The 72,089-nt window shown below is 33.4% G+C and overlaps 4 protein-coding genes and 1 non-coding gene across 5 annotated transcripts; 3 read left to right on the top strand and 2 right to left on the bottom strand.

The window, feature by feature from the left end:
* Window positions 1-8,974: 8,974 nt before the first annotated feature.
* LOC121208787 (small nucleolar RNA R71) lies at window positions 8,975-9,080 on the top strand. Its single transcript, XR_005903911.1, has one exon. It is a non-coding gene; the product is annotated as a small nucleolar RNA R71 (small nucleolar RNA).
* Window positions 9,081-22,885: 13,805 nt separating this feature from the next.
* LOC107895704 (mitochondrial import receptor subunit TOM20) lies at window positions 22,886-28,858 on the top strand. The gene is made up of 6 exons (XM_016820938.2): window positions 22,886-23,064; window positions 23,157-23,235; window positions 23,370-23,538; window positions 23,644-23,692; window positions 27,718-27,813; window positions 28,396-28,858. The coding sequence occupies exons 1-6, from the start codon at window positions 22,969-22,971 to the stop codon at window positions 28,528-28,530; spliced, it is 624 nt and encodes a 207-aa protein (XP_016676427.1). The 5' UTR covers window positions 22,886-22,968; the 3' UTR covers window positions 28,531-28,858.
* An 11,127-nt stretch (window positions 28,859-39,985) lies between these two features.
* LOC107897287 (ribonucleoside-diphosphate reductase small chain) lies at window positions 39,986-41,368 on the top strand. Its single transcript, XM_041078720.1, has one exon. It carries the CDS (start codon window positions 40,265-40,267, stop codon window positions 41,252-41,254), a length of 990 nt encoding a protein of 329 aa, XP_040934654.1. The 5' UTR covers window positions 39,986-40,264; the 3' UTR covers window positions 41,255-41,368.
* Window positions 41,369-45,161: 3,793 nt separating this feature from the next.
* LOC107897288 (protein transport protein Sec61 subunit gamma) lies at window positions 45,162-46,685 on the bottom strand. The gene is made up of 3 exons (XM_016822681.2): window positions 46,492-46,685; window positions 46,278-46,393; window positions 45,162-45,389 (listed from the first exon to the last, which is right to left on the bottom strand). The coding sequence occupies exons 1-2, from the start codon at window positions 46,583-46,585 to the stop codon at window positions 46,278-46,280; spliced, it is 210 nt and encodes a 69-aa protein (XP_016678170.1). The 5' UTR covers window positions 46,586-46,685; the 3' UTR covers window positions 45,162-45,389.
* Window positions 46,686-47,887: 1,202 nt separating this feature from the next.
* Window positions 47,888-49,002, bottom strand: LOC107895705 (uncharacterized). Its single transcript, XM_041078484.1, has 3 exons — window positions 48,978-49,002; window positions 48,657-48,897; window positions 47,888-48,286 (listed from the first exon to the last, which is right to left on the bottom strand). The coding sequence occupies exons 1-3, from the start codon at window positions 49,000-49,002 to the stop codon at window positions 48,196-48,198; spliced, it is 357 nt and encodes a 118-aa protein (XP_040934418.1). The 3' UTR covers window positions 47,888-48,195.
* Between the last annotated feature and the right edge of the window lie 23,087 nt (window positions 49,003-72,089).

The raw sequence follows: 72,089 nt of genomic DNA, 5'->3' as shown, positions 1-72,089 counted from the left end.
GACTTTTCTCTAATTAACACCCTAGGGTTGTATTAACTCGATCTATGGATCCCCTTATTAGGTTTCACCCTAATCCAGAAAAATCTTGCCACCCTATCTCTAGGCACGTAATCAACTCCGCTTAATTATGAAAAATGTACTCTTAGATAGGGTCTATTCATCCTCTGAATAAGAGCTTATCTTGAATCAGTATCCTGGGATATCAAAACAAGAATTAAGAACACATTATTAAGAACAAGTTAAATATTTATCATACAATTCAGAAAATAATAACAAGATTTGTCTTAGGTTTCATTCCCCTTAGGTATTTAAGGAATTTAGTTCATAACTAAAAAGGAAAACATCTCAGAAGAATAATGAATACGAAACATAGAAACCTAAAACTCCTGGAGGGAAATTGAGGGGAGATCTTCAATCTTGATGGTGAATCTAGCTTCTGAGATGGATCAATCGACTTCCATTGAGTAGTTCCCTGCCTCCTTCTTTGTGTGTGTGTCTTTCCTCTTCCTTTAGGGTGTATTTATAGGCTTTAGAATGCCTAAAAACCCTCAAAATTTGCCTTTTTCCGAATTGGACTCAACATGTGCTCGGCAAGGACACACCCTTGTGACACGCCCAAGTGCGATTACTTCAGGCGTGTGTTCTACCCATGTGAGTCGTGATTCGATTCTGCCAAATTGACACGACCGTGTGGTCTGCCCTTGTGAAGAAGTCCAGGCCGTGTTGATTTTGTACGTTGGCCTATTTTCTCTGTTTTTGGCCCGTTTCTCGTTCCTTTCGCTCTCCTATGCTCACCTAAGTATAAAATATGAAATTAAGGCATTAAGAGCATCGAATTCACCAATTTTAAGGAAAAATCATCCATAAAATGTGTTAAGCATGGGGTAAAAATATGTATAAGTTACGGTTTATCAAATACCCCCACACTTAAGCATTTGCTTATCCTCAAGCAAAATTCTCAACTCATAATCAAAATAAATTTTCTCAACTTATAATATCTATCGCTCAAAATAATCCATGGGTAATCATACATTGAAAATTCAACTGAAAGAATATCAAAGTTTCAAACATTCCAAGTTGAGCACTTTATCATAAAAATATAGGTGTCTCCCATCGTCTAAGTACCTTTGATTCAAAATGTCACAGAGTTTCACATCCTCACTAAAGATTCACTCAAATCACTCGAGGTGTTTAAGGACAATAAATGAAGCACTCAATAGTCAATAATGAAAAGTCATTACCATAGGCTTGCATGAAAACCAAATCTCCCCCACTATAAATTGAGATGATACATCAATCAAAAGGTTTTTAGAGGGTTGTAATGAGGCTTGGTTAGAGGGTGTGGTCACAAGTTGAAAGAAAAAGTTAGAATCGAGATTAAATTGAAAAATTACCTAACTAGAAAAATGACTAGTCATTAATCGCGTTCAACAGAGCTTCTTTTCAGAATATGGAATTTAACTTCTTTGGCTCAAAAGATCACTACTACTAATATGTATACATACATTTTTTTAAAGAACAAGTCAAATAACTAACTATTAAGAAAAGGACATAGCTAAGCAATTTATTCAAATCAAATCTCGACAAAAATAGGGATCAAAATAAATGAGGGGATTTCAACAATAATGGGTTAAAGGTTAATATTAAGAGTAATACAAGAAATGAGTTGTTAGGCTCAAGAGGGTTCACTAAGGGTTAATTGTGAAGGTAGGCTTTTTATGACATGAGTGGGTTAATCTTAAGTGCCTTTCTCATTTTGACATATCAAATCAAATAGTGTGGTATTGACATGCATAATCAAGCAAGTTCTAGAATTACAGTTCAATACTGACGCACTCATAATGAAAGTGAGCATGAAAGAATTAATAGATACTCTTGAAGGCTGATCGCATGATTTCGTGATAGGTTTTAAATATTTATAATTACTCGTTCTTGAATTAACTATTATCATGATGAAGGCAAGTGTACCTATCGAACAGTAGTATAGTTTTAGCAAGACCGGATTGTCGAACCCAAAGGAACTAAAAGTACTAGTAATGGTTGTCTTTTTATTATCTAACCTAAGAATAAAGAGGTTTTTGTTTTAACTAACTAATTATCTAAACTAAGAACGTGCAGAGAATGGAATTGGGGAATTGCTTTTGGAAAAATCAATTGAATGAAGACAATACCTAAGGAAAAATCCACCTAGACTGTACTTGTTATTATGGCTTCGAATCAGATGATTTATTCATTTAACTTATTCCATAGAGATCCCTAAGTTATGTTATTATCCCTATTCAAGACTAATAACGTCTAATCCCTAGATTGAATAACTGAGACTTTTCTCTAATTGACACTCTATGGTTGCATTAACCCGATCTATGGATCCCCGTATTAGGTTTCACCCTAATCCGGCAAAATCTTGTCACCCTATGTCTAGGCGTGCAATCAACTCCGCTTAATTATGACAAATGTACTCTTAAACAGGGTCTATTCCTCCTCTGAATAAGAGCTTATCTTGAATCGGTATCCTGGGATATCAAAACAAGAATTAAGAACACATAATTAAGATCAAGTCAAATATTTATCTTATAATTCAGAAAATAATAACAAGATTCGTCTTAGGTTTCATTCCCCTTAGTTATTTAGGAGATTTAGTTCATAACTAAATAAGAAAACATCTCAGAATTATAAAGAATACAAAACATAAAGAAAACCCAAAACTCCTGAAGGGGAATTAAGGAGAGATCTTCAGTCTTGATGATGAATCCGACTTCTGAGATGAATCAATTGGCTTTCTTGGAGTAATTCCTTACCCTCTACTCTGTCCTCCCCTTTACTTTCTTCTCTAGGGTGTATTTATAGGCTTTGGAATGCCTAAAAGCCCTCAAAATTAGCCTTTTCTGAATTGGACTCAACTTGGGCTCGGCAGGGACACGTCCGTGTGACACACCCGTGTGCGATTACTTCAGGCCATGCTCGAGCTCGCCAAATTGACACGGCCGTGTGGTCTGTCCGTGTGAGGAGGTCCAGGCCGTGTTAATTTCGTACTTTGGCCTATTTTCTCCGTTTTTGGCCCGTTTCTCGTTCATTTCGCTCTTCTATGCCCTCTGAAGTGTAAAACATGAAATTAAAGCATTAGGAGCAACGAATTCACCAATTCTAATGGAAAATCATCCATAAAATGTGTTAAACATGGGATAAAATATGTATAAATTACGGTTTATCAAAGGCTCAAGATCTCACAAAAATTCTGGCTTTCTGATGTTTAAAACTTGTGAATTCCAACTCAAAGTAATACCTAAACTTTGGGGAAACAACCTAAAATTTTAAATTCTTAAAAATCAACTTATCATGCTTAATTCTCTAATGTCTTAAAGTTTAAACAATCAATGCATAAATGCTTATATTTTAATTCAAGATATATCAATCTAAATCATAAATCAATCAAAATTTATCCTAAATATGGTATGAGAGCTTTTCAAGAGAACAAGGCAGTCATTCAGGGATTTTTCTGATGATGAAATGAATACCCCACACACTTAAGATGTACATTGCCCTCAATGTACAAAGATAGATATATTGACAAATGTAAGTGTAAGTTCATAAGATAGGGAGAAAAGTGAAACTTTCTCAGTTAAAAATGGATGAAATTCCTGGATTAGCGAGAGCGAGTTGTTGGAAATAAAGCTGGAGGATAAAGATGATTCTGAAGGACAAAAGGAGAATTGTGGGAATAATTTGATAGTAATCATAAAGATAAGCCGCGTTTAAAAACAAAAGAATCTTCAAAAATTAATAAAATAAAAATAAAATAAGATAGAAAATCTAATTTTTCAAGTGGCACGGTCGGTTCACACGCCGGTTTGGTTCGTGTCCCGTCCGTGTTTGTCACGAAATGAGATGTCGTCACACGGCTTTCGGGCACGCCCGTGTGTCTAGGCCGTGTGGCTCTATAATCATGTTACACGACTGTGTGTGATGTGGTTCGCTTCTCCCACGGTCGTGTAGCTCTGCGTACGCCCATGTTATTTTGACAGTGTCGTCCACGAGTGCTAGACACAGGCGTGTCAGACGCCCGTTTCATTTGGTAGATTTGACCATGGCCAGGTCGCACGCCCATGGCCACGTATCGCATCCTGTGTTGGGAAAGATAACTTTTACCCTGTTTTCATACGGCCATATCGCACGGCCGTGTGCTCGGCCGTGTGGAGTTGGGAACTTGTGCTCAAAAACTCTGTTAGTGACCTAGATGTTTAAAAATTGAAATTTAAATAATTTAAAACCGTTAGTACTTGGGTTGCCTCCCGAGAAACGCTTATTTATAGTCTAAGCTCGACTGTTACCTTATTGGTTTATTCAGGGCGGTTTGTGGAGTCGTAGCTCCTCTCCATCGTCTTTAAAATTTTCACCATTATAAAGTTTGAGACGGTGTCCATTTACTTTGAAAGTACCGTGTGATGGGTGACTTACCTCTATTGTGCCATATGGAAAAACAGATTGAATTACGAAAGGTCCTGACCATCGTGATTTAAGTTTCTCAGGAAACAATTTGAGTCTTGAGTTGTATAGTAGGATAAGATCTCTAACTTCAAATTGTTTTCGTTGCTTTAAACGAGTCTCATGGCGTTGCTTTGTTGCTTCCTTGCATAGGCGTGAGTTTTCGTATGCATTGGCTCGCCACTTATCAAGCTCCTTCAGCTGCATCAACCTATTTTTTTCTGCAAGTTCGAGATCAAGGTTTAGAAATTTAATAGCCCAAAAAGCTTTATGCTCTAGTTCGAATGGTAGATGACAACTTTTTCCATAAACAAGTCTGTAAGGTGATGTCCCTATTGGGGTCTTAAAAGCGGTTCTGTAAGCCCATAAAACATCATCTACTTTCATTGCCCAGTTTTTTCTGTTTGATTCTACTGTATTTTCAAGGATCTGTTTGATTTCTCGGTTTGCCACTTCAATTTGTCTATTAGTTTAAGGATGGTATGGAGTGGCTGTTCTATGATGAACTCCGTATTTCTTAAGAGTTTTTTCAAATTGGGTATTACAAAAATGAGTGCCCCTGTCTCTAAGAATTGCTCTTGGTGTTCCGAATCTCGAGAAGAGTTTCTTAAGGAAACGTACTACCACTCTAGCGTCATTAGTAGGTAGAGCTTGGGCTTCCACCTATTTGGACATATAATCAACTGCTACTAAGATGTATTTATTCCCAAATGAACTGGGGAATGGGCCCATGAAATCGATACCCCAAACGTCAAATATTTCATATGAAAGCATATAGTTTTGAGGCATTTCATCATATTTAGATATGTTACCTGTCCGTTGGCATTTGTCACATTAAGTAACGCACCTGTTAGCGTCTTTGAATAACGAGGGCCAATAAAAACCTGATCCAAGTATTTTATGTGTGGTCTTAGTTCCACTATAGTGTCCTTCAGTTGGCCCTGAGTGGCAATGTTCCAATACTTTTGATGTTTCTGATCTTGTAATGCATCTTCTAATGACTTGATCTGCACATCTGCAAAAAAGAAATGGGTCGTCCCAAAAGTAGTTTTTCACATTATTAAAGAATCGCTTCTTTTGCTGGTGTGTTAACCCTTTTGGGATAATGTTAGCGGTTAAAAAATTCGCGATGTCTGTAAACCAAGGTACCTCCGAGTCAGATATAGCGAAAAATTGTTCTTCAGGAAACGAATCATTTATTTCAACTTCATCTAGTTCTTTGGTATTGGAGTTCTCAAGCCTGGACAGATGATCAGCCGCGAGATTTTAAGCTCCTTTCTTATCCTGAATTTCCAAGTCAAATTCCTGCAATAGGAGAATCCATCGAATGAGTCGAGGTTTTGTATCAATTTTAGTTAAGAGGTAGTGAAGGGCGGAATGGTCAGTGTAAACAACAACATTATACAATATGAGATACGATCGAAATTTATCAAATACAAAAACCACAGCTAGCAATTCTTTTTCCGTAGTAGTATAATTCTCTTGTGCAACAGTCAAAGTTTTGCTAGCATAATAGATAGGTTGAAAATGCTTGTCTCTTCGTTATCCCAATACTGTACCTACTGCAAAATCACTCGCATTACACATTAATTCAAATGGTAAGTTCCAATCAGGTGCAATTATGATTGGAGCATTAATTAATTTATCCTTTAAAGTATTAAATGCTTCTAAACACTCCTGATTGAAATTAAAAGGTATATCTTTTTCTAGCAATTTAGTCAAAGGCTTAACTATTTTAAAAAAATCCTTAATAAATCTTCTATAAAAGCCAGCATGTCCTAAAAAACTTCTAATAGCCTTAACCAAACTAGGAGGGGGTAATTTTTTGATTGTTTCTATTTTAGATTTGTCCACTTCAATCCCTTTACTAGAAATTTTATGCCCTAATACAATACCTTCTTGAACCATGAAGTGACATTTCTCCCAGTTAAACACAAGGTTCGTTTCCTCACATCTTATTAAAACTCGTTTTAAATTTTTAAGACAGAGATGGAAAGAGTTACCAAATACCGAGAAATCATCTATAAATACTTCCATGATATCTTCCACAAGTTCATCAAAGATGGCCATCATACAGCGCTGAAAAGTGGGAGGAGCATTACATAATCCGAAAGACATTCTACGATAAGCGAACGTACCATATGGGCATGTGAATATCATCTTTTCTTGATCTTCAAGAGCTATTGGGATTTGGAAGTAGCCAGAGAGTTCGTCTAAAAAGCAGTAGTACATGTGCCCGGATAATCTTTCCAACATTTGGTTAATGAATGGCAAAGGGAAGTGATCTTTTCTTGTGGCATCATTTAGTTTCTTGTAGTCAATGCAAACTCTTCATCTTGTGACTGTCCTTGATGGGATTAATTCATTCTTCTTGTTGGTCACAACCGTCATGCCGCCTTTCTTAGGGACAACCTGCACTGGACTTACCTAAGAGCTGTCAGAAATAGGATAAATAATTCTAGCATCTAGAAGTTTAATTACCTCGACTTTTACAACTTCCTTCATGTTGGGGTTCAGTCGTTTTTGAGCTTGGACACACGGTTTGTATTCATCTTCCATCAAAATTTTATGGGTGCAAAAAGAAGGGCTGATTCCTTTAATGTTAGAAATTTTCCAAGCTATGGCCTTTTTATGTTCTTTTAATACTTGGATTAATTCCTCTTTCTCCTTGGATTGCAAGTTAGAAGCAATAATAACTGGTAATGTAGAATTATTTCCAAGGAATGCCTATTCCAAATGGTTTGGTAATTCTTTAAGTTCCAGTTTGGGAGGCTCTTCAATAGAAGGTTTTTACTTAAGTTCATCGTTTATCTTAATGCCCTCATATTCTACTTGTCTTGAAGAATGTTGATTAGGTTTACTATCTGTCTCTTCTTCTTGAGCTAGATACAGTTCCGTCGTGTCCTTCTGTATAATTTTCTGAAAAGAGTCTTGAGTAGTATGATCAATAGAGTCAATAAAATAACATAAATCATCCTGTTCCCTAGAAAATCTCATAGCATCATAAATTTTAAAGATAATCTCCTCGTTACCTACTCTAAGTACCAATTTATCGTCACCCACATCGATTACAGCCCTAGCAGTGGCTAAAAATAGGCGCCCTAAAATTAAAGGCACTTCCACATCTTCGTCCATGTCAAGCACAACAAAGTCAACAAGAAATATGAATTTATTTACTTTCACAAGTACGTCTTCTATAATTCCCCTAGGATATTTAATAGATCTATCAGCTAATTGAATACTAATCCTAGTGGTTTAGGTTCCCCAAGATCAAGTTGTTTGAACATTTTATATGACATCAAATTAATACTAGCGCATAAATCAGCTATTGCTTTCTCAACATTCAGACTACCAATTAAGCAAGGGATAGTAAAACTTCTTGGATCTTTCAGTTTGGTTGGCAATTTGTTTTGGAGTATGGCTGAGCAGTCCTCGTTGAGCTCTATTGTAGATAAGTCCTCGAACTTTCTTTTATTTGTTAGAAGCTTCTTCAAAAATTTTGCGTATATAGGCATCTGCGAGATGGCTTCAAAAAAAGGTAAGTTGATATGTAATTGCTTATAAAGTTCAAGAAACTTACCAAATTGTGCATCAATGTGGTCTTTTTTCAATTTTACTGGGTATGGAACTGGTGGTTGATATTCTTTCAGCACTAGTTTGTCACTATTTTCGGGTTTTTCTTCCCCCCTTTCACTTATCAAGGCTTCTTGTGTCAGCTTCTTTTCAGATTCCGCTAACACTTTCCCACTCCTTAGTGTAACTGTTTTTACATGCTCTTCTGATTTAGTGTTACTAAGTAAACTTTCTAGTGGTCTTTCCGAAATTAGTTTGGATAACTGACCTATCTGAGTTTCGAACCCTTGGATCGATGCTTGTTGATTTTTAAGTGTTGTCTCAGTATTCTGAAAAAGAGTTTCTGACACTGATATAAACTTTGTGAGCATCTCTTCAAGGTTCGGCTTCTTTTCCTGTTGATAGGGTGGTTGTTGAAAACCCGAAAGATGTTGTGGTATTTGATTTCCTTGATTGCCCCACGAGAAATTAGGATGGTTCCTCCAACCTTCATTATAAGTGTTACTATATAGGTTATTTTGGGGTCTAGAGTTATTGTGACCCATATATTGGACTTGTTCCTCCTCGATGCTAGGGTTGAAGGGCTGATACTCTGTGCATGCTCATCCTCTATTCGTCTCGCACCTCATTACTGGATGTACCTGAGTAAAACCAATTAAACCATCAATCTTTTTATTTAGAAGTTCTGTCTGGTTTGATAGCATAGTAACCGAATCGACGTTATAAACGCTTGCTGTTTTAGTTGGCTTAATCCTCACGACTTGCTCACTGATAGTTATTCAGTGACATCTCTTCAATAAATTCGTAAGCCTCTTCAGGTGTTTTGTTATTGATGGTTCCCCCGGCTGCTGCATCAATTATTTGCCTTGTCGAGGGGTTCACACCATTGTAGAATGTTTGAACTTGAAACCATAGAGGTAATCCATGGTGAGGACACCTTCGCAGTAGGTCCTTGTATCTCTCACATGCATTGTAAAGAGTTTCTAAGTCCATCTGCACAAACGAAGAGATTTCATTACGTAATTTGACTGTTTTAGCCAGCGAAAAATATTTTAATAGAAATTTTTCGGTCATTTGTTCCCATGTAGTAATTGACCCTCGTGGTAACAAGTTTAACCACAGTTTAGCTTTGTTCCTCAATGAAAAAGGGAATAACCGAAGACGAATGACATCGTCAGAAACGCCATTAATTTTAAATGTATCGCAGAATTACAGGAAATTTGCCAAGTGAGTGTTTGGATCTTCATCCTGTAAACCATCAAACTAAACAAATTGCTGTATCATTTGAATAGTGTTAGGTTTTCATTCAAAATTATTTGCAGCAATAGCAGGCTTAACTATACTTGACTCAGTTCCTGTTAAAGTAGGTTTAGCATAATCATACATAATACGAGGAGCAGGATTTTGATTTGCTAGTTCAACGGGTATCGTATGAGATAGCTGATTATCTTGGTTTTCAGCCATCTCCTCAGTTGGGGTTTGGGAACTATGCGATCGATTTCTTCGTCAAAAAGTAGTGGTCCTGACAGATTTCTTCTAGTCATAAACTATAAAAACCTGCCAAGATAAAGAAAAAGTAAATTAATAAATAATAATAATAATAAAATAGAATTAACTTGCAAGAAGAAAAAAAAAGGTTAAAGTAATAAAAATTGAGTGTTCCTAATATCTTAGTTCCCCGGCAAAGGCGCCAAAAACTTGATCGCAATTTTCGTGACAGGTAAGTTCGAAATGCCCCGAGATCATTGTGTGATTTTTGTGGTAAGCCTCATACTGGCGACTGCATGTATCAGATGTGGAGCAACTGACCATTTCGTATGAAATTGTTCGTAATTGCCGGGATAAAAAGATGATCGGAGTGTAAAACCCTCTACTACACCACAAAGAGACAGACGCCCTGGTCAGAACAATAGTATAGGGATGAATCGTGCTAATACCACAGACACCATTGCTAGACTCGAGGTTAGAACACTTGCTTGGACTTATGCTATACGGGCTTGATCGTAATTTTCATGACAGGTAAGTTTTATATATTTATAATTAATCATTCTTGAAACTAACTATTATCATGATGTAGGCAAGTGTACCTATCAAACGGTGGTATAGTTTAAGCAAGACCGGATTATTGAACCCAAAGGAACTAAAAGTATTAGTAATGACTGTCTTTTTATTATCTAGCCTAAGAATAAGGGGGTTTTGTTTTAACTAACTAATTATCTAAACTAAGAATTCACAGAAAATAGAATTGGGGAATTACTTGTGGAAAAACGATTGAATTAAGACGATACCTAAGGAAGAATCCAACTAGACTTCACTTATTATTCTGACCCTGAATCGGACAATTTATTCATTTAACTTGTTCCGTAGAGATCCCTAAGTTATGTTATTATCCCTATTCAAGACAATAACGTCCGATCCCTAGTTTGAAAATTGAGACTTTTCTCTAATTAACACCTTAGGGTTGCATTAACTCGATCTATGGATCCCCTTATTAGGTTTCACCCTAATCTGACAAAATCTTAGACAGGGTCTATTCATCCTCTGAATAAGAGCTTATCTTGAATCAGTATCCTGGGATATCAAAATAAGAATTAAGAACACATAATTAAGAACAAGTTAAATATTTATCATACAATTCAGAAAATAATAACAAGATTCGTCTTAGGTCTCATTCCCCTTAGGGATTTAAGGGATTTAGTTCATAACTAAAAAGGAAAACATATCAAAAGAATAATGAATACAAAACATAAAGAAAACCCAAAACTCCTGGAGGGAAATTGAGGGGAGATCTTCAGTCTTGATGGTGAATCCGGCTTCTAAGATGGATCAACCGGCTTCCCTTGAGCAGTTCCCTGCCTCCTTCTCTGTGTGTGTGTCTTTCCTCTTCCTTTAGGGTGTATTTATAGGCTTTAGAATGCCTAAAAGCCACCAAAATTAGCCTTTCCCGAATTGGACTCAACTTGGGCTCGGTAGGGACACGCTTGTGTGACACGCCCGTGTGCGATTACTTTAGGCCGTGCTCGAGCCTAATAGAATGGCACGGGCGTGTGTTCTACCCGTGTGAGTCGTGGTTCGATTCTGCCAAATTGACACGGCCGTGTGGTCTGCCCATGTGAGGAAGTCCAGGCCGTGTTGATTTCGTACGTTGGCCCATTTTCTCTATTTTTGGCCCGTTTCTCGTTCCTTTCGCTCTCCTATACTCACCTAAGTATAAAACATGAAATTAAGGCATTAGGAGCATCAAATTCACCAATTCTAAAGAAAAATCATCCATAAAATGTGTTAAGCATGGGATAATAATATGTATAAATTACGATTTATCAGGGCTAGAGAGGAGGCTACCACGTCTGACATTGTTACAGGTTTATTTTATTTTTTTGATGTTACTGTATATGCTTGGATTAATCCTCGATCAATTCATTCATATATTTGCACTGCATTGGCCACTGATAAAAATTTACCTTTCGAGTCAACTAAATTTGATATTCAAGTCACAAATCCACTAGGTCACAGTGTAATAGTTAATTTGATTTTTCGTAAATGTCCACTAAAAGTCCAAGGCTGTGAGTTTCCCGCTGATCTGATGTTATTGTCTTTCTACGAATTTGATGTAATACTTGGTATAGACTGGTTATCGTTACATGATGTAGTGGTTAACTATAGACAAACACAGATCGATTTGAGATGCCTAACAGGTAGAGGTGTGCATGGGCCGGGCCGGCCCGAAATGTGGGAGGGTTTCGGCAAAAATATAGGCCCGAAAAATGAGTTTGGACAAAAAAATAAAGCCCGTTTAAAAAATGGGCCGGGCCTCGGGTAAGGTATTTTTAGCCCGAGCCCGGCTCGACCCGACCCGAATCACAAAAGGACAAAAAAATCTGCATTTTTTTTATTTTTGAATGTTATTTTATTGTTGTTTTCTCCCTATTTTGCTACCATTTTACTATTATGTTGCTATTATTTTGTTGTTATTGTTTGGATATTGTATAAAATTTATTTTATTGTTAATTTTCTTATTATTTTAAAGGCATTTGTTAATTTTTTTATTATTTTAGAAGCATTTGCTTGTTAAGTTGCATTTATCTTAGTGTTATTCAAGTCTACATATTTTTTAAAATTTATTTTTAATTTGTTGGGAAATATTTATTTTGATATTTTTTGTATTTTTGATGTATTATATATATTTAAAAATAATATAAAGAATTAATACGGGTGGGCCGGGCTGGGCCCAGGTTTTAGTATTTTTATCCAGGTCGGGCTTGGATAAAATTTTAGGCCCATTTTTTTGGCCCGGCCCGAGCCCAATAAATGGGCATGATTTTTTAGTTGAGCCCGGCCCGAACCCGGCCCATGAACACCTCTACTGACAGGTGAACTAATTTCAGTTGATTAGGGTAAGTTAAATAGTGTTTCTAGAGTTGTTTCAATGATATCTGCACAGAAAATAATTTCTAGGGGTAGTGAAGCATTTATGGCTTATATACTAGATACTCGAGATTTTGGATCGAAGTTGGATCAGGTATATGTTCTTAGTGAATTTATAGACATATTTCTTGAAGAATTGCTAGGTTTGCCACCAAAACGTGAAGTTGAATTTGCTATTGATTTGATACCTGAGATTGTACCAATATCGATCCCACCATATATAATGGCACTGACTAAGTTGAAAGAACTTAAAACACAGTTGCAAAAATTATTAGACAGATGTTTCATCTGCCCGAGTGTGTCTCCTTGGGGCGCACCAATACTATTTTTTAAAAAAAGAAAGATAGTACATTGAGATTAGAGGTGTGCATGGGCCGGGCTGGGCCCATAAAACAATTTCAGCCCGTTTTTAAGGCCCAGGCCCGGCCCGGCCCGAAATATGGGCCTGAAAATTTGTCCAAGCCCAGCCCGAGAAAAAAATGGTAGGCCCGAGCTCGGTCCGGGCCGGCCCGGTCATATTAAATTTTTTTTTTGCTTTTTTTATTAAATAAAAAACTTTAAAATATAATAAATCAAATACATTTAAAACATAAAAACAAATATTAAAACAAAAAATAAATAAATAATAGAACTAAAATAATTATTAAAATAATACATAAATTAAAAATATAATAAAAAGTAATTATATTAAAATTGAAAAATTGAAACAAATTAAAACTAAATTAAGAATTAAATTATATTAATAACAAAAGTTTTACAATATCAAAATAACATCAAAATAACAAAAAAAGTAAAGTAAAAGTACTAAAGTTATTTAAAATTAAAAATAAAAAAATTTTAAAATAATTTAATATTAAAATCGGGTCGGGCCGGGCCCGGGCCAAAAAAATCTTACCCGAGGCCCGGCCCGTTTTCTAAACGGGCCTCGTTTTTTGTCTAAGCCTGTTTTTCGGGCCTATATTTTTACCCAAACCCTCCCATTTTTCGGGCGGGCCTTCGAGTCGGGCCGGGCCGCCCGGCCCATGCACACCTCTAATTAAAATTGTGTATAAACTACCTATAACCGAACAAAATGACAGTAAAAAACAAATATTCATTGCCCCGTATTGATGACCTGTTTGATCAATTGAAAGGTGCAATAGTGTTTTCTAAAATAGATCTCAGATCGGTGTATTATCAAAAGCGGGTGAAAATTTGTGATGTGATGAAGACTACATTCAGAACCCGATACGGTCATTATGAATTTTTAGTAATGCTATTCAGAATTCACAGCCGATGGTCTCAATCAATACGTAGGACGAGTTTGCCAACCAATTCCTAGCCAAGTACTTTCCCTCGAGAAAAATGAAGAAGCTGCAGATGAACATCACCAACTTTCGACAAGTAGAAAGGGAGTCACTATATGAAGCGTGAGAGCACTTCAAACTCATGCTATGCAAATGCCCTTACCATGGCTTACAATATTTGCTTCAATTACAATCTTTTTATAATAGCCTTGATGGGAACTTATGATCTATCCTAGACAGAACGTCTATGGGAGCGTTTATGTCTAAGACATATACTGAGGGTTGTCAACTCATTAAGGATATGACAATGAACTCATATATGTGATCGACTGAATGGTTCACATGTCGAGCTAAATCGCCAATCAAGAATGCAGTTTGTGGCAAGGATAAATTTAAGCAAATCCTAGTAAGGCTTAATCACCTCAAACTTAGCTTCTATAGATTACAAGCCCTCAACCAACCTTATCTAATGGGTGTCAATGTAAGTCATCAGAATAAAGATACAAGCCGGGAAACTGCTACAAGAAGGCTTATGTCGAGGTAAACTACATAGGGAATAGAGGAAACAATCTTTATTCCAACACCTACAACCCAGAGTGGTGCCATTACCCCAATTTTAGGTTGGGAGGGAACCAAGAGGGACCCTCCAATCAAGTGGTACACAATTAAAATTACAATCAACCTTCGTAAACTTTTAGGCCATCCAAAGCCAAACAGAAGCCCGACTTTAATAGTGACCTTGTTTTCCTGTTAGAGTTAGCAAACTCGAAGATGGGAAGCATTCTGTGTAAGCAAATATGCTCTAAATACAAGGTCAACTCGAGAAAATCCTCCAAGTGTAACCACACAAAATCGGCCAAGACATTACGATTGAATTCTAAAGATTACATTGGCCATCAAAATGGCTTAGTAGAACTATCGAAGTTTATAAAATAATTGTTTAAAAACATTTGCTTATTTTTGAAGAAAAACTAAGCATGTTATCTCATTTTCACTAAAAGATAAATTTTTCCAAAAATGATGGGTTTTAAAGTTTATTTATCAAAAGCTTATTTCTAATTTATTTACTTTTCAAAATCTCAATTACATGATATCGTAGCAGAAAAGTGATATTCAAAATAGTTTTAATGAAAAAAACCATAATTTTAAGCATAATAAATTTAAAATCCATGTTTCAACATCCTAAAATCAACTTAAATGTCGTGTAGGCCAAATAAACCCAAAACTTAAGTCCAATGCCACAATTAAAATAAAACAATATAGTTTCGAAATAATAGAAATTATTTTTAAAGATGTCGAGTCTGCATCCTAAACTTATGGATTATCTGTAAATAAGGAAATTAAAGGAGGGTGAGCTTAAGAAGCTTAGTGTGAATCCAATCACAAGAAATTTGGTCTAAAATAATAGACAAAACATACAGAATATCAATTCCTAGAATAATCACAATTGTATAGCAATTTAAAGTATTGGATTTTCAAATTAACATATCAGTATAATATTTCATAATTCACAGTTTTGAATGCAAATGCTTATTAATGCAATGCAATTTCGATTTATCAGAAAGGGTCTTACCCAACTCTGTTGCACACTACAATAAGAGTTCCCAAAAACTCATCCATTTGTAGCACACCGCGTTGTGGGTAAACTACCATTGATTTGTAGATAAACTGTTAGTGAAAAAAATTGCAGGTAAACCACCAGTATTTCTAGATAAAAACATTTGCAGATAAACTGCCACTAGGTTGTGGACGAACCACCACTGTTTGCAGATTATTAAACTGCCACTCTTCCTCCATTCATATCGTCCCATTCCATGCAATGCAATATGACATGATTTGTAACAAAATAGTGCAGAAATAGTAGACATGCTTAACATGTACTCAGTAGCGCGATAATAATATTATCAGTAACAATATTAATATCACATTGACAAAAGGCACATGACATTCCCATCTTATACAATATAATAGTAGCAATTTGGTCATTAAATCACAGATTCCAGAACAAACACAATATCAGGACTAAGTTGAGCGAGTTAAAACTTTAAAAAAAATTCAGGGGATATATAAGGACTAAACTGAACATATCATAAATTTCTAGGCAAAACTTTCAAACAGAGGTCACGCGATTGTGTGGCCAAACCGTGTAATAGCCTAATGTTGTGTGGTTCATGAAGTCCTTAAATTTTATTAGTGTACATGGCCATATGGTAGCCATGTGGTCCACAAGCCCATGATGAGGACAGTGTGGCCCTAAGCCTATACACGATCACCACTGGTTTACTTGGAAAAGACTTACACCTTTCACCACGGGTTCATTTGATGCTTTCACTATCAAATTTGATTCGATTCACCTAAATTCGTTCTTTCAATCACAAATAAGCACTGATTAAATTTCAGTATCAAGATTTTCACAAGATTATTAAATATTTGGCAAGATCCGTAAAATATTAATTATTCAAATGAAAGATTAGCATCAGGTAGTAGTATTACGAAAATACAGGATCTAATCATCGAAACAAGGTGTACTTACTATTTCTTAGAAAAGATATAGATGCTATTGATGGTAATTGCAATATTGATAGAAAATGATTGAACAGGGGATGATTTGATACGGGAAAGTAAAATAATCAACAACAATAAGATGAAAATATGGTGTAGAAGAGGAAAAGAGAAGAAATAGAAGATAAAGATGAAGATGAAGATAAATTTTATTAGAATTTGAAAAAAGGCAATCCTAATCCAAATAGGAAAAGAACGATTAAATAGCTAAGGTTTGAAATCTTAGGGGATAAATTGAAAGGAAAAAAGAAGGGGAATGAGGTGTTTGAACCCAATACCTGTAGGTAGAATGCACTGCACCTAACCATCAAATCTAAGGCTCATTTCTTGATTAATCATTTCATCTAACCCTATTTATTTTGAGGTGTGATGCCAAGTGTTGCAAACCAATGCCGCCTCAAGTATCCCTAGCAACATTGAGCCTAACCCAAAAAAAGAGGTGATCATGTTCGCACGTGCGCATAAAAACAAAAAACTTATAAAATAATTTTATAACCGTAACTTTACTGTAAACGTACAGGTCAGTCGTAATATTTGTATCGTTACAATAAAATATCATAATATTCCAAGAATCGAACCAAAAGGAGATGACGATTGAATGATAGATAGCATAAACTTTAGAGTCTAAACGGCTACTAATATGATTTTATAGTACGACAAATTATAACAATAAAATTTTGCAAGAAAACTAAATATGCTAATTTAGGGACTAAATTGCAAAGAGTACAAAACTAAGAAATTAACAAAATAAATTATTAATGGTGGTTGGTTGATTCCGATGTGGTTCACCGATCCTCGAACAAGAGACTTAAATCGCTTAAATTACTAAGTGACTCTATTTTATCTTTTGATTTCAATTTTACTGACCTAGATGAATTAATCTGATTTATCTCTCGATCTCACCAGTTAATTCGAGACCAATGAATGGATGCACAACAAGTTTTGTAATACCCTAACCCTTATCCTTTGCTGGAATAAGGTTACAGAGTATTATCAGATTTTAAATAATAATTACACATAATTATTGTCATTTATTATTTAAAATCGAGACTAATCATGTTGTCCCTTAAATGGACTCTCGAGGCCCAATACGAGTATTAGAATCGAATCGGAACTAAATCGGGAACTTAGAAAATTTTTCGCAAAATTTTAAAATTTTTCCTAGGTACAGGGTCACACTCCCGTATGGCCAAGGGACACGCCCGTGTGGTCCCATGACATGCCCGTGCTTCAGGCCATGTCTTACCCATGTAACTCCTTGACTTGGGTCACACGGCCAACCACACACCCATGTGCTAGACTGTGTGGCCAATTTATTTTCCTAAAATTAGGTGCAGTTTTCACACAGCAAAGCCACACACCCATGTGCTACGCCGTGTGCCTCACACAGTTGAGAACATGCCCGTGTCTCTAACCATGTGCTCAATTCTGAGCATTTTGTTTCTAAATTTTAAGATGCAGGTGACACACGGCCAGACTACACGCCCATGTGCATGGCTATGTGTCACACATGACTGAGACACACGCCTGTATCTCTGCCCGTGTGGACAAAAATAGGCTTTTTAAATGCCAATTTTCTTACCTTTTTTACAATCAACTTGCATACAACATTTTCATATACCAATACAACCTCTAAATCAAGTAACCAATACAAACAAAAAAATCAAGTTTTAGACCTAATATGTCATCATACAAATCATTTGCAAAAACTTACTACATTAACTCCATTCATTGATTATTATAAGCTATTACTAAGTACATGAATACAGACATACATATATGTATATGTGCCATTATCAACCATGTTACAAGTTTGCTTTTTTTCAATTTAACCCTATACATGCCATATAAACCTTAAGATGCATAACAAAATCTACTTGAGTTTTCTGGGTAGTGTGAGTCGATGTGTTGATCCGATCCTCCAAACTTTTTGAAAATCTACAAAAACATTGAAAAACTAAAGTAAGCTTAATGAAGCTTAGTAAGTTCGTTGGCTTAAAACATAAATCTTACCAAACATACTATAACAATTCATTTAAGTAAATCGTTCAATGTACTATTCCTGCCAAACACAACTTCAATCAATGAAATCACTTATTTCAAATCGATATCAAAATAACTTCAAATTTTCAGACATTAATTCCATATATCACTTACCAACCTTGTCAAATCAGAGAACGTCTTATGGATATGAGTACATCGTATACAGAAGCCTGAAGGCTGCACAGAAGCATATAAGTGCTAAATGGAAACCCGTAAGGGTTAAACTGAAGCTCGAAAAAGCTAAACGGAAACCCAATAGGGTTAAATTGAAACTCATACAAGTTGATTGAAGCTCATGTGAGCTAAACGGAAAGTAAACATAGAACTTCGCAACAAATGCTGAATCTCGGTTTACTTGAGTAGTTTGCCGTCAGTTCTTTTCTTATACTGAACGAATGTACTCAATCCTGCGTTCTGATCGCTTCGTGCTTTCACTTTAATATACATAGTTTAGCAATAATTTTATTTTCAACAATAAACATAAATACCAATCGTCAATTAAATAAATAACATTAAGATTTAACCATACGAACTTACCTGGATTAGTTTGTAAAATTTGTTGTAGTTTAGGAACTATTCGGATAATTTCTCTTTTCTTTAATTTTCTTTGGACTATTGATCTATAATATAAAATTATTCATTCATTACCACATATATTTCAACCTCATTCCACTTCACAATTCATACCCTTCAATTTTTGAAATTACACATTTACACCAAATTTTATAGTTTTTACATTTTAGTCCCTAATCAATTAACCTATCAATTTAACTTATTTTTCTCAAATAACACTTTATTCCATCATTTTAAACTACTACAAAATCTTTGAAAATCATAATTTCAACACTAAACCCTAATTCTTAGCTTTTTCATAATTAGGTCCTAAAAATCAATTTTTATAGAAATCACTTAATAAAATCATCACATAACAAAATTAGAACTTCAAATCCATGCTTATTCATCATAAAATTCCAGCACTCATTCATGGAAGCTTTCGAAATCACTCATAGAATCAAAAACTAATGAATTCAATAGTTGGACCTAGTTGTAAAAGTCTCAAAAACACAAAAATTTCATGAAAAGAACTAGAATTGGACTTACATGTAGCAAAAATATGAAAAACCAGCTTAGAATAACTTTTCAATGGCTATTTTTGGCTGGATAAATATGAAGATTTGTCTAGAATTTCAATTTAGTCATTATTTTATTTAGTTACTTTGCAAAATTTCCAATTTTGCCCTTAGTTCACATTACTTCCCTATTAATTTCCATATCTCTACCGTCCAGCCTATGTAATTTAGGCCTAATTGCCCTTTAAATCCCTCTTATTTCTTATTTGAGCTATTTAGTCACTATTTCTTTAATTAACAAGTTTTGTATCTTTTTCAATTTAGTTCTTTTTAATTAATTAACTATCAAAACATTAAAATTTTCTAACGAAACTTTAATACTAATTCACTAACACTCCGTAAATATTTATAAAAATATTTATAGCTCGGTTTATGAAAACAAGGTCTCAGTACCTCGTTTTTGACCCAATTTACCTAATAAATTCTTTTAATTCACAAAATTCACTAATTCAAAAATATTTCTAAAATTTCACTTGACTAATAAATAGTAATTTATTAAATTTTCAAACTCACTCGTCAGATTTAGTGATCTCGAATCACTGTCTCCAACACCATTAAAAATTAGGTTGTTATAAGATTACCTCTCAATCTCAGTTTTCTAGATATTCCTTTAAAGGAGTCACTTCCTAAGGTTTTAAGCCTATTCGATTTAGTCTAATTTATTACGGTTTAGACCTTTGTCCAAAAATCAGCTTACCCACATCTGCATCAATCAACCCCCCTTTTGGTTTAGCAATTGATGCTGAAAATAAAGAGAATGAACATGGAAATAAAAAGAAAAGAAGTCGTTAAAGAAAAACTTAAGAAAAATATAAAAGTTTGGATGTTTATGCAAGAAAAATTAAAGAACATGAAACTAAAAGCATTCAACAAGAAAATATAAAGTAATAAACATAAAAATAACAAACTTTAGTGCATTGAAAGAAAAAGAAAGTGAAATACATTAATCTAAATCTAAAAATGTCTTACAACCAAAGTATAAAGACTGAAAGTGTAAATAAACCTAAGCTATAGTGATAACTAACTTAACTAATACTAAGAACATTAAGAACAAGAAGTAAATATAGAAAAATAAACTTTAAAACTAAGAAAGAAGAAGAGAAATATAAACCCTAGAAAAAGTGAAAAAAAAAACTAAGAGAAAACCTAGAGAAAACTAAGGTTAAAACTAAGCTAATGTGTGTTGCTCTCCTCCTCAGCCAAATTTGGTTGTTTTAACTGCATTTTGATGAATTTTCATTGCCAAAATTGCCTTACACGAGTCTTTGGTGATTGGTAGATCGGGTGGACAAAGACTACCCTTTTTGTCCAATTTTATCCCGTTTACGATGTTGGTATCGCAATAACCAGAAGAGGATATCACGACAACTCGAGCAATTTTGAGCCTTAGGGAGGGAAAGGATAATTTTTTTCCTTTCGAAAAAAAATAAAACAATGTTGACGTGGAAGCCCTTAATTAGGGCAATTTTTTTCTAATAGAATTAATTTTTTGGGTTAAACAGGTAAGAATAATTAAATTTAAGTACATTTGATCAAAAATAGGTTAACTATCACTTTGGAAAAATAAGAATAATTTTTTAATTAAGCTAAAGCAATATCAAACAAAACCTTAATTTATATCATTGAAAACAATGGTAAATGAAGATTAATAACTAGAAAGTCAAGTCCATCTATATTTATTATAATGTTTCTTATTATGTTAGTGTCGTAAGTTAATCGGATACCAATTTAGTTCAGAAAAGATAAAAATATCCTCATTTTACAAAGTAAATTATATCATTTTGAGGATATTTTTATGATTTTATATAAAAAATAGAAAAATACACACATATAATAGCATTTATTTTCTAGATTGCTTATCTATACTTATTACAATACAATCTACCATGTGTGAGGTTATTTTTGTTATTTTATATAAAAAAAAGAAAATTGCACACATAATAATATTTAAACTAATATCTCTTGTTCACATTTATGCTTCATCATCCAACTAAAAACTCATTCATTCTTTATATAAACTTTTACAAATATATATTACATAAATTTGTTTTTCACACAAGCCGTGAGTGTACCATAATCTGAATTTTAATATTGAATTTTCATTCGATAATTTTTTTATGTGTTATAGAAAAAAATTAATACCATGATAAACGATTTGGGTGCGTTTATTATTTTTAATAGGGAGAATATAACATTTGGTCCCTGAACTTGACAGCTAGGTTCACTTTGGTACCTATAATTTTTTTTGTCCAATTTGACACTTGAACTTAACAACTAGTTCCATTTTAGTCATTGAACTTGAAAGATATAAAATTTTGATGATATGGAACTTTGAGGCTGTCACACATCATCACTTGAAATAAAAAAAATTATATAAAATTTTCAAGTGATGATGTGGTCAAATCTCAAAATCTCACATCTAGTGTTTTAATAATCGAACTGGTGGTTGAAAAAGTTAGGCAACTGGTTCCAGATTTAACCATTTTGATTGGTTCGACTTCTGGACCAACAATAATTAACACAATTAATTAAAAATTCATAAAAATCTTTAAATAAATAAATAACTTATTGAACCGGTTCAACTTATTCAATTGTTGATTTTTGTCTTGGTTTTTTATTTTTACCAATTTCAAGCAGTTTTTGAGTCAATCGATTAAACCCCTTTATTTGAATCGTTATGTTGATCAATTTCCGATCTCTCCAAATTGGTCTTGTTCCTGTACCAATTCAAAAACTAAAATGGATCTCGTTGCCAAACTCAAATATCAAAGTTGACAAAAAAAATACAAATACCAAAGTGAACCCAAGTTTAATATTCAAAAACTATATTATCCCTTTTTAAATATTATACATTTAACTATTTAATTTTTTGCATGTATTACTATTAATTTCAAATTATATGTTTTATTATTTATGTGTATTATTAGTTTTAATGCATATAAATATTTTTTTTTGAATAATCTCATTATAACTTCTGATCATATTTGTCCTTTTTGTTAGAAAATACCTAGAACCACCTAAAGTCCCTTCCCAACCCACAAGTACGAGGATAATACGCTTCAGGGCACTCGAATCCACGTACTCCAATGCATATAAATATTCTAAATATGTAATATACATAGGATTCCACACTAGCTAACCATGACCACAACCATATTGGGGCAAAAAATCTGATATATTTGAGCTTAGATTACATTTTTAAAAATAAAAGAAAATTGGAACACCCAGTTCTAGTTTTTGAATCAGATTTCTCTTTCTTTTTTAGAAAAACTAAAAATTACAATTCCTAACTTCATGGCTGCTAACGAGGTCGCTACTAAAAAGCCAGAGTCGCTATTTCTCTCTTCTACATTTTTTTCTTGAAATGCACGGATTCCAATTTGTTGTTCTTAAATTTGTTTCTTTGTAACAGATACCTATAGAAAAAAAGATTGATCTAGCAAAAGAAGAAGTTCAAAAGAGCAGCCATGGAAGTGTCCAACAAACTTAATAGACTGCTCTTTTTTGATCAAGCTCGTAAAATTTCTGAAGCCAATTACACTTCCGATCCTAACGACGCTGATGTTTGCTTTCTCATTTCTTGGATCTATTTTATTTATTTTTTTCAATTAAAATGTGTTTTTGGCTAGTTTTTCTTTCATCCTTTTGTTGGCAGAACTTGACCAGATGGGCAGAATCTTTACTTGAATTGTCTCAGTGTCAATGTCCTCAAGATTCCCTGAAAATGATTCAAGGTTCTCATATATATATATATATATTCATAATTTTTTAAATTAATTAAAGCATCAATTGAATTGCCTGTACTTTTTTGCTATTGAGAATTGAATTTAGGTTTTTTTTATATATTAATTATTATTTTTTAAATTAGATGCTATTGTGAAGTTAGAGCAGGCATTGTCTATTAACCCAAGAAAGCATGAAACTTTATGGTGTTTGGGAAATGCTCAGACTTCTTTAGTATTTCTAACTAAAACGGAGGATGAAGCGAGGCCCTATTTTAAACAAGCTGCTAAATACTTCCTGCAAGCAGTTGATGAGGTAATTTACAATTTGCGATAGGTTTGGATGTGTCTATTTATACATGCTTGTTATTGCTTGATGCTCTTTGTTTGACAAGGAAAATTTGTTAATGTGTATTTTTCGGATCCGACCAATGAAGTTTACCTTAAATCACTCGAAATATCTTCTAAGGTACTTTGGTCTCATTATTTTATATTGGTTTATTCTTAGGTAATGCTTATCATTTATGTGATCTATGTTACACATGTCTATCCCCATCACACATGTTTGTTTCCATCACATCCACATAACCGTATACTAATAATAATGTATCATTACATGGGTTTCATCAAAGGCCTCCGTTCAATACACTCCTAAAGACAAAGGAAAAAATAGGCTCTCTCTTTTTCTATCTGTCTCTCTTTAACCAAGCTCCCTTGAGACCCCTTTCAATCTCTCTTCTTTTTCTTAGACTTTTTCATCAGAATTAAAACCTATAGTTAGTGGGTTTTTGCCTTACTCAAAGGTGAACTACTATCCAAACCACCAATTCCTTTCCTCTTCCCTTGTTAGTCTTACCGGTTCACAATTAGTAAATTTGAATAGCTTATTACAACATACTATTTTTAGTTGTGAAAGTTTAAACTGGACGTTGTTTGATTTTGATGGGAGTTTTTTATTCATCTTATTAGTATTTGGTGTATTTGCAATGGGTTGTTTCTGAGAATTCAAATATGTGTTGTTTTTTATTTCCTTGCATGTTAAGGTTAGTAGAGGATATGTTGTGTAACACCCCCTCACCTAACCCGATCGTTGGGTCTGAGTTATGGAGTGTCACATTCGTTGTCAGAGCAACTATAGTTAAATACACAGTAAATAATCATTCACACATGCAATTAAGTGTCAACCACATTCAATTCATGTTAAACAATCAATTCTTAAGTCTTAATCGAGCTTACGAAAGCTCTTTTGTCAACCCGAGCACAAATTAGAACCAAGTTGTAAATATTTTTAAAAAGTGTGAATTGAAGTCACAACTTAAACAAGTTCTCGCCACGATGTGGCCATTATAGCATGTCATGTCAAGATGATAAGTCTAAGCTCGTCATGACATCATTCACTGTAACGCAACGTTGTAACATCAAAAGTTCGAGGTCATGATGTGACTCATGTTTTTGGTTAAAATGCACAATTTAGTACCTATTTCATAGTTTCCAACTACAACCATTCAACATGTTCAATAAATCACAACTTTTACTTCATTCAAAGCTTACCAAACCATGTTAAACAAGCATAAGTATTCAATTCAACCTCTTAACAAGCATTCAACCTCTTAACAAGCATTCAACACTTATTCATCAACTAAACTCAAAAAATTTAAATGACATTATGATATAACAATTAACCATTCAAATACTAACTCTTACTTATACTATATTACAATGAATCATGCCATTTTACTTCAATTGTATACATTTAGACACATTATGTACATCTATGGCTTATCTTAAGAACTAGTCACATTTCTTAACCATGACAATCAAATATACCATTTTCAACTTGGCACTAAAATTAGTTCTTTTACTTATCTTATCTTATCACATAAACATACCAAGTTAAAATAGGTTCATAAGACAACTTCCAAAAAGCATAAAACATGACCAAGACATGCATTAACCAAAATCACATGTTATGATCAACAATCAAAATCATAATATACCAAATCCATAATCATTTTGAACTCATCAAGACTTTTATTGATTAAGAATTTACACCAATAATTATCTACTTGCCACAACCCTAGATTCAAAATGATCTCATAGCTACCAATTTGATGATACTGTGAGTTTCGAGACGATCTGACTTAATGAGTTCTGCAATGTGACAGTTTACAAGGAAAAATGAAAACAAACAAGGTAAACATATTAAATTCTTAGTAAGTTCATATGTATAATTCAAGAATTACCTTATCTTTTTATCTAGATACTATAAGTTACCATAACTTGACATTACTTACTAGACATGATAAATCAAAACATAAACAGGGTGAAAATTATCTTATAATCAAACCATATGATACCATAATTAATTATAATGTCAATTCATGCCATTTTGTGTAACTAATTTCAAATTCATTCCATCAAGGGATAATATAATCAAATACATGTCGAAGACATTATTCCAATACATTGTTCATGCTGAATTCAACATTTTTCTTTTGAACAACAAATTCATTTCATCCCATTTCAAATTCTCATTTTCAACTTAATTGTTTCGTCTGATGAACTCTAGTAAACGATCCTAGATAGATAGTTACCTACACCACACTAGTTGCTCATTCGAGCTGAACCTATCCAGGCTAAACCTTTATAACAACACATTAAGTTACTCGTTCGAGCTAAACCTGTGTCGTATATATATTAGAATTTGAAATAAATGTTGGACCTCGATAACATATGTAATCAATCCCGTACAAGTGCACACAAGACTCTATTGGCATGTCAATCATATTCTAACCTTTACTAAGTTCATACGAGTATCTATTACATATAAACATCACTTTTCAATTTAGTTCAATTCTTACCTTTTATACCAATCCACAACCGATTTATTCACAACCAAACACACATATATTTATATAAATCAAATACATAACAACCTAAGTAAGTAAATACTATATGAACTTACCTGGTCAAAACACCAAACAAGTTAATTTCGACTAATCAACAATTTTGACTTTTCCTCAGTTTCCTTTTATTTGATCCAATTCTTGAACTATACAATTATTCTATACAATCCATCAATATCAAATATTTACACATTATGCCATGAAATGTATGAACCTATATAATCTCATTTTTCGATATCTCTAAATTTTTACATTTTATTCAATTTAGTCCCTAAATTTGAAATGACCAAAACTTTCAATTTTGAGCCTTGGTTTAAAATTGACTTCAATTACATTCATTAGGGACCTTATATTCTCTATTTATACCAAAATTTCACAATAAATTTATATTTTATTCATTTTAGTCATTATGGACAAAACTAACAATTAAATGTTACAATCTAGTCCTTTTTCAACAATGACAACTTTGAAAAACTTTAACAGTTTTACAATTTGGTACATAGGCTAACTAAATCAAGCTTTCATTACATCAAAAATATAAAAATTATAAGAAAATAACTCAAAATCAGTTACAAATTAAAGATCAAATGCTTAAAAAATTTGGAAGCTTTCTTTTTTGTCTTCCAATTCTCTTTCCTTCCATCGAAGTTGCTTTTTTTACCATGATTAAAATTTGATTAATTTTAACTAACCTCAATCAACTTACTAATCATGTTTTAATACATAAGTCATCACTATCCACCAACACTTTTTTAAAAGAGAGTTTAATTATCATTTGTGAACCTTTGGCTAATTGCAATTTAAGTTCTTAAGTCTTTGGCAAATTAAATACCTATAACGATTGGATTTTTACAATTTAGTCCTAACACCCAAATTAACTATTGATTCAACAAAACTACCAGACCAAACTTTAATATACTTTTATACCTACTCTGTAAATCTTCATATTTAATATTTATAAACTTGATTTAAGGAAGTGGGATTCTGAAACTATCTTTTCCAATACTATTAAAAAGCGGGATATTACATGTTGCTTCCTTGAAGTACATGTGACCAACATGTTTTTAGACATGGGTAAGAGGAAATTACCTTCCAAAAACTTTTGAATACTTGAAAAATATGAACATAGAGTCATATTTGACAACTCACATATGAATCTGAGTAAGATACTGTAGCGATTTCATGTAGTGATTGCTGCCAGTGGTTGGTTTTACTCCCCAATGCTGTGAAATTGATGTGTATGAATGTAGCTAGGTATTGTCATTTTATCACAGAATAATGACGATTTAGATTTTGTTTTTCATCTCTTACAAACTGCTTAAAGTCAGAATTAATAAAGTTAAAGAATTGTTGTAATAGAAGCATTCCAAAGGCATACATCCATAATAAAGATAAAGAAATAAAAAAAAGAAAGGGATATAATTTCTACATTGGCTGGTAAAGTCAATACGTTAAAGATTTCACTCTTAAAGCCAAGAGTCTAGGGAGAGGTGTCAAGTTCAAACTGACCTATATTGTTTGTTCCATGTAATCCTCTCTACCTTTTGTTCATCTAGATGTTATCAAGTATTGTTTATCTTTTCCTCAGGCTCCTAAATTACATCGTGAAATCCTTAAGCATGGTTTAGATCAACAAATAGTTGGGGTTGGACCTTCAACTGCTACTTCTTCTAGTTCAGCAAAGGTAATCCTCATAATCATGTTTCTCTTTATCTTATATGCTCATTCACTTCCTATCTTCTTTTCCTATTACTGTGGCTTATGTTCTCATGCGCTGCATAATTAATTCCCATTTTTTTGCGCTATCTACATTGGCATTTGGAATTGTAAATTATAAAATGTTAGTTTTCATTTCCTCGTTGTTTTCTATTGATCTACATTTAAACTTGTTCACGGCTTCAGTGAAACAACATAAAGTGTTTGATGCATTGCAGATTTACGGTGGTTATTTAAAGGACATGCATTAACGCATCCATGCATAACATGCACCATGTGTAATCCCCTAATAGAGGATCCAACTTATGGTTTCTCTGTTGTATTATTTGTATCATGGATTTGTTGGTCAAAGCGGTGAATTTTATATAGCTTAGTTTGATGGTGTCAAAAACCACAAGCTTGTATATTTTTTTTTAGAGATTTGAGCACAAGGAAAGAGTTATAGTAAGAGGAAATTTACCACTTAAGCAAATGTTAATCAACAAATCATATGATTTAAGTAGGTTAGAAGAAAAGTGCTTTGGGATTTATTGTCTTTGCCTTCTTTCAGGATGCTAAAAAAGGTAAGAAAAGCTATAATCTCAAATATGACATAGTTGGATGGATAGTCCTTGCTATTGGCATTGTTGTTTGGGTCGGGTTTGCCAAATCTCAAATGCCACCACCCCCACCACCATCGGGATAAGTTGAGGGATACTTTGCAATGTCCTTATATGTCAACTCCACATGCCTGTGAGGGGAGATTAAAAAAGGTTTCAAAACTTTTGAGTTGGGATAATGGGAGAATAATTGAAATTTATATGGTTATCTTAGTTATTACTTTCTTTTGCCTTGTTGATAAAATAAGTAAAAGAAAAACATAGTTATTTTTTGCATGAAACTGTTACTTTTTCTCCAAAGGCACAGTTGAGTTTACAACTTCAGTGTTAGTTCTCTTATTACAAATTCTCATGGTAGCTTAGATTAGTCTCCTGGATTTGTTGTAAGTTAGAGATTATAGTAATGTTTAAATATCTATTTGGTACTTGGTATCGGTTAATGTTTTGTACCTTGTATTTTAGCTTGGATGATACTGGTATTCAATTAAGGTTAAAAAATAAAATATATCAAACAAATTTTATTAAGGGTTATTAGCAGGTATTAAAATTTGTTTCGTATGCGTATGCGTGTTAAATTAAAAATTTAGAACAAATATGTGTGTTTAGAAATAACATACAAAAAATAATGAAACGTGTGATTTGAATAACAATAAATGAAATATGTATAATATTAAAATGAAAAATATATATTAAATTGCGAGTAAAATGAGATTTAAACAGTAAATACATCACATTAAGAATACTAAATGTACTACAATTATTTATTGTGGTGTTGTCATCAATCCTAAGTTTGTGTCAAGTTAATTTGTGACACCAGTTTAATCAATAATATTATTAATGTTGATACAAGTATTTAACAATGGGGAGAATGTGGTGGGTGACTTGAAGGATTCACCCCTAACAAGCGGAGAGTTAAAGGTTGAAGGAGGAAAGAAAGAAGGATATTGTTGGTAGGACACTTAGGTTCTTCTTGGAGAGGAAATGATCCATTGTCTTTTATACTCTGGTGTATATATAGGATGATACCCCTTTTCTAGTAATGCCATGTAATTGACAACATGAAAGGTAGGCCTACCCAAATGGTGGGCTAGGTGTCAGGGTTGTTACAGGTTGTTGCCATGTGCAGTACTATGTGGTTTTGCTCTGATATTTTTCTCGTTGAGGTTGTCCGAGGTTATTATGCCTTAATGGTCACCATAGAGGGTTCATAGCGGGTGGTCTCCATGATAGTCTTAAAATGGTTTAAGTAGGATTCATTGAGGTTGGTTGCAGATGGTTTTGGATGGAAGGAGACCACAAAAGGGTGTCTATGAAAGGTTGCTCAAGAGCCACGTCCATCAAAGGGTCGTTGCCAAGTGGTCCCATATTCTGCCACGTGTTATTGCTAGAGTAGGTGTATAATAATTAATACCATAAATCCTATCACGCGCGTATGAGTGAAAATTACGTACTTAGAACATAGATGTGTGTTTAAAAATAATATATGATAAATGATGAAAGTACGACTTGAAACTAATTAATAATAACACATAAAATATGTACGATATTAAAATAAAAAAATACATGAAATTGTGAGTAAAATGAATTTTAACACGTAAATACATCAGCAGATCAATAATCACGTAAAACTTTCTCATTTAACATATACTTCAGTATATCATAATTTCATATCATAATGTACTAACAATTCATTTTGTCATTCAATACCATTTTCAATACTTATTCATTTTGGCTCCTATTAACCAATGATAGACATTAGGTTGAATACTCGAACCTGTATAACGAATCAGTCCACAACCCTTTGAGAATTGAGACTTTTTTATTCTGCCACACCAGGTTGCCCGAAAACAATTGCTTTTAGTATTGGTTTATTCTACCATCCCAGGTTGCCCGACAACACTGACTAATAAATCACCATATTGGTGACCCTATGACATAGCAACTCTATTTGAATTACGTCTAACATCGTTTAACAGGATTTTATCACAAATAATCATCATCACAATGCATATCGTCACAATTAAGCATCAAGATCCAATATCTATCATCAAACATATATATATCTTTCTAAGTCAAACATATATAACATAATTTGATTAAACGTTATATCAAATTCATCATCTCAAGCATTAAGGTGAGCTAAGGTTGCTTTGATATATATTACGAGTGTAACACCCCCTACCCGTATCTGTCGCCGGAATAGAGTACGAGGCATTACCGAGAAGCACGAAACACTTACAGATAATTTAAATACATTTTCATAACAATTTGTTTCGATTTCATACTATTTCATATTTAAGCTTTATTCACTAAAGTATTTGAAATATCATCTTTATGCAAATAGCACACATGAGGTACATAATTCTATAATTATGAATGAACACATTTATCAAACATATTCCATGTTTTTATATATATATCATAGTTTCATATTTCCATGTATCAATTACCATCACTTCCTCGTATTTCAGACAAATACGTGTAACAATTCATAAATATGCAATTCATTAACTCTTCCTACCAATTATGATTTAAATTGCTAAATCACTTATTGAGCCCAATTTCAATGTTCACTAACATTTATCATATAAATTTTGATGTACATATTCATCAATAAATTCCATGTATAAATATCATCATCTTATATTTCCACATACATTTGCTTTCCACGTTTATGAATTCAAATAGCATATACAATACATACCAATGTATTTCAAGTACGTTTTCATGATATTTCATTTCGAACTCAGATTATTTCATACTAGAAGATTTCTCATTAACTCATTTGGAGTACCAATTCATACGGATAATACACTCAAGGCGTAGAAATATATAATCACAAATGAATTCATCCACCAACCAAGTTTTATGCTCATGTCTCATCAACTCGTATTTCCTTATGTCACATAATTCCATGTAATACTTACCAAACTTCTTCAAATTAGTGAACATCTTACGGAATTGAGTACTTCGTTTTTTTTCGATGCTATAGTTCAACTATGGTCTTACACATCTTTACACAATAATGCCATAGCCCAGCTATGGTCTTACACGTAATCACATATCTCACTCATATACCTTCTTACCATAAAAATTTCATAATTTTTGGTTGGGCCAATTAATACAGTTTATTCATTGAAGTCTCCCCTGTTCTGCTGTCTGACAGTTCCGACACTTCTTCACTAAAAATTAATTATCTTCTTGTACAGGATTCGAATGATGTCCTCGTTTGTTTCTATTGCAAATAGACTCATTCAGGGTTCTAAACATATAAATTTAAGCCCCTAATTATTTTTATCCAATTTTTATGATTTTCCAAAGTCAGAACAGGGGAACTCGAAATCATTCTGACCTTGTCTCACAAAAGTTATTGTATCTGATGATTTACAATTCCATTGCTTACATAATTTATTTTATAAGAAACTAGATTCAATAAGCTTTAATTTCATATTTTATTGATCCTCTAATTCGATTTATATAATTTTTAGTGATTTTTCAAAGTTAGACTACTGCTGCTCTCTAAAACAGTTTTAGTGCAAAATGTTTATTTCCATTTTGCCCCAAATTTCACAATTCATACAATTCAGTCCTTGCTCAATTAACCCCTCAATTAAGATAATTTTCTCAATTAACACTTTTTCTAGACATTATAAGTTATTTCATAATTTTTGAAATTCAGAATTTCCATATGAAACTTTAACTTCAAACTCTTTTACAATTAGGTCCCAAACATTCACTTTCTATTCAATTCTTTCAATAAAATCAGCATATAAATAATTTAAAGCTCTAATTCCATGCCAAATCATCATATACTTCCAGAACATATTCATAACAACTTTCAATTTCTTTCATAGAATCAAAAACTAATGAATTCAACAAGTGGACCTAGTTGTAAAAGTCACAAAAACATAAAAATTTCAAGGAGAAAGCAAGAATTAAACTTACATGAAGCTAGAGTATGAAAACCAGCTTGAACCCTCCTCCATGGCTGTGTTTCAGCTGATGAATATGAAGAGAAATGAAGAGAATTCTAGATATTCCAATTTAGTCCCATTTTTATTTAGCCAATTTTGGCAATTTTCCAATTTTGCCCTTATTTCATCCATTTCTTGATTTTTCTCAGCTATTGCCGCCCAAAATATCTCCTTTAGGACTATTTTCACTTTAGGTCCTTCCTCATTTGACAATTGAGCTATTTAATCCTTCCAGCAACTTTTACACCCTTTTCAATTTAGTCCTTTTTATTTAATTAACCACTCAAACGTAAAAATTTTCTGACTAAATTTTAATACTACCTCACCAACACTCCATAAATATTTCTAAAAATATTTATGGCTCGATTTATGAAGTTGAGGTCTCGATACCTCATTCTCGACCCAATTTACCTAATTAATTCTTTTAAATCACCAAATTCACTAATTCAAAAATGCTTTTATATTCGCATTTGACTAATAGGTATTAATTTATTAAATTTTTAACTCACCCGTCGGATTTAGTGATCTCAAATCTCTATTCCCGATACCATTGAAAATTAGGCTGTTACAACTCTCCACCCCTTTAGGGATTTTCGTCCCCGAAAATCTTATCAGAAAAGAGGTTAAGGTTTCAGCATAAATCCTCCATCCTGTAATGTTGCCTAAGAACCTTACACTGTACTCGATTACTTTAAATTTTCTGAATGTCATTATACAATATTAATTAAGTAATCATCACTCGCAAAGTAAACAAAACTTCATTACTCAGAGCATACATATCTATGTTTACTCTTCTCAAAGGTTAATCGATAGCTACTCACAATCTTTCAACAACTCAAATCATCATCACTGTCTTGAATTCAAATTTTTCTGTAATATTCGACACTTTAAACTCATGGAATCAAGAATTTTTTTATTTTTTTTATTTTCCGGACTATCCGTCTATTTACCCATGAATACATAAAATTCATTCCCAAACTTGAGGATCGATTTACATACATATATCTCAATTTACCTTCTAACTGAATAACTTGTTCTGATTAAAACATCTAATTCCATCTTAACTGTCAAACAATATTAACCTTTCAAAACAATTTCCTCTTCAAGTTGTTAGAACAACTCAAACACATAATCTTTCACAATTTCCGTAATATGCTAGTCAAAAAGCTTTACTAACGGCATTAGTTCAAACAAAACACCATATCTCGATTTATCTCATTGACCTTAATCAATATTACCTAATAAAAGGAAATTAATATAAAAATTTAGCTTGAATAGTCACAATCCACACTTTGTCGATGCCAATCTTCTTAAGAAAACTCGAAGAATTCCTGATAACACATTCTTTAGATATCATACCTGGATAAGTTGATTGTCCTCTTCTTTAACTGTGGCATCACTTAATTTGAATGATTTTCCAAACAGTCTATCATCTCTTCCAGAACCATTTTTACTTGCTAAACCATTTTAATCTCTCACTACATTATTAATTATTCCACTTTTTGAACTCTTTTGTTTCACACTTGTGAACTTATTCAATATAAATTTCATAAACTTTATTATATAATACCATAATGATAGGGGGTGAAGATTGTAAAGCCTAGACTTTTAGCTCTCATATATATATATACATCTAACATATCATTTATCAACAACATAACATCACATAAATACCAAACATCATAGGCGTGCTCATCACAAGATAAACTTTTATTTCATTTCATACATCATCACATCCATATCATGAACTCTTTTTCATACCTTTCCAAGTTTCAACTCATCATAAACACATTCTTACTCAGACACATTAGTGTCACTTTCAACACTTTCTGAAATAACTCGATTGAAAAGTATTTATGTCTATAAGTAAAATAAAAATTCAGATTATACACATCACTTTATCACAGATTTATACGGCATGTATCTCTAAGCACTTTACACATCTCATTTGATCCGAGAATCGGCTAAACCGAAGCTCTGATACCAATAAATGTAACACCCCCTACCCGTATCTGTCACCGGAATAGAGTAATTACCGAGAAGCACGAAACACTTACAGATAATTTAAATACATTTTCATAACAATTTGTTTCGATTTCATACTATTTCATATTTAAGCTTTGTTCACTAAAGTATTTGAAATATCATCTTTATGCAAATAGCACACATGAGGTACATAATTCTATAATTATGAATGAACACATTTATCAAACATATTCCATGTTTTTATATATATCATAGTTTCATATTTCCATGTATCAATTACCATCACTTCCTCGTATTTCAGACAAATACGTGTAACAATTCATAAATATGCAATTCATTAACTCTTCCTACCAATTACGATTTAAATTGCCAAATCACTTATTGAGCCCAATTTCAATGTTCACTAAAATTTATCATATAAATTTTGATGTACGTATTCATCAATAAATTCCATGTACAAATATCATCATCTTATATTTCCACATACATTTGCTTTCCACGTTTATGAATTCAAATAGCATATACAATACATACCAATGTATTTCAAGTACGTTTTCATGATATTTCATTTCGAACTCAGATTATTTCATACTAGAAGATTTCTCATTAACTCATTTGGAGTACCAATTCATACGGATAATACACTCAAGGCGTAGAAATATATAATCACAAATGAATTCATCCATCAACCAAGTTTTATGCTCATGTCTCATCAACTCGTATTTCCTTATGTCACATAATTCCATGTAATACTTACCAAACTTTTTCAAATTAGTGAACATCTTACGGAATTGAGTACTTCGTTTTTTTTTTGATGCTATAGTTCAACTATGGTCTTACACATCTTTACACAATGATGCCATAGCCCAGTTATGGTCTTACACGTAATCACATATCTCACTGATGTCATATCCCGAATATGGTCTTATACAGTAGCATATATCACACCGATGCCATATCCCAGATATGGTCTTATATAGAAATCACTTGTCACTTGTCACTTGTAGCCAAAGCTACCACTATTCACTGATCAGGTAGCTGGTGCTACCATTTTTCACTGATCAGGTAGCCGGAGCTACCACTTTTCACTGATCAGGTAGCCAAAGCTACCACTTTTCACTGATTAGGTAGCAGAAGCTACCACTTTTCACTGATCAGGTAGCTGAAACTACCACTTTTCACTGATCAGGTAGCTGAAGCTACCATTTTTCAGTTGTCATTTGCCATTGATCAGATAAGTGTAGCCGAAGCTATCACTTATCACTTTCACTTGTCCTTAATCAGATAAGTGTAGCCGAAGTTATTACTAATCACTTTCATTTGTCCTTGATCAGATAAGTGTAGCCGAAGCTATCACTTATCACTTGTTTCCATGGTCCAACCATGGTCTTTTCCTTCAATTCATCTTGTCACTGAACTGAAATGCTCAATTTGATCATTTATTCAATTTTCATGCTTTTACATTATTCACGATTTTATCATCAATACATATGAAATAACTCATCATAAAATTCATAAAATTAACAAATAATCACTAAAATTTAGCCATATAAACTCACAATTTCAATTTTTGTATTATAACGATAATCATAATTTCATAATAAATATTCCAAATAAAACATTATATCATTTCTAATCCAACACTCATCGATTATAACCGGGCATGTGATCAATTTATACACGAGTCATTTATATATATGTATATTTTTCCTCCTCCTCTCCATCCACATCCTTCGTATAAACAACACACTTGTAAGTAACATTATCCATAATTTTCATTATCTACTTATGTGAATATTCAAGCTACCCATCTGTGTCATAGTCACTAAATTATTTTTATCTTGAGCTATAGAACTCCAAATTAAGATCCGATAATTTTATCTGAAACTAGACTCATATACCTTCTTACCATAAAAATTTCATAATTTTTGGTTGGGCCAATTAATACAGTTTATTCATTGAAGTCTCCCCTGTTCTGCTGTCTGACAGTTCCGACCCTTCTTCACTAAAAATTAATTATCTTCTTGTACAGGATTCAAATGATGTCTTCGTTTGTTTCTATTGAAAATAGACTCATTTAGGATTCTAAACATATAAATTTAAGCCCCTAATTATTTTTATCCAATTTTTTATGATTTTCCAAATTCAGAACAGGGGAACTCGAAATCATTCTGACATTGTCTCACAAAAGTTATTGTATCTGATGATTTACAATTCCATTGCTTACATAATTTCTTTTATAAGAAACTAGACTTAATAAGATTTAATTTCATATTTTATTCATCCTCTAATTCGATTTATATAATTTTTAGTGATTTTTCAAAGTTAGACTACTGCTGCTGTCTAAAACAGTTTTAGTGCAAAATGTTTATTTCCATTTTGCCCCAAATTTCACAATTCATACAATTCAGTCCTTGCTTAATTAAACCCTCAATTAAGATAATTTTCTCAATTAACACTTTTTCTAGACATTATAAGTTATTTCATAATTTTTGAAATTCAGAATTTCCATATGAAACTTTAACTTCAAACTCTTTTACAATTAGGTCCCAAACATTCACTTTCTATTCAATTCTTTCAATAAAATCAGCATATAAATAATTTAAAGCTCTAATTCCATGCCAAATCATCATATACTTCCAGAACATATTCATAACAACTTTCAATTTCTTTCATAGAATCAAAAACTAATGAATTCAACAAGTGGACCTAGTTGTAAAAGTCACAAAAACATAAAAATTTCAAGGAGAAAGCAAGAATTAAACTTACATGAAGCTAGAGTATGAAAACCAGCTTGAACCCTCCTCCATGGCTGTTTTTCAGCTGATGAATATGAAGAGAAATGAAGAGAATTCTAGATATTCCAATTTAGTCCCATTTTTATTTAGCCAATTTTGACAATTTTCCAATTTTGCCCTTATTTCATCCATTTCCTGATTTTTCTCAGCTATTGCCGCCCAAAATATCTCCTTTAGGACTATTTTCACTTTAGGTCCTTCCTCATTTGACAATTGAGCTATTTAATCCTTCTAACAACTTTTACACCCTTTTCAATTTAGTCCTTTTTATTTAATTAACCACTCAAACGTAAAAATTTTCTGACTAAATTTTAATGCTACCTCACCAACACTCCATAAATATTTCTAAAAATATTTATGGCTCGATTTATGAAGTTGAGGTCTCGATACCTCATTCTCGACCCAATTTACCTAATTAATTCTTTTAAATCACCAAATTCACTAATTCAAAAATACTTTTATATTCGCATTTGACTCATAGGTATTAATTTATTAAATTTTTAACTCACCCGTCGGATTTATTGATCTCAAATCTCTATTCCCGATACCACTGAAAATTAGGCTGTTACAACGAGGTTCATAATACTAACTAACTAGGTAATACAATTAGAAATTAAAATTGAATTATAGAAGCAAAAGTAAAAAACGACTATTTATCAATAATTTTGGCTTTCCTTTTTGTCTTGAGATGATTTTATGTTGTCTTTAGCTATGAAATTAAACTCGAATACAAAAACTCACTAATTACACTATTCAGACATGATTTATGATAATTTAAATATGAATGCATTTATTACAATTTAGTCCTTCGAACTCCTAATGCCCGAAACACTCGTAACTTTCAAATTTTTTATTGAGTCAAGAACTGATTCCATATTTGTTTACTAGGGACTTCTAGCTTTCATTCCATGACAACATTTTCTAACAATTTTCACTTTATTCAATTGGGTTCCTAACAATCCATAATTAAATCTAGTCATTTAATCCAATTAAAGCTTAATTCTATGTTTCCTACCATATTCTTAACATATTCTTTTCAATTATTATTTTAAAACATGCATGGATATTAAATACTTAATATTTATGTTGTCTAAAATTTCCAACAATAGAACTCAATTAAAATTTCATAAATTTTAAAATCCAAAGTATGGGTTACCATTATCTAACCTTTTTTTTTCTTATAAAAAATCTAAAAAAAAAATTAAAAGAAAAGCTTACCAAATTTTCATGTATAGCTCACGGCAAAGGTTGGACGTCTGAAGCAATATTTCTTTCTTTGTCTAGCCGAATGAAGAAGAAGATGTAAAATGATTTCATCTTTTATCTTTCCTGTTTTCATTTAATAATTTAAAATCCAGTGGTCATAATTTATTTTGGTAATGGTTAATGGTGTAGATCAATTCCATCCACTAACTCCATTTAATTAAATTTCAAGAACTTGGATATTCACCTAAGGACTTGATTATAATTTAATTACTAGCTAATGTGATTTCTCAATCTCATATTCACCTCATAACTCTCTCCATTCATCCTTTTAGCTATCTTGACTTTTCATATTCTGTCCCGAAACTGATTTTTTCAACACCGAAAAAATCAGGTCGTCATAAAAAAATAAGGTCAAACAAAAATGCTTTGGAGCAAGCAAATTGAACAAAAGTCCATAAATTAGAGAACTCGACAATTGCAAATGGTGATACAGACATAGAACAAAGAAAAACTTCAAAAATTGTAACACAAAAAGTGATATATAGAGTCTTCTTGCAAACTGCTGCTCATCATTGCTCTTACTCCCAGGCGCAGTCAGTTTAGTCCGGCATTTATTGTGAATATTCTAGATGCCTCCAAGCAACCTTTCAAGCCCATCAAGGGCTGTACCACTCGTGACGCACATCCCGATCGTTCTACCTCCCGAGCAAGAATGTAACCTAGGGAGACAATTTTTAAGCCACCACGTCCCGAGCATGCCTGAAGATAGTTTTCCACCTCCGGTCTATCGGGATGTACTAAAATGTTGAACCTTTCATAATTAACTACCTAATCAAAACTAGACTCAATATCTCTTAAATTTAGATTAGAGGTATTCATAGATCGAATTAAGTCTAACAAAAATTTTAAATTTATTTGTTAGACTCTGAACAAAAAGTACAGTTAATATTTTGTCCAAATTTAACCTGTATAAAAATACTAAAACTCAATTTAAACCCAACTAGCCCACATTATTTTTTATATAAAATTTTTAAAAATATAATATATAAAATACTAATAATAATAAAAATATAATATATCAATAAATTTTTTTTGTGTACTTATCGTTCTCTACATTTTTTTATAAAAAATTTCTATTAAGTGATTTTTATTATAAATTATCAAACGTACAATTAAAAATATTAATTTTGAAAAAAAATTCGAATCACTTATGATTAAATCTTAAAACTGTGCATGATATGATAAGAATCTATTTGATTTTACATCAATTCAAAATTTTTTTATCGGCATAACTACATTTAACGAAAAATTAAAATTATAATAAAAAAAAGGGAAAAAGGAAAGAGACAGGCTTAACACGTGCTAAACCATGTAAAACGTGCGAGATGACATGACTTTAACAAAAGCAACACATGTGAACCATCCCCCATCCCACTTGTCTGTAAATTTTGAAATTTCACCTACTTTTTGCCAACTCGTTTGTTTCAAACTCCAAAAAGAAAGAATTAAAACCAAATCAAATTCTTGAACGGCGCCAATATTATTTCCCGCCAAGCTTCAAAATAGAAATATTTTCATAACAAAAAGCTTCCCTTGTACGCTCGACCGTTATCCACTCCATCAAAATTTCAAATTTATTGTCAACTCCCAATCAAAATACGCCACACGTACACATATTTACTTGAAATACCTTAATTCTCCCTTCTCCACGATTTATTCCCGGCAAGCTTCTTCCAAAAATATTTTCAAAATCCCGCGCTACTTTTCGCCTATTAATACCCTTTCTCTCTTTACCCAAATTATTCATCAGAAAATCATTTTTCAAGAACCCTAGTTTCCGAAATTACCTTTCCAAAATGCCTTCAATTCCAGAAGAGCCACTGCTGGCCGCGAACCCAGACCGATTCTGTATGTTCCCGATCCAATACCCAGAAGTATGGGAAATGTACAAGAAAGCCGAAGCGTCGTTTTGGACCGCAGAGGAAGTCGATCTGTCTTCCGATCTTCGTCACTGGGAAGCTCTCACCGCTGACGAGCACCACTTCATTAGTCACGTTCTCGCCTTTTTTGCCGCCTCCGATGGCATAGTCCTTGAGAACCTTGCTGTTCGGTTCATGAAAGAGGTCCAAATCTCCGAGGCGCGTGCTTTTTATGGTTTCCAAATCGCTATCGAAAATATCCACTCCGAGATGTACAGTCTCCTTCTCGAGACTTACATAAAAGATTCCGATGAAAAGAACCGTCTTTTCCGCGCCATCGAGACGGTGCCGTGTGTGGCTAAAAAAGCCGAGTGGGCTATGAAATGGATCGACGGCGGAGAAACTTTCGCCGAACGGTTAATCGCTTTTGCTTGCGTAGAGGGGATCTTTTTCTCCGGAAGTTTCTGTGCCATATTTTGGTTAAAAAAGAGGGGGTTAATGCCCGGATTAACTTTCTCAAACGAGTTAATCTCACGAGATGAAGGTCTCCACTGTGATTTCGCTTGCTTGCTGTACTCTCTCCTCCGGTCAAAGCTGAGTGAAGAACGCGTGAGAGGGATAGTAAGGGACGCGGTGGACATAGAGAGGGAGTTCGTATGCGATGCTCTGCCCTGCGCGTTGGTTGGGATGAACGGCGAGTTAATGAGTCAGTACATCGAGTTCGTAGCGGATAGGTTGTTGGGAGCGTTAGGGTACGGAAAGATGTACAACGTGGTCAACCCATTTGATTGGATGGAACTGATATCGTTGCAAGGGAAAACCAATTTCTTCGAGAAAAGAGTTGGAGAGTATCAAAAGGCGGCGGTCATGTCGAGTTTGAATGGTAATGGTGGCACCCATGAGTTCAAGATGGATGAAGACTTTTAGGGTTTAGTCTAGTTTAGTTTATTTGTTCGGTTTTGGCTTTTGTATTGTATTTTTTTACTTTCTAATGTCTCTCTCTCCATAAATTTATAAAATAGGTTATATAAACTTCTACTACCGTCTAATTGTTCAACTTTTCTTTTTAATGAATATCCATTTTATACATATAATTTTAAAGTAGGGCAATTTGAAATATTTCTACACTACTTTTTTTCCTTATTTGAAGAAAATAAGACAAAAATGAGTAGACATTGTTTCATAGCCCTATAATTCATTCAATTTAGATTTATTGTTGAATGAATTGCATTGTTGATATCGATTAGCTACAATTAGTTTTGTACTGTATAAATTGGTTAGAATTTCCTGCTTCGAGGGAACTACATTGATCCTCTTTTAACCTCGACTCTGTGTCATGTTTTCAAGTGTGGTTCAGTTATTCAAAGTAATTATATGTATGTTGGAAGATTACATGTGATGGCAATGTATCCAAATTTAAGAATTGAAAGGCATAATTGCAAAAAAAAACCTCAACCTTTGGGGGCATTTGGATATATGCCCCTAACCTTTTTATTTTTTGAAATTGACCCTTCACGTAGCATATTTTTTAGATATCAACCTAGTTGAAAAAATAACCATCAGCTGATCGTTAGTCAATAGCCTGTAAAAAAAATTGACCTAAGTGGCGTTCCAGTTGACTAATGATGTGGCAGGCATTAAAATAAATAAGCTAATTTACCCTATATTTATTGTTTCTTAAAAAAATTAATAATTACTAAAGAAATGGATAAATATCTTCATCCTCTTCAATCTTCTTCTCTAAAACAGAAAAAACCCTAGTTGCCTTTTCCCTCTGTTGATGCCATTGCTCACTGGCATCTTCTCCGACCAAGAAGCATTCAATGACGTCCATGATTCCATCTCCGAAATTTGATCTTTTCCTTTTGAGTTAAAAAAAAATGGGTGAAAGAAAAACCTAGAAAATCAAAGAATTTTTTGGGTTTCTATCCCCTTCTTCTACCCTAGCTCTTTGATTTCCCCTTGCAAAGGCCATTCTCACCTCTCCAACTCTCATAAAATTTTCTTTTCATCCATCAGTACCCACAATCATACTTCTATTTTTTCTTGTTTTCATACATTGGTTAGAGATGAAGACAAGAATAACGACCTTGGGCCTGGCTTTACTTTAGATTTGCAGATGATATTAGTAAACCCATTGCTAATCTTACCTTACCAACCACTTTTTTCTGGGTTTGTTCAAAAGGGTTTTCTGATTTGAGATCTGTTTTTTTTTTCAAGTAAAATAATAAATCACCAGCAAAGAGACATCTAAAATACACTCGATGCAACCCACATTATAGCCATTGCAAACCATTGTCTGTTGGGTTTTCCAGACAATATTGATCTCAAACTTGAAAATTATGTTTCTGCAAATGAGATGAAGACGATGGAGCAGTTTTCATGGATGAGATGGAGATTGACGAATTTAAAACCCATTAATAGTCATATTAATGTCTGCTGTAGCGACGTAAAAATTTCTCTTTAGGTTGCTAATTGAGGCGATTATTTGAAAATTTAAAAATCGACTTTCGATTTTATTAAAAAAAGGAGTCGCCACCGATCTTTTTTCTAGGTGTGACCGGACACCTAATAAACATCCTTTTTTAGAAAAAACTTATTCTTGCACAAAAATGAATGCCAAATTTAAGTCTACGTCAAAAGACAAAGTAACGTTGGGTTCGGGAGTCGGTTACACGCGAGGAAGGTATTAGCACCCTCGCGACGCCCAAAATTGGTATCTTATTAAACACGTGTTGTCTTGATTTTCAAAAATACGAATTCAATTTGACATTTAAGTGTGATCCGATTGAAGGAAATGAGAAGTTGTAAGTTTTTGATTTTTTAGAAGAATATCCCGTTTTTAACGCGAGCCGACTAACTTCACCCAACATAGTGATGAAATCAATGACTTAATGTTAAAATCGGTACATTGCCTTATTCTTAAAATTAAAATGTAAAAAGTTTCTAAAATGATAGTAAAAAAAAATCTAGGAATATTATTGTAAAAAATGTGAATAGTGATGTGAATAATATAAAATATTAAAAAATATTAGAATAATAATAATTAATATTGACAAATAAAAAAATAAAATAGAAATAAAAAGGTGTACATAATATATATATTAGAAATAACAATGATGTTTAAAAATAATACTATAAATAATACTACATAAATATGTACATATATAAAAAATAAATACGTGATAATATTAAAAATATGTACATAATATAGTATAAAAAATACATACATAATATAATTAAAATATATACATAAGATAACATGTAAAAATATATATATAAATAATATAGTATTAAAGATATATACATAAAATAGTATAATATATATATACGTAATATAGAATTTAGAATATACCTAATATATTAAAAGAATATATATATAATATAAGATTAAGAAATATAATAATAACAAAAAAAAGAGAGAGGGAGAGAGTGGGTGATTTCCGGCCACAAGGCCGGCCACCGGACCGCCGCCGGCGGCCATCGGCGCCACCGTACACGGCAGCCAAACCTCAAAAAAAACTTTTTCGATAAAAATGGATAAGCTTCCTCCTTTTATTTTTATTTTCGGATAAAAGAAACAAAATAAGATTGAAAGAAAAAATGATAAACAAACAAAGAACTTAAAACGAGAATAGACGAAGAAACCTCTTTTACTTTGATCTTTGATTAATCTCCAAAAAAACTACTCTCTCCAAAAACTAGCCTTTACAATAACTCTTCTCCTTGATTATTCTCAAAAAACCTCTCAAAAATCCTTTACAATAACTTTCTCCCCCAAAACTTCTTCCTTCCCTAAATACAAAATATGAGAAGGCTTATATAGCCATTTACAAAATATTTTTTATTGTTTATGTCTTCATTTGTAGGTACAAGTGGTAGTGGAGCAAGTGTGGCTAGTGGAGTAAGTAGTGAAGCAAGTGTGGCTAGTGGAGTTGGTGGTGGCAAAGGCTAGGATTTAGTTGAGAAAACTTTAAATTGTGGGCTAGGATTTTTTATTTTGATTTGGGCTTAGAGTTTGAGCCATTGAGGTTTTGATGTAAATTGGATTTTGGGTAGTTAAGATTTTGGGTTTTGGGTTTAATTTTGGTAGGTTAGGTAAGACTAAATTGAGTTTTGATGTAAATAGGTTAAAATTGACCTACAACATCTGCCACGTCATTAGTCAACTAGAACACCACATAGTACAATTTTTTGACCTGCTGTTGACTAACGGTCAGCTGACAATTACCATTTTAACTGAGTTGATACCTTAAAAATCCATTACGTGATGGGTCGATTTTAGAAAATAATAAAGTTAGGGGCATATATCCAAAAGCCCCCAAAGGTTGAGGGCTTTTTTTGCAATTATGCTGAATTGAAACATAACTTTAGCTTGCCTACCAACAATTTATTCAATTTCTCTGGTTTCATTTTATTATTTTCTATATCTACTGTCTTTGTTGTAGCAGACAGGAAATTGGAAACTATAAAACAAACATAAATATTATAAAAGTAATTTTTTCCATCGATTGCTTCATCGAGTTGAAAAAAATAAAACAAAATTTTGAAGTAACTTTCGTCCCTTATCTTATATTTTCAATTTGAAATGATTGCAGAAAATGATCAAATTCTCCTGTTTTTTTTTCCTTTCCTAACAAGAACAAGCCAAATTTATTTTCTTTTCAACTTTCAACTCTACACTCTCCTTCCCTCCTCTTTCTACTTTTCTGTTCAACCAATCACACCTTCAGTTGCCTACATTCTCAAGAGGATAATATCCGCATTTTACAAGTGTCTTAACAATGAAATAAAATAGGAAGATCTTTTTGCTTTCTGACAATCCATCAATATATCCAAGAAATGAGGTCAGTATGATTGTGTTTATTTCAACAAGTTTCTATTACAATGCTAAAACAAAAATAATCTCAAACATATTGAATATAAAGAAAACTAGAAATTTCCATGTCTAAGTTTGAATTAGTTCATGAAATCAGATGATGTACCTCTCAGTCAATTGCATCCAGTTCTAACTTCTATCTTTTGCCTACAGTCTGAAACTTGGTACTGATTCTCATGCTTCCTGCGAGCCAGCCAGCCCCATGGATAATTAAACATGACAAAAGATGAAATAAGGCGAAATATAAACCAATGTACAATAGTTCATAGATGAGGGTGCTTGTGAATTATGTTAGTTGTATTCAGAGTAGTGAAAATTAATGCCTACATTTTCTTAAGCTGCCATTTTTAGGATGCCATTCAGCTATATATATGATTCAAAATCAACCTCATCCAACATACTCCGAACCTAACCTCACATAATCCATTAATTTGAAATGCAACTTGATCATTTAATCTTTACAATGGGAACACAAAAACCTATGAAGCCTATGTTGCCTCAAACTCTTAATTTTTCTGAGATTCCCTATGTACGACATCCGAGTCCGACATGGATACAGGAATAAGATCCTAAATACATGAAAATTTAGGGAAAAAGTTGAATAATATACCCATGTCAAACAGATATTCTATCCGACGCATATCAAAGTCCAGGAACATAGAACGAAACAATTGCGTTAATCAGTTCAGTTCAATATCCCTCTAAGAAGACAAAAAACACCCACAAAGAGAAGATTAAGCAATAAAACAGTTACATTCCAATTTCTACACAATAATAGCCCCTGAAATGACAAACAAGGATTCATCAATAAAATAATAATTCCGATTTAGCAAACTAATTCAATTTCCCGGATCTTCACCAGTAAAAATCAACAATTTTCATTCTCTTAGAGGAACCAAAAACTAGATTTTCAGAAATTCAGAGATTTAGATTTTCAGTGCTTCAATTTTTTTTTAAATCAAATAAATTCAGATCAATATTACACCAGCAACAGATAGAAAACAATAAATACAATAAACCAACAAAGTAAAATGGAAAATAAAATATAAATGTTTAGGAATAGAGCCGCACCTAACCAGATCCAACAATAATGTTGTTAATGGGGATAAAGATGAGCTTGACGAAAAACCCTACGAATCCCATAACCACGAATCCGATCGCTGTACGAAACGCCACCTTCGTAAATTCTAAAAAGATAAAAGAAAAAAAAACGGATCTTTTAATCAGAATTCTGATAAATCAACAAAATCAAATATAATAGGAAAAGAAGAGAGAAATAAGTAACCTTTTCGATCGGGCTTGTGGCATCTCTTGACAAGACGAACACTATCCTTAGCGAACTCTCTTAGCGGATCGAAAACTGAATCAATTGCGTCCATTTTTCCCTTTCCTGGTTTTGCTTTGGTCTTTGGAGGAAATTTACTATTCTTGTTAAGATCTGTGGATCTATTATATAAGGACTAAGCAAGCTGATATCCACAGACAAAATTTGACAATTTGTTATCTGGAATCAATTACTCTTTTCTTTTCACAAGGGTAAACTACACAATTAGTCACCCAATTTTCCTCTGTTTTCATTTTAGTCCCAATTATTTTTTTCAAATTTAGCATGCTGTTAGATTTTTATTTTGTTTCCTTTGAGTTAGATAGTTTTCTAGTTTTAATCACGCGCTGTTAATTTGACTAACCACAATGTTATTATACACTTATTTTAGTTATCCAATTTTAGTAAGTTTTTATCACTTATTTCTTTATTTTATCATTCTAAATTTTTTATTTTTCATCTTTTAAAAATAATTTTATTTTTTAGTAAAAAAGATAACATAAAAATTATATTTTTAAGGAAAAAAAACTTTCATTTTCACAAGAAAAACCATTTTTATTTTTAATTTCATTTAATTTTTTTAGAATTAGCTTTAGGGTATGTTTATTCACTGTAATGGAATAGGACTGTAATGGAATAGAGCTGTAATGGAATAGAATTGTAATCAATAATTCAACTGTTTGGTTGAATGAAATGGAATATAACTGTAATAGTATTCGTGTGTTTGTAATAGTATTCTTATGTTTGGTTGAATGGAATGATGTTGTAATAGCATAAGGAAAAAACTAAAATGACTAGAATACCCTTAGCAGAATTTTTTTAAGTAGATGATTATTGTTATTGTTATTAAATTTTAATAAGATTCTTTTTAAAAATAATTTAATAAAAATAATAAATAATTTATCTATATTTTAACATAATTATTATTAAATATAATTTAATAAAATAATATATAATTTAATAAAATTCTTAATATAATTATTATTATACGAATTAAAAATTCATAATATATAATACTATAAAAATAATATATAATCTACTTTATCATTTTTAAACTGCAATACATATTTAATGTGCTAAAATATCATTACTGAAACAAATAATTTAATTATTCTATAATAAAAAATAAAATATTAAAAGTAATAAATAACTTGAGAATTATATTTCACATCCAAACATAATATTCATATAATAACAAAAAGTTACATGATTTTATTAGTTTATATATCATAATCTATATATTATAAAATTTTACAACTTCAAAAAATTACAACATTGTAATGACATTCTATCATGTCATTATAGCATCCAAAAATTACAAACACAAAAGGTTACGAAAATATCATCAACACAACCATGATTTTTAATGGTCAGCAAGAAATCTTCTGATCCATTCCAATCGCACAGAAAAAGGTAAACTAAAGAAAATGAGCATTTGCGTTGGATGATTTGGAATTTTGCTCAATGCGAGATAGCGCTCATGCTCAGTTAAACCTTTTACTTCATGTACAAGCCCAATATTGCCCGGGCCCATAAACAAATAAAATATAACAGCCCAACAAATAATTTTACAAGTCCAAACCCAATAGGCCTAAAACTAAACCCTAACCCAGCTAATCTTAAAAATTTTCAGCAAGCCCCAAGCCTCCAGCCGCTCCCCTTTCTTCAGCCACCGCTTCCACCATTGGCCTTCTCACGCATGCCGCCTCGACCACCACGCCCCTGACCGTCGCCTCTTCCACGCGTCGCATGGCACCTGCAACAGAAACAAATACAAGGGCAAGAGAAAGCATGCGAATAATGGGAAAAAAAATAAACAAAGGAACAAAAAACAAAAAAATATAGAATGAATGTTTGGTAGATCGGCTTTAAAAAGCCCGAATCTATCATTTGTGTAAGGGGGGTCTTTTTTTTCTTTTTCTTGAAAAAAAAGGAGATTGAAACGCATGTTAAGCAATAAAAAAAAACAATATACAAGTAAAAAGGTTGAGATCAATTTCTTGTTTTCGTTTTCTACTGTTTCCTAGTCTTTTTGTTATTTCATTTTATATTTGATATTATTGTTTCTTATTTTCATTTTTTAAATCTGTTAAACAAAATAAATAAAAAAGGAAAAAAAAAAGTACCTTTCCGTCGTTGGAGCCCCCTTTCTCCGGCGTGCATATCGGGCCAAGGGACGCCTTTTGTTCTCATCATTCCCGAGCCATGAGCCACGATGCGTGGAGGCGCGTGGGACGCCGATGAGGCCCTTGAGTTGGCCAAGCAAAGGAAATAGAAAGGGTAAGGGAGAGAGCAAAAAGCTCTCTGATTGTTTTTTTAAAAAAAGGGTGCAGAAATGAGTTTTAAAAAAAATCTGGTTTACATAAACTTGTTTAAACGGCACCGTTTGGGTAAAAGGGGTAGGGTTTGTGCATTCCAGCCTAAAGTGGGTAATTTGCGCGACCAACCCTCCTCATTTGTGATACTGTTCATTCAGACCCTGTTTATCCCTTTTTTTTTTACTTTTTAAACATTTTGCCTAGGAATTTTGTACCAGTTGCATTTTAGTCCGTATTGAAGCACCGTGTTTTGGGGATTTGGGTTATTTATGGTTTTAATCCTTATATGTTTTCGTACTTTTTATTGTGGTCCTTAATGATGTTTTGTAGTTTTATTTGCTTGTAAATTATCCTTTTCACTTTATTTTCGTTTCAATCAGGTCCGTTTAAGTTTTTTTTATTTATTTCACTTTAATTGATTCTTTTTAAACTTATTATTTGTTTTAATATATATTGTTAGAATCACTATTATGATTTATTCTTGAATATATATTTATATTTATATTTACTTTTAAATTTATTTATATATAATGAATTTCTTTTTAAGATCCTATTTCACTGCACATTTTTTGTTTTTTTAAATATTCTCATTTCTTATTATTTTATATATGTGTTATTTATATTAAATGCTTCATTTTATTTTATATTGTTGTTAATAAACCTCTTTTCCAATTACTTTGTGTAACTATTGACTTCGTATTATATAAATTGTTATTCATATATATCCTTTTTTAGATTTTTATGTGGCCATATTCATAAATTATGTTATAATTTTTTTTATATGTATTGAATTTGTTTTGTCCGCATTTATAGAGTTTTGTTTTGTCATCATTTTTTACTTCGTTTATTTTATACTTTTATTTCAAATATATATTATTCACTTACTTATATATTTTATACTTTTATTTTATATATATTATTTATATACTTATTTATTTTATACTTTTATCACTTATTTACTTATTTATTTTATACATATATATACATGTTGTTCTTGTTATATTACTATGATTATTCATTTTTAATATTTTCATGATGTTTATTTATTTTATTATCATGCATTTTCCATTTTACTTTTATTATTATTATTAATATCACTATTATATCATTATTATTATTATATTATAATACCTCTTTATTATTATTATATTTTCCTTTTTTTATTTACTCTATGTTATTATTTTTTTTACATTAACTAATTTAATATATATGTATTTTAGCACATTTATTTTATTTATATATCATTTACTCTTATTATTATTTCATCATCTATTTTATTTATAGTTTTTTTTTAAAAATAATCTCTAACATTTAGCTTATTTATTATTTCCCTTTCTTATTGTTCGTTTGACGCATTTATTTTACCTTCGTTTTTATCGTTATCATTCTCATTTCTGTTTATGTTTATCCTATTATGGTTATCAATTTTTATTTGTTATGCATTCTTTATTATCTCGTTTCATTACGAATTTAGGGTTTATCCAACCCGATAGTAATTCTTTCACAAAAATGAATATTCCGTATTTGGTAATTTGAGACAATCATGCCCTAACTTACTGGGTTTCGATTTTTTTTTCTGCGTTTAACCTGAATAACGGTATATTCTCTTAAATCATGATACGAGTGTTAAATAAAATACTTACTCTCTGATGTTTGAGGTGTTGTGTCCTAACTCACTGGATATAACATCTTATTACCTCGAGATAAGATTTTTTTTTTGCAAATAAGGCAATGCTTGGTGTTCGGAAATTTAGAGAAAGTAGTGCCTTAACTTATTGGGTTGCCACTTTTCTCGTTGAATTCGAATAATTAAGTATCCTTCTAAGTTTTTTTAAAAGGTTTTCTAAATGCAAGCCACTATCTTGGAATTTCAAAGCATTATGTCCCAACTTATTGGATATAGCGTTTTGCTGTTTCGAGATAGAAATTTCAAAAAAGGTTAACTTAATGTCAATACTTTGACGTGAGTGAATCCCAATCTTCAAAGTTAAAATATTTTAAAGAGGACTACATCTTAAAATTTTTTAAATTTCTGACATTAAAGACATTTGATAATCAATTAGGTACCAATTTTTGGGCGTTACGGGGGTGCTAATCCTTCCTCGTACGTAACCGACTCCCGAACCCGTTCTTTCATTTTGTGGACCAAAACTAATGATTTTAAAACAAATGTTTTAAAGGTGATCCAATCACACCTAAAAAGATTGGTGGCAACTCCCGTTTTTGTTTTTTAAAGTCGATTCCTATTTTCCTAAAACTCGATTTAAAAATGGTTTCGACAGCATGGCGACTCCACTGGGGACTAATAAGAGAGTCAAGCTGTGTAATTGATTATCTCTTGTCTTAATGTCAAAAATTAAAAATTTTAAAATTTAATTCCCTTTGCATTACATCTGTTTGCATTATTGTATGTGTTGCTATATCCTGATACGCATTGCATTTGCATGACCGTTGTAGTCACACCCTTAAGTGGGAGTGAGAAACTATGCCTTCGTGAGGTTTTCGCCTCCGTGCAGGATAGTGGATCACTTTCAGGATACATCCGTACCTATGGTTTCGTGAGATTTTCATCTCCGTGTAGCCATAGGGAAATGTATTCCCCTGAACCGAACTCGATTCAAATGAGCCTATAATGGGTGAGAATTGAGGAATCTGCTGGTTCGGGTACCTCAAACTTTAGAACCCACCCCATGTTGAAGGATCGTATAAGCCCAATTTAGTTAGGTTTAAACTTTAGACATTACCCTTATAAGTTATCGTTGAAATTTATTGATATCATGTGATACTGACTATCTTTTTTTTTTCGCTTGCATGTCATTTTGCATTTATAAAGGTATCGATTCACAGTTAGTTTCTAAGTTAGGAAGTTTTATTATGAAGAACAAACTTCTTGATAGAGTGGAAGGCAACGTTAACGTCCATAGATGGTCCGAACAAACTCAACTAGAAAAGGGAGATAGTATAGCTGAGGGATACATATCGGAGTTGTCAGATTACACTCGTATTAGCGTCACGCAGAATAATCTCTAAGAGCTTAAGGAAATTTGGGATCAGTGGGGCAATGGGACCAAGCAGTTATTCTACGGTAACTATGGAGACTTACCTTACTTGCTTGATGTTCAGATAGACGAGCACTTATTCTGAGCCCTTGCTCAGTTTTGGAACCCAGCGTACAGTTGCTTCACTTTTGGGGAAGTAGACATGGTACCTACTGTGGAAGAGTACATTGCTTTACTTCGTTGTCTCCGGTTTCAGAATGATAGGATCTATTCCCGAGCTCTTTGTGTCCCTACCTTTTGGAAGAAATTGATGATTATTACAGGGATGAGCGAGCAGTGGGCCACAGCTCGAATTAAAGAAAAGGGTGAGTGCAAGTGCATTTCGTGGGACGCTTTGAAAGATTTGATTCTGACACACCCTGATGAGACAAAGAAGGTAGATGTTTTTGCCTTAAGTTTATATGGATTGATGGTTTTCCCTAGGGCTTTGGGATATGTGGATGAGGCAACCACGGATTTTTTTCATCGACTCAGTAAAAATGTCACTTCTGTCCCTGTAATTTTGGCGGAAACATTTAGGTCTTTAGGTGCATGTAGGAGGGCTAGTGCTGGCAGGTTCAAAGGGTGTGTTCAGTTGCTTTTGGCTTAGTTCTACAGTCATTTCTGGTTGATAGATAGGGTGGTTTGTCGAGTTTTCTTTGAGGATTACTCACCGTTGAAAGATATAGTAGCTTCAACCAGGAGAGTTGATGTTCCAGAAGAGAATTGGACAGTGCTACTTCAGAACCTTCAGTCGAAAGATGTCGAGTGGAGGGTTCCGTGGATGACGCCTGGTGAGGTTCTTTATCGATGCGGTAGTTTTGATTGGGTACCCCTATTGAGAATTTGGGGTGCCATTGGCTATGCCCCTTTGCTCGTACTGAGGCAGCATGGATTGAGACAGTTCATACCAGCGACTCAGGGGTTGGCTCAAAGTGAGTTTGTATATAGAAGAGCCGATTACAAGAGGAGGGTTAGTGAAGTTTCTAGTGCTTAGAAAAAGACTTGTCGATTGAGAGGAGTAGCTATTAGCCCCGCTACGACACCAGAATACGTAAAATGGAGAGGTAGAAGGGTTAATGATAATATCCCTAAGCCAAGTATGGAAGGAGCTCGACCAATGGAGGAATATTTGCAAGTAAGACCCTCAGAGTTAGAAATTATAAAGCAGGAGTTCGAGAGACAAAGCTTGGAATTTGAGAGGAGGGTAGCAAAGCTCGAGGAAGAAAAGATGTACTTGAGTTTAGAAGTTGATGTTCAAAAGATGAAAGTCGATAAAGAGAGGAAAGAAAAAAGAAAGATGGAGGAAGATCGAGATGATCTAAAAGAGCATTACAAAAGGGCACAAGTAGCCTTGAGGAGGGCGAAAGTAGGAGGATCTTCAGATCAGTTGCAGAAGGAGGTCCAAGAGGAAAAGGCTAGAGCTGAGTACTGGGAAAAGAAATTCCAAGAGATGCAAGTGCAGAATTTGACATTAGAGGAAGAGAATAAAGGATTGAAGACCAAGGTAACAGAACTTGGAAAATCCCTGCGTTGGTACCAAAACCATAATTCTACGGTCGAGTTAAAGGAGCTAAGAAGCAAAGTTGAAGATTTGGAGGAGGCGTGGCATGACGGTGAACTCTAGGTTGAGCAGCTCAAGGCGCAAAAGGATTATCTGAAGGGAGAGCTACACCAGGCTAAAGAACAGGTTAGAAAAATGGATCATGTCATTGGTGAAGCCATAGCCCAGATTCGAGAGGTTGCTGAGTATGTGCAAGACTTGGCAATTCGAGCTGGCGTTTTGAGTCTGATGTATTCATCATCGTCAGATGTAGGACGAGAGTTAGCCCTTTTATTAGATAGAGTTAAAGCTTTGGGCCTTAGGGTGAAATCGTATTTGTAATCCTCTTACATGTAAAGATATTCTTTTTCTAAATAAAATTTTCTAAATGAAGTTGAACCAGAATCGATATTCTTTTTTGCATTCATGCATTTGCATCTCATAACATTTCATCACATCATTTGCATGCAAAGTTATAAAAAGACCCTGATTAGTTAAAGTTTACTTTCCAAAGGTAGAAAAGAAAACCTGGAAATCACACATCCTTACGGCACTCGTACTAAAACTAAGAACATGGATCAAAGGTTCGAGCAATTACAAAAAGACATGCAAGATCAAATGCAAGAGCAGTTGGCCAAAATGCAGAATGAAATGAGGGAGCAGATGCAAGAGGCTCAGAGAAACATGATGGTTGAAATGGCTCAGCTGCTGAGAGCCATTGATAAAGGAAAAGCTCCCATGGCGATCACTAAAGAAGAGAATGAAGGTCCTTCTCCGGGTTTTACCTCGCCTCTTATTCCCCTGTAAACCGAGGCACCTCTTAGAAGGCCATCTGTCACAGTGAGGCCTCAACATGGGCCAGTAGATGCTGGAATCCCCATAAATTTCCCATCTGGGTTGGGAAATAATTTGGGTGATAGCTCGGTTAACCCTATTACTCCTGATCTGGATTTAATGGAGAAGGAAAGAATGGCCACTGAATCCTCGAAACAATTGGAAGATCGTTGCAGGTGGTTAGAGGAGAAGTTTAGGGTTTTAGAAGGCGCTGACAATCATCATGGGATCGATGCCAAAGACTTAAGTTTGGTTCCAGATTTGGTGCTTCCTCATAAATTTAAGATGCCAGAGTTTGAAAAGTACAACGGGACTACTTGCTCAGAGGCGCACATAACAATGTTTTGTAGAAGGATGACTGGCTATGTGAACAACGATCAACTATTGATCCATTGTTTTCAGGACAGCCTAATGGGAGCGGCGGCTAGGTGGTACAATCAGTTGAGCCGTGCAAGGATCGGTTCATAGAGAGATCTTGCACAGGCTTTCATGCAATAGTATAACCATGTGACTGATATGACGCCAGATAGGATCACACTTCAAAACATGGAGAAAAAACCTAATGAAAGTTTTAGGCAATATGCACAACGATGGAGGGAGGTGGCAATGCAAGTACAACTACCATTGTTGGAAAAGGAAACCACCATGTTATTTATTAATACTTTGAAGGCGCCATTCATCACACATATGATTGGAAGTACCACAAAAAGTTTCTCGGATATAGTTATGGCGGGTGAGATGATTGAGAATACCGTGAGAGGCGGTAAAATCGAGGGGGAAGTGGCTAAAAGATCGACCCCAAGGAGAAAAGACAATGAGGTAAATAACATGAACAGCTTCAATTCCAGGGCAATTACAGTTGAACAACCTAAAGCAGCTACGGATGAGCAACAAAGTACTCAAAGACAGGAATCGGGTACAAGACAGAATTCGGAGAGGATGCAATTCACTCCTATCCCGGTGACATATCGTGAGCTTTATCAAAGCTTATACGATGCACATGCCGTTGCTCCGTTTCACTTGAAACTGCTGCAGCCACCATACCCCAAATGGTATAATGCAAATGCTAAATATGAATATCACGCGGGAATATCGGGGCATTTAATTGAAAACTACACTGGGTTCAAGAAGGTCGTGGAGAGGCTCATCAAAATGGGGGTTGTGAAATTTGATAGTACCCCTAATACTGAAAGCCCGTTACCGGATCATGGCAATCAAGGAGTGAATGCCATTGATGAAACAAAGAAAAGAAAAATCAAGGAAGACATTGCTGAGGTGAAGACACTTATGAAGGTAATATGAGAGGAGATGGTGAAGAGAGGTATGCTGACTTCTAGAAAAGGAGGAGAAGGAATAGAGAACCATTGTGAGTTCCATGGGGAGGGGGTCATATGATCCAAAATTGTGAGGAGTTCAAGGTCATTGTACAAGGCCTTATAGTTAACAAAGAGTTGCAGGTTTCTGAGGGTAATTCTTATGAAGGACAAATATGTGTGCTGGAGAATGAACGACAAAGAACCAACCAACCGAGAATTATTATTTCTTTGCTAGGGAATAATGAGGAGGGGTCGTAAACTAGGCCTAAAATAGTCATCCATAAACCCAATCCTTTCCCTTATAAGGATGACAGGAGGGTGCCATGGAGCTATGACTGCAATATAACAATACCTAAGGGGGAGAGTATAGCTAGCACGTCCAGGGGCACGCAAAATGAAAGTTCTCATACACGAAGTGGGAAACGTTATGACAGGGGGAATATCAGAGTAGAGCCCGCAAAGACGAAAGATGTCAAGGCTGAAAGGAAAAAGGAAACTGAAGTACTCATCAATGAGCCAGTAAAGGAGGAAGAGGCTAAGGAGTTTCTGAAATTCCTGAAACATAGCAAACAATAAATCTTCCTTTGGGTTGATTTATTGCTCACATGTAAAACCAAATAATCATTACATATTTATTACCACAGCTACACATGTAATTTTGTTAAATATTAACCTTTTTTTGGGTCGACCAATATTAACGTAGCTTAAGTTACATGCACCCAACCTTTTATATTTAAAAAATAATAATTTCAATATCAGAGGTCACTTTGGTAACTTATTATTTCAATTTAGTTATTTTAAATATACCAATATTCAAATTTAAAATTTCCATAAAGATCAAAACTAATTTTTTTATTGCTCTATAATTTCCAAAATAACCCAAAATAAGGGTGTGTTAATGTCATCATCAGAACCAAAGACCTTAATTTTTTGACTGATTTAATTAAAATAATAATGATAAATTAGTCATAGAACGAAAACAATTCCTTTTACCGATTAGATAATTCCATCATTACGATTAGGGGTGAGTATTCGATTGAGTCGAGTTAAAATTTTCGAGTTAGTCGAGTTGACAAATCCTATTTTAGCAACCGAACTCAATTTGAATTTTTTTCGAATCGAACTGAATCAAGTCAAAAACTTTTGAGTCAAATCAAGTCGAGTTAACGAATCCTATTATTTATACTTAATGTTGAGTTTAGATGGACCAATTATTTAACTAGTAGACGAATTACAAGATTATTTAACTACATGAACAATATAATGATTTTGTCTTTTAACTTAATGGGTAAATAATTATCAAAACGACGTAGTTTTATCTTTCAACTTAATTATTTTGAATTTTAACTTTTAAAAAAGTAAACATTTATCAAAACGACGTATTTTTGTCTTTTCTTGTTTGGATTTTTGGATAACTAGTATTGTGTAATTCATATTTGAGTTAAACCGAAAAACTTAATTTTTTATTCGAGTTTATCCGAATAACTTGATTAACTCAAAAAATTCGAACTATTTAATTCAAAATTTGAATTTTTTATCAAATTTTTTGAATCGAATTGAATTTTGTTCATCCGTAATTACGATGCCATAATAGATGTTTAAAAAACATAATTTATATAGAATTACACTAAAATATCTAACGTGTATAAATAATAAAGTGATGAATAGACAAATTTCCATAAACCAAACTATATAGTGTTAAAAAATAAAAAGGACTTTATTTATAATAAAAAAGAAGAAGAAAATCATGCGAATGCACTTCCAAAACTAATTAGTAATCTTTCCATATTCTGATGAATAAAAAATACCAAGCATTACTAATTAATAAAGGATTGGCATTGTGATCAAACCAAAAAGTTATAAATTTGGATAAAAAGTCTGCAAGAATCCAAACAACAAAAGCCATTCCACAAAACTTTGCATCTTTAAACAAGCAATATAAACTGAAGAAGCTAATCTTTCAGTCCGACTAAAATCTTTTTATTTTCTCATCAATAAGCTCACACAAAACAGCTAATCATTGGTAAATATATATACATGGCATTCAATCGAAAATCAGTAATATTTAAAGATTTAAAATATCTTATCTGGATCAATTCAAAATAATTGAGAATCAATTCATTCCAAAAAGAATAGAAACTTAATCAATTCGACTCGTATTAATTTTTTTTAAAAATATAATACATTAAAAATATTAAAAATCTTAAAATAAATATTTTCCAACAAATTAAAAATAAATTTTAAAAAATATGTATACTTAAATAATACTAAGCTAGGCGTAACTTAACAAGAAAATGCTTCTAAAATAGTAACAAATTAACAATAAAACAATAGTTATACAATAACAATAAAATATTAGCAACATAATAGTGAAACTGTAGCAAAATAGTGAAAAAATAACAAGAAAATAGTAATAAAACAATACAAAATAGAGACAAAACAGTAAAAAAAAAGCTTTTTTTTTTGCATATTTGGACTAGGTCCGGACCAAAAAAGTTTTACTCGAGGCTCGGCTTGTTTTCTAAACAGGCCTCATTTTTTTGTCCAAGCCTATTTTTTGGGCTTATATTTTTATCCAAACCCTTTTATTTTTCAGGCGAACGTTCAAGCCAGGTGGCTCCACCCATGAGCAGGTTTATTATATATGTTAGGTTCTTATTTTTCCAACACTAAAAAAACTAAAAAAAAAGGTAAAGTACAAAAATTGTCACTAAACTATTGACTTCGTTTTATTTTGGTCACTCAACTATTAAATTTTTTATTTAGTTACTAAACTTTTCGAAATTAAATATTTTAACCACTCTCCCATTAGTTATCATTAAATGAGTGACAAAAATCTAACATGGGCTTTTTGTATTGGTCTAATAACAAATTCAGCACTCGAATGTTTACATATTCTATAAATTTGATCATAAATATAAAAAGATAAACAAATTTAGCCTTCAATATTTACAAAATTTATCATTTTAGTTTAAATTCTAAAAAAAATCAATAAATTTAGCTTTCAATATTTACAAAATGACAAATTTTACTTCTTAATAATTTTAGTTATGTTATACCCCGAGTAGCGACCCTCAACATACCTGTAGAGGAGCTTGACACATGTCTCTACCGCAGACCCAGAGTTAGTTTGTGAACCTCAGAGCTAGTTTGTGAACCTCAACTTGGAAAACTTCAGAACAAGGTGTCTCCACTAAGACTATGTGGGGACTACATGATGAGTTAGAGTAATTGATTACCAATCACCCTAAGACATCTTATCGTAGGACGTTACATCACCATTACTACCAAGAGAACCAAGTTAGACTTCCACGTCAGTGACCTTAGGACACGTATCTACACTTGTCTCCTACCGTAAAAGGCCATGCAAACAACTCACGTAAACACTCTCTCTTCCTTATCTCCTATCCCTTTCAAAAGTTAAAACCCTTACCAACATTCACTTTCTTCTTCTTTGTTCTACCATTATCATCTTTCTCTTGTTTACCTCACCGGTCAACAAGTTCAAATTTAGATTAATGTTGAACTTTTTTTCCAAACTGCTCTTTCTGTTAAGTAGTAGCTAGGGTTTTTTCTAGGCTACATATCAAACACTCGAGGGCCTTTTTACTTCTTAGGTGAAACCAGGGCCTCTTTATTGTCTCTTCCTATTAGCTTTGGCTTCTTATGACTCACCCTATGACCTCCATGTTAGTATAAAACTCCAATGAGGAAAAATCTCAAACACACAAATGGAACTCGAACAAAAAATGAAGAAATAAGACAAGGCTTCAAGGTGTGTATCAAGTCATTATCTTTAAGGTTATATTCGCCCCCACCTATATTCTGTGTACAAAAGAGTATCAAGCAAAGTATCCTCGAGAATACAATGAAGTCAAGGACTATTTGCATTGTGCACTGATGATGCCGAAACCATTTTTTTTGAAAGGTCAACTTTTTATTTTGAAAACGAAAATGAGAGTCGCTACCAATCTTTTTTTTATGAGATGTAATCCGGTCACTTCGTAATTTAATCATTTTAATAAACGGTTTGATTTACTAAAATAACGTTTTTCGGTCTACAAAATCTAGAAAATGGGTTCGGGAGTCGGTTACGCACGAAGAAGGATTAGTACCCCTCGTGACCCCTAAAATTGGTACCTAGTTGATTAATAAATGTCTTAGTGCCGAAAATTGAGAATTTGAAGAGATTTTAAAATACGATCATTTGTTAAAATATTACTTGGTTGAAAAAGATTTTACAAAAAAGGGGGCATATTTCACGTTAATTGAGAAAAATGGTTATGTCTCGTAAGTTAGAACACAATGCCTTAAATCATCGAAACGAGAATAAACACCAAAAAAATTATTTATTTTAAAAGATATTTGATTATCTCGATTTTAGAAAGAAATCATATACCGTAAGTTAGAACACGATCTTTCTAATTCTGAAATAGTGAAAACTAATCGCGGTTTAAAAATATCTTTTTTATACATTGTGCGAAAATAACATTTGAATTATTGTGCATTTAATTTATTCGGGACATAATAGAAACGAATAAATATATTTTAAAACGGCTTGTGACGTAATTGTGATAATAATAAAATGATGGTGCATATAAACGAAAGGATGATATATCTAAAATAATAAATAAACAGTGGCATTAATTAATTAAATCTAATATTAATTAAGTAAAATAATAATAATAAAATAAAGAAAATAAATAAATAAATAAGTAAATAAATAAAACACATATACATAATACTAATTTTAAGTATTCTAAAAGTAAAAGAATAATAAACAAGTAAATTAGTAGAACAAATATAAAATTTAAGTATTTAGAAAATTAAAGAATAAATAATAATGGATATAAAATAAAAATAATATTAACTTAGGTATTTAAGAAATGAAGAATAATTAATGAATAAATAATAAAATTAATCAAACAAAGGACTGAATTGTAATCAAAACATAATTAAAGGCACAAATCGTAATAAATGCAATAACAAAATCGAAATAGGACTGAAATCGAATGCGCTTAAAAGAGGAGGGACTATAGGGGCTATTATTCCCTATCCCAAAACGGCTTCGTTCACTTAGGGACTAAAATGAAATAAAAATAAAATTACAAGGGAAAATTAAAAAAAGAACTGGATTTTAAAAAATAAGAAAAGCGAAGGGGCTAAAAGTGCAAATAACTCATGCACTAAAAAACACGCGAATCTTGGAATGGGTCGGGTCGGACCATGGGTCGATCCAAAACGACACCATTTCAGGAGTATGCCCATTAAAACAGTCCAAGGACCAAATTGAAAGAAAAATGAAAGTTTGTGGCAAAAATAAAAATAAAGAAAATAGGATAGGAGCTAATTGTAACCAGCCTCAAAAGCGGAAGGACTAAGGGCACAAATATCCCCTTCGTCCAAAAACATGTTGATCCTAGGCAGTTCGGGTCGGGTCGGTCTGGTCTAGATCAAAACGATGCTGTTTTGACGTCTTTGTACGCTGACCCAAAACGACGTTGTTTCATGCGCCTATATAAGTCAAAATTTTTTACAAAAAAATCATTCCAACCTTCAAAAATAAAAAAAACAACTGAAAAACTCTCTCCCCTCTCTCTCAAAGCCCTTAAATTTGGCTTTGGCTCCGGCCATCGACCGCAGAGCTGACCGCCAATCGTCGGTGTCTACGGCGGTTGGGAAACTGAAAAGTTTCCTCTATTTTTCGGCATAGCCTCTCAGCCTCAAATACACTCTGACGATGGCGGTATAGGTAAAAAAAAAACCTTCTTTTTTAGTTTTATTATTTATTTTTGAAAAGACAAATAACGAAAACAAAAAAAATTACTCTTTTTTAGATTTGACTTCTCTTTTTAAAATTTCGAATGAACGAAAATAAAAAAAAGGCTACCTGTTTTTTGAACTTGATTTTTTTTGTATTCGATTCTCTGTGTTTGTATTCAATCTCTATAAAAAAAACTTTACATTTATCTTGAGGCTTTTATAGCCCGATTTACAACCATTGTTCATTGCTACTTATTATTATTTTTTTTGCGTGTTTCACATCTATGCAGGAGCAATTGGGTGGTGGTGGCAGAGCAGTTGGTGGCTGACATGGGGGAGTAGCGACGGTAGGGTGCAGTGCTTAGGCTAGGGGCTAGGGTTTCTGTTGCTAGTTTAGGTTATGGGCTAGGGTTTTTTATTTATTGGGCCATTTAGGCTTGTAATTTTTTGGACTGTGGACTGTTTATTGGATTGTTTTTTTTATTTGATATTTGGGCCCGGGCTAAAATTGGGCTTTACAGCTGCCCCTCTTTACTCGTTGTTGTGTAACGAGAATGGAGCAAAGACTTTAAAGAAATACCAATTTTACCCGGTCTTATCGAGTCTCGACTTCTTTTGGTACTTCTTTTCTTCAAGTAGCCTTATTCCAACCCACTGTATCTTCAGGGGTATAATAATTGTCGCTTCGACCCATTCCACTGTAACTTCAGAGAGATAAGACTTGTATCTTCAATCTGCTCCACGGTAACTTCATGGAGATAAGGTTTGTAACTTTAACCTGCTCCATTGCAACTTCGGTTCCATCAAATGCTCTCACTATGTTTTGACACGTCTTCATATGAGAGCTATCTACAGGCAACCTATTTAGGGTGGATAGGGGCAAGACATTTAGTGCAGATCCATTATCAATTAACAACCCTGGTAATGTATACCCTTTGCAGCGGGTGGTGATGTGAAGAGGCTTTGTAGATCCCATGCCCTCCGGAGGTATCTCATCATCATTGAAGAAGATGAAGTTGTCAGCACTTATATTGTTGACTAGGCAGTCCAGCTTATTTATAGAGATATCGGTAGCGACATAAGTTTCATTTAGCACTTTCATCAACGCGCTACGATGTGTCTCTGAGCTTAAGAGCAAGGATAGTACTGAGATGCGAGCCGGTTGTTTGTGTAGCTGTTCTACAATGTTGTACTTGCTATGATTTAAGAATTATAAGAATTCCCTAGCCTCGTTCTTAGTTACTAGCTCGTTAACTGGCGATTTGAGCTTGACCATCTTTTCCTTATTGTACTCAATTACTGGGGTGTTTCCTTTAATGGTTTCGGTACTTGTACTCGCGGGGTCATAATGCCTCTCACTGTGTATGTAGAAGCCTACATCTTGGCCCTCCTATGAAGCACTAGCCGAGTTCTTTTCTCCCTGAATCGTTACATTGCAGTTATAATTCCAGGGAACCATTTTGCCATCATTGTAGGGAAAGGCTACAGGTTTCTGGATTATGACCCTTGGTGCAATTTATACTCCGGCTTCATTACTTCTAGGTCGTGAAATAATAACCACTGGGTGGTTGACCTTATGAACCTTCTCTGTTGACCTCTCTTTTGAGGCGCATACATCTTCTTTTTCAGAGCCCATAGCATATTCAAAGAATTCTAGCTTCTTATTGTCCATTAGATTTTGCATTAAGGCCCTGAATTCAACGCACTCTTAGATTTTATGGCCTTTTTCCACATGGAACTCATAGTTGTTCCTTATCCTTTTGGGTCTTTCCTCTGAATCCTGTTTGATTAATCCTCATTCTACCATCTTTTTCCACACCTATTTCAGTGGGGGGTTTTTTTACCTTCGCCACATCTATCTTGGTTCTCTTCCCTCCATTCTTGATTATCACATTTACCCCTTTATCAGAATATCTGGGTAACAGATTCTCTGCCACATTAGGTCCTGATAGGTCGTCAAACTTTACAATTCCCATCTTAATGAACCTTTTAATTAAGTTTTTAAATGCGATGCAATTTTTGATTGAGTGTCCTGTGATTCCCGCATGGTATTCACATTAAGCATTTGCGTCATACCATTTGGGGGATGGAGATTGCATTTGCGTCATACCTAATGGCTAGTGGTTACTGTCCTTGACGGGCCAATAGTAATTGGATTCGAATAACCCTTGTTGTATATGATTACATTATTCACCTGGTTTTCTTTTTTCCTCGGGGCCGATCTTTTGGCGCTTTCCCCTGTGTCTATCTTACCACTTCTCACTGCGTTTTCAATCATTTTACTAGACATCACTATATCTGAGAAGCTCTTAGTAGCGCTTCCCAACATATGGTTGATTAACGGGGCTTTTAAAGTGTTGATGAAAAGCATTGTGGTTTCTTTCTCCAGAAGATGTGGCTGGACTTGTGTTGCTACCTCTCTCCATCTTTGGGCATATTGCCTGAAGCTCTCACTTGGCTTCTCCTCCATGTTCTGCGACGTGATTCTGTCGAGTGTCATTTCCGTTACATGACTATATTGCTTCATAAAGGCTTGTGCTAAGTTTTTCCATGAATTAATTTTGGCACGACTCAGCTGGTTGCACCATTTAGCTGCTAACTTGACCAGACTGTCTTAAAAGCAGTGGATTAACAGTTGGTCATTATTAATGTATCCTGTCATCCTTCGACAGAACATAGTGATGTGAGCTTCAGGACAACTAGTCCTATTATATTTTTCAAACTCTGGAGTTTTAAAATTCGGAGGGAGTACTAAATCTGGGATCAAACTCAGGTCCTTGGTGTCTATTCCGCAATGATAATCAGTGTTTTCCATTACTCTGAATTTTCTTCTAGCCATTTGCATTGATCTTCAAGTTGCTTTGGCAGTTCCACTCTTGTTTTTTTTTTCTATTTCTGCTATATCATCTAAATCAGGCATAACGAGATTGGTTGGGTTATCCCCCGGATTGGAACCTAAGCCTATTTGGTAGTTCATCAGCGCCGAGGTACCGCTTTGGTACTGTTGGGGTCTGATTGTAACGGGTACCCTTCATGGGTACGCTTTTAGTTGTTCCTAGGTGTTTATCGAGGTAAAACCCGGGGGGTAAATAGGATCCTCATTATCATCCTCTGAGTTGGCCGCAGTGCTCTTCCCTTTTTCATGTTCTCCAACCAGCAACTGCGTTAATTGGCTTATCATATTTTTTTGGGATTCCAGTATCTGATCCCTCATCTCCTGTTGTACTTTCTCTAACTGTTCTTGCAGTTGCATTTGGAACTGGTCTTGCATCTCTTTTTGAATCTATTCTAGCCTTTCCAATCTTTGGTCCATTACTTTGGCTTTAGCGCGAGTACTGTAACAATGTTCGGTTGGTTGACTCTTGTTAGTTCTCAGATTAACTGAAATAATTTTGTTTAATTAGGATCTTTTTGTGAAATTTAATGCATATGATGCAATGTAATGCAAATGTATGAAATGAATGCAAAAAGAGGCATTGACTCTGATTCAATTCTGTTAGAACAACTTTTCTAGAAAACAAATTTCTTTACATAAAATGGATTACATATATGGCTTTGCCCTAATGCTCAAAGCCTTAACTTTCCTAAGAAGCCGAGTTAACTCTTAACCCCGATCCGATTCTAATTCATAGTTCAAGCTTAGCACGTCAACTTGAACTCTAGGGTTTGTAAATTGTAACAGCCTAATTTTTTGTGGTGTCGAAAACAGTGACTCGGGATCACTAAATCTGATGAGTGAGTTGAAAATTTAATAAATTAATACCTATGAGTCAAGTGTGATTATAGAAGTTTTTTTAGTGAATTTTGTGATTTAAAAGAATTAATTGATAAATCAGGTTGAAAACGATGTATCGAGACCTCGAATTCATAAACCGAGCCATAAATATTTTTATAAATATTTATGAAGTGTTATTAAGTTAGTATTAAATTTTCATTAGAAAATTTTAACATTTGGCTAGTCAATTAATTAAAAAGGAGTAAATTGAAAATAGTGCAAAATTTGGTAAAGTGATTGAATAGCTTAAGTGACTAATAAGGAGGGATTTAAAAGGAAATTAGACCCAAATTATATAGGCTGGACGGTTTGGGCAAGAAAATCAGCAAAAAGACAAGGAGAAACAAGGGCAAAATTGGAAATTTTGCAAATTAAACATATAAAATAAAGACAAAATTGAAAAAATCTAGAGATATCATCATTGTTCTTCAGCTAAAACACCATGGGAGGTCTGGAAGTTGCTTGTTTTTCATATTTTGACATATGTGAGTTTAATTTTTACTTTTTCTTACTAATTTTTATGTTTTTGTGACTTTTACAATTAGGTCCAACTACTTAATTCATTAGTTTTTGATTTTATGGGTGACTTTAAAATTTACCATGAATAAGTGCTATATTATTATGGAATTGAAGTTCTTATTTTATTATATGATAATTTTATTAAGTAATTTTGATAGAAATTGATTTTAGGACCTAATTGTGAAAGAGTTGTGAATTAAGGTTTGGTGTTGAAATTCTGAGTTTCAAAGGTTTTGTAGTAGCTTAGAATGAATAAATAAAGTGTTAATTGAGAAAAATTACCTCAATTGATGGGTTAATTGAGCATGGACTAAATCATAAAAACTGTAAAAATTTAGGGCAAAAGTGTAATTTTAGGAATTAAAGGGTATAAACTGTGAAGTAGAGTAAAATTGAAATTAATGCTAATAAATGAATGATTTTACAATTATAGATCAAGAACCCGAAGTGAATCGTGGAAAGGAGAAAATAGCCGATTAGTCCCTGAACTTGTATGACTTTTGCGAATTTGCCCAGGTAAGTTTATATGGCTAAATTTAATGTTTTGATATGAAAATTTCATGAATGATATAGTATATTATTGCATATGAATGTCATTAAACTGTGATAGTTGTAAAATGATATTTGAATAAAAGTACAAATTAAGTGGAACAACGGATTTGAGTACTTTCGTTCAGTGGCTAAGACGAATTGACGGAAAAGATCATGGTTGGACCATGACAACATGTGATATGTGATTTCTGTATAAGACCATAGCTGGGCTATGGCATCTGAAAGATGTGATTATGTGCTTCCGTATAAGACCAGATCTGGGATATGGCATCAGTGTGATATGTGCTACTGTATAAGACCATATCTGGGATATGGCATCTGTGTGATATGTGATCTATGTAAGACCATGGTTGGACTATGGCTTTGGTGTGTAATATGTGACTATGTGCAAGGCCATAGTTTTACTAAGGCATTGTGATAACGAAGTACTCAATTCTGTAATCGTTCCCTAATTTGACTATGAAAGTAAATGATAAATGGGCCCAAAAGATCAAGAATTGGTGAATAGTGACATTAAAATCAATCAAATGAGTTTATTAATGATTTTGTGATTTACAGAAGGATTTAGTGAAATTAAATGTTATATGATTATGTGTAATGTTCGGCAAGATTTATTTTTCTATGCCTATGAGCTTACTAAGCTTTCATAAGCTTACTCTTGTATGTTAAATGTTCTTTGTAGATTGAAGTGAAATCGGTGGATCGGATCAACACATCAGGGCACACTATCCAGAGTAAATTTTATTATGCATCTTAAGGTTTATATGGCATGTATAGGGTTTAATTGAAAAGAAGTGAATGTGTTATAAACTTAGTTATCAACATTTTTCACTAAAACAGTTTTGTATAGCAGCAGTAGTCCAACTTTGAAAAATTGCCAAAAATTGTGGAAATTGACTTAGAGATTGAATAAAATATGAAATTAAATACTATTGAGTCTAGTTTTACATAGAAGAAATGTTGTAATCAAAAGAATTTCATATTATGAGATATTTGAATTTTTGTGAGACAAGGTCAGAATGATTTCGGGTTCCCCTGTTCTGACTTTGGAAAATCATAATAAATTGAATAAAAATAATTATGGGCTTAAATTTATATGCTTAAAATTCTTAAAATGAGTCTATTTTCAAAATAAACAAATGATAATATTATCCAAATTTCGTATGAGGAAATAATTAATCTTTATTTAAGAGGGGTCGGAACTGTCTGATAGTAAAACAGGGGAAACTTTGAAGAATAAACTGTACTTATTGGCTAAACCAAAAGTTCTGAAAATTTTATGGTAAGAAGATATTTGAGTCTAGTCTCAAGGAAAATTAGCATAACTTAATTTGGAGTCTTGTATCTCAAGATATAAATAATTTAGTGACTATGACTCGAGAAGATAGCTTGACTGGAATATGAGCAAATAGTGGAATTATGTGTAATTATTTTGTAAACTCCAGAAACATCCTGTAACCCCGTTCTGGCAACGAATGTGGGTTAAGAGTGTTACATAAATGACCGGCCACTTCTCGTATTTGAGCCACAACTTCACCTATGATATGGTCTCTATCCCTAACTTGACCTTGAGAACGGTGAAGTCGCTCTTTCCACTGCTCGTTGTTTGCTTCAAGGAGGTCAACTCGGAGTTCACAATTTTGTAATGCGATCTCGAGCTATTCTATTTTCATTTTCAGCTCTTCAATCTTGTTTAAATTCACTTTCAGCTCAATTGCGGAGTTGCGATTACAATACTGATGAAGTGAATTTTCTAGTTCTGCTACCCTTACTTTTAATCTGACCTTTTCATTTTGGCATTCCAATATGTCTCTTTCTAGAGCATTTTCTCGAACCTGGGCATCTTGACATTTCTTTTCTCATTGATTGGCTTTATTCTTTTCTTCTTTTATCCCTTGCCGCCATTGTTCTGATGTCTTTCCTAGCCCGGCAGTCCTCATTGATAAACCCAACTTCTTGTAGTTTAAACTGTCCAGATCTTTCTCGGCATTATTCTTTCCTTTTCTCAGTTTATCAGCCTCTAGCTTGTAGACATCAACATCTAGTCCTAATTGCATCTTTTTCTCCTCCAATTGTTCTATCTGCTTTCCTAGCTCCAAGTTCTTCTATTCAAAATCTTGCTTGATGATCTCTGGTTCAGATGGAATCACTTACAAGTGTTCTTCTAATGGTCGAGTGGTTTCTTGATTGGGCACAGAGATGTTGTCATTGACTCTTTGACCCCACCACCAACTATATTCGGGGTGGGCATCGACCCTGCAGTAAATCTTTTCATTCGGTGGGTTTGGTTTTAAGCGTTAGACATTTCTCGAACCTTTTTCTTGTAGTTATCCCCTTTATACGAAAACTCACACTGGGCCAGCCCTTGCGTTACTGGTATGAACTGCCTCAACACAAGTAGAGGAACATATCCAACAGATTCCCAAAGCCCAAGTAGAGGAACCCAGTCAAAATCTCCACATCGGTATATAATCTCATAGGGGATAATCTAAGGGGCTTTCCATTCGACATCCTCCTCTTGGAGATTCTGGAGTATCGCCATCCATTTTTCTTGTGAAATGTCATCTCGCCTCTGTGTAGCCACTAATTTTCTTAATAGAGAGTAGTTCTCGAAGAATACTCGATAATAAACTTTTTCTACCCTCTAAAAATGGCTATGAAACCATGCATACAAGAGTTGGGCACATATAATGAATCTTCATTCACCCGCTCTTCGACACGCATTCAAAGATCTGAATGTTTCGACCAAAATTGCAGGAACAGCCGTGACCCTCTTATCAAGTCTGTCGAACAAATCTAAAACTGCCTCATCAGCATGCCCTAGTGCTTTAGGGAAAACAACTAGTCCGTAAATGCTTAGAGCGAAGACATTGACCCTTTTCTTCATATCTAGGTGTGCCAAGATCAAATCTCGCAAACTATTCCAAGGGATACACTACCATCTCCCTTTTTCTTGATCCAAACTGCAATCCATTGCTCACTCATCCCTTTGATGTTCATTAGTTTCTTTAGAAAAGTCGGGACATTGGCGGCTCTGGAATAAACCTTGTTGGGTCAAATTTTAAGGGAACGAAGTAGGGTCATGTATTCTTCCACAGTAGGTACTAAATCCACTTTTCCAAAAGTAAAACAATCGTAGGCGGGATTCCAAAATTGAGCCAGAGCTCGAAAGAAATGCTTGTCCATTCTGATATCGAGTAGATAGAGCAAATCACCATAATTACTAAAATAACTGCATGATTTCCTCATCCCATTTGACCCATATCACTTTCAATTCTTGAAGATTATTCTAGGTCACGCTGATATGACTGAAGTCCCACAATTCTGATATGTACCCGTCCGTCAGACTATCACCTTTCTTTAGTTGTGTTTTCTCGGACCATATTCAGATAGTCGCATTATCTCTCCCAGTTTATCAAGAAATCTGTTCTCCATGGCAAGCTCTCTATTTAGTAATTGAATGTGAATCAACAGCTTTTTTATGATGCAAATGTCATGCAATCATAGTCAAAGCAAAACAAAACAAGTCAGTACATTTTATACAAAGCTAAAGTAAGCAAGAAATAATAAATAAAATGCCTAATCAGGTGATCACTAAAGGTTCGGTATGGTTCTACCTAGGGTAGACTTTTAGGGCTCATTATATGCGGTTTAGTTATAAAGTAAGGGTACCTGAACCGGCAGATTCCTCGATCCTCACCCATTATAAGCTCATACGGACAGAGTTCAGTTCAGGGGAATACATTTCCCTATGGCAATATGGAGATGAAAATATCACGAAGACATAGGTACGAATGTATCCGAAAGCGATCCACTATACTATACGAAAGTGAAGACCTCACGAAGGAATAGTTTCTCACTCCTACTTAAAAGGTTATAATCGACCGGTTATGTAATGCAACGTATGAAAATGTAACACCCCTAACCCGTAACCATAACCGGAATAGGTTAAGAGGCATTACTAGACTTGTAACTAAATTCAGAATAATTATTTATCCAGAAACATCATAATTCAGTCAATAGCATTCATTCATATCCAATATGTATTTAAAACAAACATACCAAGCTTTAATTATACATTCAGGACTAAATCGTAACATATTACAAATTTCAGAAAATTAGAAAATTTTTAACCTTTCAAGTGTCACACGCCCGTTTGAACAGGCCGTGTGTCTCACATGACTAGAAGACACGCTTGTGTCTTAAATCGTGTGAAAACAAGGCATACATACTGACTTGCACCACACGACCAGAGACGTGACCGTGTGCCTTGGCCATGGTCGAAACTGCCTTGGGTCACACGGCCGACCACATGCCCGTGTGCTAGGCCGTGTGTCATTTAGGGGTATACTGACTTAATTTTTTGGGTACCGCAGGGGATGCATGGCCATGTAACTTAACCGTGTGTTGCACATGGCTAAGACACATGCCAGTGTCTCTACCCATGTGGACAAAAATAGGCCATTTGCAAAACCATATTGCCACCCTATAACACAAGCATTTACAATCATATTTGACCACAATTATGCAACCCAATTGACAACCAAAATAACCATTTCATTAATCAATATTTGTCATATCAAAACATAACAAATTCATACCCAAATACCTCTCCATCATCATGTATATTCCATTCATCTATCAAATTCATATCAATACCTCACTTGTATATTTTCATTCAAACATTATCATATCAAAACATACAATCTCTAACTACATATATGCAATCAAAACATGATACCAAAATAAGCCATATCACTTGGCTTAACTTATATAGAAAATCATTCACAAATCATGATACCAAAACATAACTACTTCTTTCAAACTGGCCTATACATTCCATATTTACATAAATTCACAAGTTCAAAATACCAATCGAAAATTGGATAGTGTGACATGCAACTCCGACTTGTACGAAACGAGCTAGCAAAGAGCCTCTATAAAACATAGAAAAAGAAACAGAGTAAGCTTTATAGCTTAGTAAGCCCGTATAATTCAGAATTAAACTTACCATTTATACAAAATTAAGCAATAGATAAAAATGCCAACAATTCAATTTAACCATCACCTATTCACACATAATCATCACATGTTAGTCATTTAACATAAATGTAAAACATCCATTAATACAATACTCTGTATTATTCCAAAATTCACATATCATACATAACATTAATATCACTTATAACTCGTAACTTATCCATATAAACAGTATTTAATCCCGTTGAACCTATTAGAACTTCAAAGGATAGTCGAGTGAACAATGTCAGTAATCCGTCAATTCATCATCATATATGCTCTTTCGAGTCATGGTTGGTAAGCTCCTCCTGAGCTGACGAACAGTAAACTCTATTGAGATGAAAACAGTAAGCTCTATTGAGCTGAACAGTAAGCTCTTTCGAGCTGAATCGATAAGCTCCAATGAGCTAAAACAGTAAGCTCTTACGAGTTGTGGTGAGTCCGCAACAAATGCAGGAGCTCAACCAATACGGTAATCTCAGTAACACGTCACTCGTATCCAATGAATTCATATAGTTCAAACGGACTCGGTAACGAATACAATATATCATTAAGACATTTATATTTCAAGTATTTCAATTATATACATTCAATTCAACAATTACAAGTATAGAAAAGTTTGATTCTAATTATATGAACTTACCTCGTATCCTCAGATAAAATTATCGACTATTCGTCTATCTTTCCTTTTCCCCGATCTAAACTCGATCTCGGCTTATCTTGATCTATATTATATCAAATTAACTCATTCAAATTTTCATTCAATTCAATTTAGCCTAAAACATTCATTTTGGCTAATTTATAATTTTACCCTAAACTTTTGACTACTTTGTAATTTAGTCCTTAACATATAAAAATGCAAAATTACACAATTAAACCATA

This window comes from Gossypium hirsutum, chromosome A10, assembly GCF_007990345.1.
Source record: "Gossypium hirsutum isolate 1008001.06 chromosome A10, Gossypium_hirsutum_v2.1, whole genome shotgun sequence".
Lineage (NCBI taxonomy): Eukaryota > Viridiplantae > Streptophyta > Magnoliopsida > Malvales > Malvaceae > Gossypium > Gossypium hirsutum.
Note: the sequence above shows the minus strand (reverse complement) of the source record. Positions and strands in the feature narration are given on the sequence as shown.

Excerpts from the sequence above, each read along its gene's own strand:
- LOC107895704 (XM_016820938.2), top strand. The coding sequence starts at position 22,969 with ATGGAAGTGTCCAACAAACTTAATAGACTGCTCTTTTTTGATCAAGCT. Across the intron at positions 23,065-23,156 it reads CCGATCCTAACGACGCTGAT|AACTTGACCAGATGGGCAGA; the intron begins GTTTGCTTTCTC and ends TTTTGTTGGCAG. Across the intron at positions 27,814-28,395 it reads CTTCTTCTAGTTCAGCAAAG|GATGCTAAAAAAGGTAAGAA; the intron begins GTAATCCTCATA and ends GCCTTCTTTCAG.
- LOC107897287 (XM_041078720.1), top strand. The coding sequence starts at position 40,265 with ATGCCTTCAATTCCAGAAGAGCCACTGCTGGCCGCGAACCCAGACCGA.
- LOC107897288 (XM_016822681.2), bottom strand. The coding sequence starts at position 46,585 with ATGGACGCAATTGATTCAGTTTTCGATCCGCTAAGAGAGTTCGCTAAG. Across the intron at positions 46,394-46,491 it reads CCACAAGCCCGATCGAAAAG|AATTTACGAAGGTGGCGTTT; the intron begins GTTACTTATTTC and ends TTATCTTTTTAG.
- LOC107895705 (XM_041078484.1), bottom strand. The coding sequence starts at position 49,002 with ATGAACAGTATCACAAATGAGGAGG. Across the intron at positions 48,898-48,977 it reads CAGTATCACAAATGAGGAGG|TTTATGTAAACCAGATTTTT; the intron begins GTTGGTCGCGCA and ends CGTTTAAACAAG. Across the intron at positions 48,287-48,656 it reads GGGGCTCCAACGACGGAAAG|GTGCCATGCGACGCGTGGAA; the intron begins GTACTTTTTTTT and ends TTTCTGTTGCAG.